This window comes from Centrocercus urophasianus, unplaced genomic scaffold, assembly GCF_019232065.1.
Source record: "Centrocercus urophasianus isolate 14NV4802_14NV808 unplaced genomic scaffold, USGS_Curo_1.0 seq_5, whole genome shotgun sequence".
In the NCBI taxonomy this organism is placed as follows: domain Eukaryota; kingdom Metazoa; phylum Chordata; class Aves; order Galliformes; family Phasianidae; genus Centrocercus; species Centrocercus urophasianus.
Window position 1 is genome coordinate 540,246 of NW_024885088.1, and position 66,400 is coordinate 606,645.

General features: G+C 39.7%; 3 protein-coding genes across 9 annotated transcripts in view; 2 read left to right on the top strand and 1 right to left on the bottom strand.

The window, feature by feature from the left end:
- The window catches only part of LOC122169109 (solute carrier organic anion transporter family member 1C1-like), a 21,555-nt gene extending 19,135 nt beyond the window's left edge, over positions 1–2,420 (top strand). For both annotated transcript variants that reach the window (XM_042834938.1, XM_042834939.1), the window contains 2 exons: positions 918–1,035; positions 2,059–2,420. In XM_042834938.1, the coding sequence (XP_042690872.1) occupies positions 918–1,035; positions 2,059–2,281 (341 nt within the window). In that variant the 3' untranslated portion in view covers positions 2,282–2,420. The remainder of the gene's footprint in view (positions 1–917; positions 1,036–2,058) is intronic.
- A 7,870-nt stretch (positions 2,421–10,290) lies between these two features.
- On the top strand, positions 10,291–30,319 carry LOC122169108 (solute carrier organic anion transporter family member 1C1-like). Of its 2 annotated transcripts, XM_042834936.1 has the most exons (15): positions 10,291–10,437; positions 13,773–13,927; positions 16,178–16,319; positions 16,406–16,538; positions 19,310–19,425; positions 20,142–20,288; positions 20,405–20,503; positions 21,066–21,311; positions 22,162–22,326; positions 22,880–23,075; positions 24,013–24,175; positions 25,124–25,308; positions 26,459–26,523; positions 28,405–28,522; positions 29,079–30,319. In XM_042834936.1, the coding sequence occupies exons 2-15, from the start codon at positions 13,796–13,798 to the stop codon at positions 29,293–29,295; spliced, it is 2,124 nt and encodes a 707-aa protein (XP_042690870.1). In that variant the 5' UTR covers positions 10,291–10,437; positions 13,773–13,795; the 3' UTR covers positions 29,296–30,319. The 2 variants fall into 2 exon arrangements, with proteins under 2 accessions (XP_042690870.1, XP_042690871.1); XM_042834937.1 differs by lacking the exons at positions 10,291–10,437; positions 13,773–13,927 and adding an exon at positions 17,423–17,515 and having other exon boundaries at positions 16,228–16,538.
- A 7,263-nt stretch (positions 30,320–37,582) lies between these two features.
- On the bottom strand, positions 37,583–60,289 carry LOC122169110 (solute carrier organic anion transporter family member 1C1-like). Of its 5 annotated transcripts, XM_042834941.1 has the most exons (16): positions 60,114–60,287; positions 59,377–59,483; positions 56,742–56,887; positions 55,517–55,658; positions 55,270–55,402; positions 53,952–54,082; positions 53,530–53,676; positions 49,500–49,598; positions 48,465–48,704; positions 45,921–46,085; positions 45,318–45,513; positions 42,811–42,976; positions 41,719–41,900; positions 40,281–40,345; positions 39,228–39,345; positions 37,583–38,424 (listed from the first exon to the last, which is right to left on the bottom strand). In XM_042834941.1, exons 3-16 carry the CDS (start codon positions 56,850–56,852, stop codon positions 38,202–38,204), a joined length of 2,118 nt encoding a protein of 705 aa, XP_042690875.1. In that variant the 5' UTR covers positions 56,853–56,887; positions 59,377–59,483; positions 60,114–60,287; the 3' UTR covers positions 37,583–38,201. The 5 variants fall into 5 exon arrangements, with proteins under 5 accessions (XP_042690875.1, XP_042690874.1, XP_042690877.1 ...); XM_042834940.1 differs by lacking the exon at positions 59,377–59,483 and having other exon boundaries at positions 60,114–60,286; XM_042834943.1 differs by lacking the exons at positions 59,377–59,483; positions 60,114–60,287 and adding an exon at positions 58,152–58,250.
- Between the last annotated feature and the right edge of the window lie 6,111 nt (positions 60,290–66,400).

Sequence of the window (66,400 nt, forward strand, 5' to 3'; positions counted from 1 at the left end):
TAAAACTGGAGCACCTTTCCTATGAGGAGAGGCTGAGAGAGCTGAAACTGTTCCATACAGAGGTGTTCAGGAGAGATCTCACTAATGTGTATAAATACCTGAAGGGAGGTTGCAAAAAAGATGGAGCCAGACTCTTTTCAGTGGTGCCCATTGCGAAGACCAGGGCACTGGGCAGAAACTGGAGCACAGGAGGGTCCCTCAGAACATCACGGAGAACTTCTGTGCTGTATGGATGATAGAGCACTGGCACGGGTTGCCCAGAGAGGCTATGGAGTGTCTTTTTTGGAGATCTTCAAAAGCCACCAGGATGTGGTCTTGGGCACCATGCTCTGGGTGTCTCTGAATGAGCAGAAGTTGGAGCAGATGGACACTGAGGTCCCTACCAGCCTTAAAAATGTTGTGATTCTGTGACTTTGTAAACTCTATCACTGTGACATATAGTAAAAATGTACCCTGCTAACACATATAGAGGTTGCAAGTGATCCTTTGTACTACGAAGCCAACACAAAAACTACTTCCTGTATCTCTTTATTCAACATCAAGCATGACAGAACAGATAAGGCTGAGAATTCATAATAATTTTTCAGGTATATTTTTATGAGTCACATTTTTATGAGGGAATAAATCTAAGTAGAGGTGTACTGGAGGTCAGAGTTCACTATCTTTGGTAAAGATGCTTGCTGACTTCAGCAGGCTTTCTCATGACCAGCTTCATTTTCGACCCAATCCTGATTTTTCGTAAGGAAGAAAGTGCATTTGGGCAACACAAATCGTGACTTCTTAAATTAGCAAAAAGTGTGAAAGTGTCATTGCTATTTAAATGTATAACTTAATGTTCTATGTTAGTGCCTGTCTAGATCAGAACTGGTCACCCTGAAAAGTAATCTTGCCCCTGTTTTTTTGTTAAATACACCCAGCTGGGATTCCAGCCCCAGTATATTTTGGAGTGGCAATAGACACCACTTGCCTGAAATGGGGAAGCAAAAGATGTGGGGGAAGAGGAGCATGCAGACTCTACGACTCCAGTGCACTCAGGTAACAGCTCTTCTCCATTCATTCTTTAATTTGCTTTCTTTAAGTACATGTACAGCCAGCACTGATAGAATTTCTATCTGAAAATTTTGGTTAAAAAAAAAATTATCTTGAATGAAAGAATTTGGCCAGCAGAAATAGCAAGAATGCTTAGTTTTTAACATTTTTTTTTTCTGGTTTAGGCTTTTTTTAATCCATGCTATCTCAATACTAGTGGAAGTCACGAAATATTCAGAAAAAAAATTCAGTTAAAATCTCAGTTTTCTACTGAGCCTTCCCCAGATTTTCTTAGCAAGTCTTCTGTGTGTATATGTGCAAGGGCTACTAAACCTCATCACTGCTCCATTCTGGAGATGGACCACAAAAAGTAAGAGAAGGATGCCTCACATCATGCCTAGATTATCAAAAGTCCTAAAATGCACTGCTAACTGTTGATTTATTGCTAGAGAAAAGCAATTGTCTCAACTGTTTCTGAAAGACATTAGCAGAAATTGAAAATGGAATAATGATAAAAGGGAAAAGAGAGAATAAGTCAGCTGCTGAGGTTCCAATGCCAGGAAAACAAACAAATAAAAAAAATAATAAAAAAAAAAATTGAGGGGCACATCATGTTTTGGAAATTTGAAGAAAAGAACAAAAGCTCATTTAGGACTCATTCCTAACACAGAATAACGATACTCTTATTGCTGTTGATATTGCAACTGTCATTACGTTTGTAAAGCAAAACAGCACCGAATGCTTTTGGTGTAACTGGTACTGTTTATGAGACAAGTGAAAAATGAATTGCCCTGGAAACGTTAGCTTTCTTCTCGCTGATGTACATTGAAAAGGAAGAAGTCAGACAATGCCTGAGACCCTTTTTGGCCACAGCCTATGCAGTGAGCTGGGTGAGCTCCAACATCATCTCTTTGCCACTTTTCTAGAACACATTCCTAACTTATCATGTGGAAATATAAATGTATCCTTACTGCCTTTTAGTTGTGCCTTGCTTTTGAGATAGGCTCTGACAGATTGTTTTTCTCTCAGATACACGTACCTGGGGCTGACACTGGTGTTGGGCACTGTGTCCATTTTCTTCAGTATTGCTGTCCTGTGGGTTCTCCGAAAGAGGTCTGCTCCGCCAGATGAAACCCTCTCAGCCAATGGGGAAAGAGACACCTGTGTGACAAAGAGCAGGAAAGATAATTTTGTCAATAGTGATCATTTAATTCAAACAACTTACTGGCCAGAAAAGGAGACTAGGCTTTAGGAAGGCAGATCTTCACTGTGATGTTATCCAGTGAGTGGTGTTTCAGGCAAAAACTTGTCATCAGTGAAGCAGAATTTTAGTATTCACACTGAATAATGTTGACCTTCCTGTAATTTTCACCATAAATATGAAAAGCAAAGAATACAGGTATTTTAGCACATATCCAACTCTGAAAATGCCACTCACCATTTGTCCTGCTGAGTCAACAGCGCTCAAGTGAGGGGACTTGTTATGGCTGGGGAGATGCAGATTTCTACAAGCAAGTTTCGTGGCTGCTGAGAGTTCCATCCCTCCTTGCCAAGCTGCAGAAGCTGCTGCTGCCCCTTTTCTAGCTTCTGTGTACAAGGGGTGGCTGAAATGTAGCTTTCAGCCATACTAATAGCCTGACCTGGCAGCCTGCAAAATACAGGGCTATTCTGCATTGGTTCTTCATCACATAGCTTGCCCTTGCAGGTTCTCCAGTGTGGAGCAGGAGGACAGGGGTTTGCTGGAAGGACAAATCAGCTACAGACTCTGGGCATCACCTGCATTCAATCCACAGCATTTAGGCCATCAAATGTTGTGGTTAGGAATTTCTTTTCAGGTATAATCTGCTATAGCACAGCAATAACAGCAAGAAACATTGTCATTTCAGTTGATAGTTCCGCAGGAGTATTATCCGAAGGAAATTGCAAAATCAAGCTTCTTTAGTCTCCAGCAGTTTCTTGTTTCTAGCTAGTACTCAGTGGACTGAATAATTCCATGCATTCTGTGCAATGTAATAACACCCTGATATGAGACACAAATGATTAATTTTTTAAAAAGCTATGACCAGACAGCTTCAGAAGAATAAAATGAATTTAAAGACAAAGTGATCTGGGACTTTCCTTTCTAATTTATTGCTATCTGAATTTTCTGAATTTGCTAGCTGAAGCTAAGATGTGTCATACTACTCTTTTGTACATACATTTTGCAGTTTGATAACGTTTGGTATTAAATGAATTTAAGGTGGGGAGTACAATGAAGGGTTCCTTAGTATGGAACAAAACCTCAAGAATGGTTGCACTGAACAAGACGATGACAGCACCACTGCAGATTACATCTGTTAAAGCAATTAATACTTTAGTGCGTGTGATGAAAGAGAGGTTTTACCCTTCATCATAATATTGGCAAAACAATCTTGCAGTGCATTACTTGCATCTCAGCAGTGACTGCAAGTACCACGCTGCCTTGCTGAATTTGCAGACCAGAGGTAAATGCTGAGTGTCTTCTGTGTGACACATGAGAGCGGGCAGAGGCAGAAGAATAGGACTTACTGAGCTTTATTAATGATACAGGTTTACAGTGTGCCATTAGGGAACTATCTGATCTTTTCACAGATAGGCATACTTAAAAGAGGAGTGTTGCTTAAGCACCTGTCTCAGCAGCTGGTAAGGATTTAAACCCATCACTTCATACGATGCGGTTGATAGAGGAAGGACTGATGCAGCCTGCTGTTTGCCATGTGAGTGAGTCTTTCAGGCAGTGAGTCTGAATACTGAAGAGTTGAGACAGGAACTCTCAGGTGTCCAGCCAGATGAGCATCAGTGGCTGCAGGCAACGAGGCACTGGAGGACCGTGTCTGGTCACTTAGACTTGCATAGCTGGGTACTGAACCAAATAAACAAAATAATGAGAAAGCTTTTAGAGTTTGGGGCTATCTGAAGCATTCTGGCTAAGGTGAATCACTACGATTGGCATCCTACTCTCAGATCTTATTCATAACATACTTTTATAAAAACAACAAAAATACCCAGCTGCATCAGTATCCAGGATTAAAAGAGATACTTCATACCATCAGGCCTCAAGGTAACTAAAACTTAATCTTGGTTTATTCCCAGTCTCAGACAATGCAAACTTCAGCAGATGTCCAAGACTTACGAAACCTAGTGCCAAACAGAAATCAGTACATTTCCAGAAATTTAAAGAAAATCGAGGGAAAGGGGAGACACCATACTATTATATGAGCAGAGAAAGAAAAGAAACTAAGGGAAATTAAGAAAGAAATGGGGAAAAAAACCAAAACATTTTGACTTATGATTATGTATGTGAGTATATGATTATGTATGTATTGAGTTAAGTTTATGTATGTAACCCTGTATTTGGTGGATGATGATTCTGAAGGATGGGTTTTACTTGTGTGAGTCACTTTCTTTACACATAAAAGGAAGAAGAGTATTATAAAGTAATTTACTTCAGCAACTCTTATTTTTTTTTATGGTTTAAAAATGAGCACTCTTTTTCTCTCACTCTTCAGTAACAATCATACTGTAAGTTACCAAGCAGATATACTCCATTTTCACTTTGAAATATTTCCAAGTCTGCTACATTGCTTCAGTATTTCAGGTATTTAAGTGAAAACACGGATGGATGTCTGATCAGAGATTCGGGTTCTGGATTGTTTATCATTGATGAACAAATAGTTTCATTACTAATTTCAGCCTGACAGATTCTTCCTACCTAATTCCTTGCCTTAAACTAAATCTACGACTGATAATGTATCACAAATGTCAACAAATTTAGGGATTTTGCTATTATTACTTTTTACAATTAGCACTATTAAACATGCTTGAAAGACTGCAAGAAAGCAAATACCTTTCATTTCCAAGGGTGAGACTGTTAAAATAATTTCCTTAGATTTCCTAACCACCGCTGTCAATCTCCAAGGACAGAGTGCAACTCATTGCCTTGTTAAGAAGCACTTATGGGCTATACGTCATGTAAAAACATTATTAATACATCTTCCTCTCATAAGAAGCACTGGTCCTGAGCCATTTCAGATGTGTGCCTGTATTCTGCCCTCCTATTTGCTCTTCCTGAGTTATTGTCTGGTTTCCCAGGAATTTCCTAGGGCTGACTTCTCACCTTGCCTTGAGTTGATTGTCACTGAACTGAGGCTGTGACCAGTGACTTGCAGCTCACCCTAATCAGGTGCTGAGAGTACAGCTGATGAGGGGCTTACCCTCAGCTCCCAGCTCTTGCCCTCTCATGGAGCAGCCCCAGTAAGCATGAGCCTTTAGGCTAGAGGAGTTAGGCCTGACTCAGGTTGATCCCTTCTTCTGGTAACATAGAGTCATTTCTAACCAAGCGTTGCAGAAGAAATTCTTCCTCATTAGTGCTAATAAATCTCTGGAACAAATAAAATCCACAGTTGCCATTAAAAAGAAAATGATGAAAGTAGTTCAGTGGTGGGGTCTTTCAACGGTGATTAAGACTGCTCATTAAACAGCTTGTGGTTAATATACCAGGAGGTGTGTTAACCTATGGCACATCACAGATTAAGACACTTCACTGAATTTTGAAGAGTGAAGAGGATTTAGAGTAAACGGAGCACATCAGCACAGCGTGATGGTAACCAGGTCAGTAAACTTCTTCTCATGGCTGTTGAGCAAGGTGAATTTGAATGAAATGATATCATATACAGGTGGTAAAAAGACCCCTCTTCTTGATCCTATGAATTTGAAACTTGTGAAAGGAGCAGCTGAGAAATAGGGACTGGTATAGAAAAAAGCTGCGAAGGTGCTGTGCGGTCAGGAAGAATCTGACATAGAAGAGATTAATAGGCTGTTGAGAAAATGCATTTTGTGTCCAAATTATCTTTACATATGTGAATATTTCTAATAAGAAGAGTTATTTAATTTAGCAGATAATGGTAGACTATGTTCCAGTGTCTGAAAATTAAATAGTAGAGAACTAGATTAGAAATTAGATACTTTTTCTTTTTTTTTTTTCACTAGAACAACTGTCTTCAGGATTTTCTGTTATCTGCAGTTGTTAGATCAATAACTGACTATTCTGAAACAACTGCTCTAGAGTAGCAAGCCAGATGAACAGCTTAGTGAAGAGATTTTATATATTATGCCAGATTTTAAATTTCTTGAGCCATAAAATCTTTCTAATGCTTGTATCACAGATAATATGCTAGACTATATGAAAGTTATGGGGTTCTTACCTCACCTACAAATTCATGTTTCCATTGCTGCCATGCTGTAGTGCAACATGTACATGAACTAGCTCCCAAAAAAGCCTAGGTTCTCTCACTTGCCAATGACTTGTACACTTTCAATTCTGTGTTTATGATAACAACTCCCAAACAAGATACTGGTGAAGACTGACTGCAAAGAGAAGATATACAATCAACATGACTGACTATTCTATTTCTTTCAAGTGGAAAAACTATCAATACTGTTAAAATAGATCTACAAGTTCTACTTTTCACCAGAAAGGTATATGATATGCATCAATGACAAAATTATCTGTGAGTCCTTATGAAAGCAAAAGCTCCACAGAATAGCAGAAGGAACAAGTTCCAGACAACAGCTGAAATGGAGATGGATTTTGATAACACCAAATCAGTTTGATAGTATGTTTTTATTTTTTGGTAGCTTTACAACAACGAGCTGCAACTAGATGCAGTGGAACAGGAACTCCAGAAACTCTTTTTGCTATTATAAAGGTTTTCACATTCTCAGGAATTCTGTAGCAGCTTAGTATTTGCTGAGCTACACTCTCTCCTAGTTGGTTAAGTAAGAGTTAAAGTTTAAAATCCAGTGATTTTCTTTATTAAGTGATTAGTGCCCCAAGATTAAAAAGCCCTCTAGTAGAGTTACCTGCTGCAGTTGGCCCCTGCTTGGCTGACTGCTCCCAGTTACTCTCAGCTCACGCCTTTGCAAATGGGTGGCTTAGCAGCTACTTCTGCTGAGAGTCTGCTGCCATCCTCTGCCTGGAGGAGACTGCAACCAGCTCCTGCTGTAAAGGTGACGTTTAGCATGGCTTCTGTATGGATTGCTTCTATTCTGGAGAGTAATCAGTGATTACTGATATCTTGGTGTGTTCTTATTAAGGGTTTTTCGCTGTCACAATCCAATTATTACACGTGAGCATAAGTTATAGTTGTATGGGAGGGCTTGGACGAAAAAAAAAAGAAAGAGGATGAGATGCTTTTTTCAGGTGTGAGGCCATAGTCTTGGATCCAAATTCAATACTTTACCATTTCCGATTCTGGTATTTTAATCAACAATGCATTTAACTCAGTGTTTTCTTTTTAATATTTTTAGGATGAAAAGGAAAACAAACAAACAAAAACAAAAAAAAACAAACAAAAAAAAAAAAAACAAAAAAAACACTTGAGTGGATCTGTTAATACATTTGAAGGCAGTCTTAAAATAAAACCATGGGAACAGAAGACTCCATTGAAAAATACCATGAAACAAGAGCGAGTAGTTGTCTTGACATGGTCAGAGCATAACAACAGAGCTTGTGACACAGTATCAAGGAAAGATGAGGAAACAGCTGTTTGTTTTTATGTGCCATACAGCAGTTGCCATAGGTCTTTTAATGAAAATCAATAGACCAGGGCCAAGATGCCTGCATTGTGAATAGAAAAAGTCAATCCTGCTATACATAAATGGAGTTAAATATGATTAGTGGCTGGTCAAAAGTGGTGTTCTCCATGCTGATTGGTGGATCAAGTGCACTTTCAGTAAGTTTGCAGATGACACCAAGTCAGGCGAGAATGCTGATCTGCTTGAAGGTTGGAAGACTGGATCAAAGGGCTGGGTTCAATCACACGGCATTCAATGAGGCTAAATGTTGGGTGCTGCACTCTGGTCATAACAACTCCATGCAGCAGTGTAGAGTTGGACAAGAGAGGCTAGAAAGTTGCCTGTCAGACAAGGATCTGGGAATGCTGGATGACAGCACAGAGCATGATCCAGCAGCATAACCAAGAAGACCAAAGGCTTCCTTGACTGCATCAGAAATGGTGTGGCCAGCAGGACAATGGCAGTATGTGTACTGGGCAGTGGTGAGACTACACCTCAAGTACTGGCCTCCATTTTGTGTCACTTACTAATAGAAAGATTCTGAGTCAAGGAAACTGACAGAAGGACTGGGAAAAGACGTGATGAGTGACTGAGGGAACTGGAGTTGTTCAATCTGGAGAATAGTAGCTGAGGGAAGACCTCATCTCTCTATACAACTACTTGAAAGGAGGCTGCAGTGTGGAGGGTGTCAGTCTTTTCACTTAGGTGAGAAGTGGTAGGACATAGGAAATGGCCTCAGGTTGTGCCAGGGAAAGTTTAGACTGGATATCAGGAAGAATTTCTTCATGGAGAAGATGGAGGCATTACATCAGGTTGCACAAGGGAAGTGGTGGAGTCGCCATCCCTAGTGGTATTTAAGAGATATATGGATGTGGCATTTGACTACAATTAAAAGAAATCCATAAAATACCAAGGGAGATTTATGGAAGATTATGGACCAAGTTATCCTTGAAGCCACTGATAGGCAAACAGTGGAGTGGCAACAGAACAGCGATTGGATAGGAAAAAGATACACAAGGGAGTATGCTGGGAATATACAAGTCAACTAGACAAAAAGAAGCTTTGCAGAAAAGAACCTTTGTGTCCTAGTGGATAGTGAGTTAAAAATGAGACAGCAGTGCACCTTTGAGCCTACAGGACTAACTGTGTATTAGGTTGTGGCTACAAAAGATACAAAATACTGAAAAAGTGATTATTTCTGCCTGTTCATCATTTGTTGAACTGCATTTGGAATATTGTATTTTATTTGAGTCTATCCAAAACAAGAAAGACATTGGCAAACTGAGCCAAGGGTTTGGATGATGCATTTGATTACTTTCTTTAGCTACCCAATAGGAGCTCATGCAGAAAACAATTCCAAGGTCTCTCTTGCACAATAAGGTGAGAGGCAATAGACACAAGTTGCAACAAAGGAGATTTTGATTATGTATACATATACATACATATATACAGATGAGAGAGGTCAAACATTGAACCAGGTGCCAAGGCATGCTATGGAACATCCATCCAAATCTTGACTTGACAAGACCTGACCAATCTTACAAAGCTTTGAAGTTATTCCTACTTTTAGCCCAGAGAATTGAAGCAGGTGAGCTCCAGAGATTTGTTCCAATCTAAATCGTACTTTAAGACATTTTTCTAAGATGAAATTTTTTTTTGAAAGCATCCCAAACTTTGATAAAGACGACAATTAAGGCTCATTAATTTTAGTGTTCTTAGTTAAGTGTAAGTCTGCCTTTTGAGTTTTCTAAATATATAATGTATGACATTCCAGCTTAGACTACCATTTCCTTAATATTGTTGTCTCTTATTCTAGAAATGGAAAGGAAACTGTAACCAAGTGTCAGAAATAAAAGCAAAGGGCAGTGCAGTATAACTCTGATAACAGTACTGAAGGCTATCCAAAGGTCAGCATTATTAAGTAGTCTACAGTTGTCCGTGGCGAGTAAAAGAACGGGCGAGATTATTGTCATGGCAGTGCAGAGTACAAAAGCTGCAAGGAATGGCATGTTTTGGTGTAACGTCTAGGCAGATAGTAGTCATTGTTCACATGCTGTGAAGTGGACTTCTCTTTTAACTATAATTACTCTTAGGGATAAATTGCAATCCACAAATAACAGCATGATCAAATAAAATACTTTCAGGAACCCGGTACGGGATTCCTTGAACTAGAGCTGTAAGCAGGCAAAGGGCTGATCCAAAGTACACATAGCTCCAGTACACTTTCAGGTTGGCTTTGCCTGTGTTGTCAGTAGCACTGAAGATGTAAATCTGAACATTCTTCAAAGCACTACTGTTTCTTGAACACCCAGTTTGTTCAATACACCTAATTCATGATATTTTCTCCTTCTGTACATCCTTGGCCAGCTCTATCAGTCTTAAATGAATGGACATCAGCCACAGACTAGGGAAATAAAACATCTTATTCAAATACATTTTAGCTATTAGTAATCAGGAACACCTCTGAAGTCAGGATGCCCCATTTTTAAACATCAGTGAGGCATGAATGACTTGAATTTATGAACTGAATAAGCTTGGGAAACCAGGTATTTCACAAAAGGGTGCACAAATAGAACACACTTGCACATTTTCTTCCCAATTAATTTTTGACCACTGTAGATAAACATGTATTTTGGGACCTTTAGCAGAGGGCAGAACTGGGAGGAGACAAGATATGCTTAGACCATAGTTTGTGTTAGAAGTTAATGATTCCTCTACCAAGTACCAACACAGCCCTGCTTAAGGAGAGAATATTCTTGCTTTTGAGCATTTGTGTGGTAATATAACTTCTCTTTTTGTGGATACAGCACCTAGGTAGGAACCGCTTTAATATTCTTTTTGTTTGTTTTAACCTCAAAATGTCCTTTAGTGTTTGTAGCTAATGAACATTACCTGTGTGGTTCTGTCTGTTTCCTTTGAACAGCTACACTGCTAACATTCATGTTGTAAATATTAACATTTTTAGTGATGATGTTAGAGTTTCTATGTGTCTTTCTGAAAAATAAACCTCATATATCATGAACAATGCAAGCAGCTTTAGGTCTGCATGCCACTATGATGTTCATTTGTCGTACTACCTTGACTTGGAAGGTATTATTATGAAACCGTAATGTTTTATGAATCATCAAGGTGATTGGATTAGCACTGCAGCTAGTGTAAATCAATACACTTCCATAAGCTATTTGATGAAATCTTGATTGTATTATTTTTAATATTGTTTGACTGATCTTTCCCTTCTGCAAATGCAAAGTCTCAAGCTAGTACTACAGCAGAATGGCTTGTGCAAGTGAAGTTTAATAGTTTTAGAGAAGTCGTATAACTGAATGAATATATTTGATGCTGAAGGCTTCATACTTATCCTCTGCTTGTAACCAGCTCCTTTATTAATTAAAGATGGGGGGGAAAAAAAAGCACTAGGTAAATCAAGAACACGAACTTCATCAATACTTGAAACTGTTAGGCTCAACAGCTAATTTATGTTGATATCAATAACAAATTAATCTTTTACGTATGTTTTTTTTCTTATCTTCTTGTGGCATGGCATTTTCCCAGCCCTACTCTTTCCATGTAGGTCAAGGTCAACTGAGGACAGCAGGAGATGTTGCCAGCATCTCCAACTGCTGATTTTTGCACACAGCTCACTCTGACATTTCTCCAGCACAAACTGTGCCATCTTTTTACTTCCTTCCCATGCTCCCGCTCTTCTCCAGCAAAAGCAGCACCTTTTCCAGCACTATCTTTGCAAAGTAGTGATGAGCCATTCTCCACTGATGGGAGCTGGTCATCCTTGTTCTTGCCTGAGAGACCTTCCCTAGATCTCTAGAGGAACTAGCAACCATCACCGAGCTGTCTTTGTACTTTTCTGTGTGCATCAGGCAGCTTTTGCAACCAGAAGCTGAATTTTACTTTATTTTTCTTTTCTTTATCATACTTGATATTGCCTAATACTCTAACATTTACATGTGGTTGCCTTTTTTTAAACTATTTACCTCTACATTTTTAACCCTCCCTTTGAGATTTACTGCTTTTACTTCAGTCTGTCCTCCATTCCCATTCCTTCATAACCTCTCACTGAAACATGTACCAGAATGGGCTGATAATGTCTGGATATACTCAGTTATATTTCTAGATATCTAGTTGCCTTTGTCTTTTCTCTATTTTATCTCATATTTCTACCCTCATGTTTCTCCATCTTCAGTCCTTCTCTCTTCATATACAGATTCTAAATTCTGTTGAACCTTCAATCTCTCTAAAAAATCCTACTTCCATAGCCTGTTACCATCAATGATTTTTTCCAGCATCTTACTGTAGTCCTTTGCCTGCCTTTATGAGAGAGAGAAGCTAATATCTTCACATTACACAGAAACAGCTGCATTTCAGAGGACAAGGTGCTCATAAGTATTTGCCTACACCTCAAGCTCTAAGAATTTTATTTCACAGTCATTTCTGCTGGTAGCTGTGCAGGCATGAGGAGACCCTTTCCTCTGCTTCTTGGTCCTGTCTTTCTGAGGAGCCAAGGAGCAGGGTAAGTTTTGAGGTTTATTAGTGGACCTGTGTTCTGACCCAGACTTACAGCACAGCCACAGAAGCAGAGGTATTTGCACGAGTCAAGAGTGTGGGATGCAGTGGGAAAGGAAAGGTGTTGTTTATGTCAGCGTTAGTACCTAAGGATATGCTCATAAACTTAAGCGAAGAAAACTCTTTGTGTGTACTTGTTTTAAATTTCCTTACATCTTAACCCTGCTCCATTTAAATGGAAGGAAATATTCTTCATCATCAAACATTAGAAAAACACTTACCCTTTAAATGCTCTGGAAAGTTTTGCTCTGCTGTGCAGACTGTAGCAGAGCAATTTGCAAATGCAGATGGACATTTTCCAGCACCGAAAAAGTTCATCCAACTCTTTTTCAGCTCCATTCAACCATAGAAAACCTCTCTTTGTATGAGTTTCCTTCCCTCTCTATCATTCTCACTCTTTTCTGAAATGAGGAGAGTACTGTGAAAGGTGAAATAAACCAGATCCAGTTAGCTATGATTTGGGGTCATTATTGCCAATACTCTTATCTCCTCTGAGTGTCAAAATCTGCAGATCTGAAGAAGGCTCTCTTTCAAGCATTTCCTTTTTTTCCCACGAGGCTCTTCAGTGTCATCTGGATCTTTCTTCAGAAATCTTTTCTGTTTGTGGTTGGAGATGCACAAACGGGCAAGTGCTTTCCTTCTTTAAATAATTTTGCAAATAGATATGTAGAGCTCCCTTATAGCATTTCACTGAAGCATTCTCTATTTGCTTACATCTCTCAAATATTAAAAAAAAATAAAATAAAATAAAATAAAAAAGAGGAGAGAGAATGGTGAAGTATGTAGTATTCATTGCAATAAAACAAAATTCAACTTAATTGTGCAACAGATCTTTCAACATTAAACAAAACATAATAATTCACAGGAGAAAATAATTTGTCCTCTTTGAGTATAAGGTGTGCTCTTCCCAGTGGAACTGGTGCAGTTCTCCTGAATTCCTGATTTGCAAAGGATTTGAAGCATCAGTGAATATAGCTAGAACCCTGCAGAAAGAAGGGGACTAAGGACACCCTGTATAATGTTGCAAGAAGTAAAAACATACAAACTCCCTAAACGAGGTCAGATGGATAAAGTAACCAATTCTTTGTTGCCAGAAATTGTTGCCAGCAAATTGGTGCAAAGGGGCTGGTTGAATGTCAGAGTGTTATTACACAAGACTTCCCAAAATACTGATTAAGTCTTAAGCAACGTGGCCCACAGTGCAGAGCTTCCCTGGTACTCCCTGTGTTTTGGTACTGATGTCATACTGACCCCTCTAGTTTACTTCTTCTCTTACTCCTTCGCAGAAATAGTCATTTTAGTGTTAAAAGTCACTTTAGACATAGAAAACCCCCATGTTGGTGAGGGCTGTGTGAAGAAATATTTCATCTAAAAAAAAAATATAAGATATCCAAACAAAATAATTCAGAATTCAAATACCTAAGCCATTAAACCAAAATATTTCCAATGGAAAATTCAGTTTCATCATCTCAGTGCTTTCCCATGACTACTGTTTCATTGGAGATATTCTCAGACAACTCTATTTTGGCATGTGTATTTTTATATCTGTTATCATTTTCTCTTGGGTTCAGATCACTCAGCAGAGAAGTCAACCATGACAGCAGAAACTGAATCCAGCAATGTCACTGACTCAAGCCAGGAAGCAGAACCTTCCCAGCTTTTGGACAATGAAACAAGTGAAAATCTAGCAGTCAAAAAGAAGGCCTCCTGTTGCACAGGCTTGAAGGTTTGGTGCTTACTAATATCACTACGAATTACCACTGTTGTATGTTAAGGAATGCTGTTCAAGGTCTGACATTATGGAGTACCTCCTTTTTCCCAGTATCACTTCTGGATCTGAATACACACCAGGAGCACAGGGGAGGGCTGGTTCTTATCTCTATCCTAACAAAAATAAGTGCAGACCTAACATATTTACTCTCAAGTTATTCACAGTTAGGTCCTCATTTTTGTTACTGAACAGAGGTAGCAGTCTCAAATGGAGGACATGAGGCATCCTAAAATTGGTGGTTATTATACACTGATGTCTGGAGCTTGCTGTCAACACTCATTTTTAGGGCCGAAATGGAGTGCACAGGAAGAATAGATTGAACAGAGCTAGTGAACCAAAGAGAATTTTGCTTTCATGTTAAAGCCTTTAGTATTTATTGCTTCTGGCTGAGGTGTGAATATTACCTGGGCAAGTTTTCTTGTGATACCAATGTGTTTAGATTTATACTTTGACTAGTTCTTCAGCCAGCTTTATCTCAGATTAAATTCTGCAGACTCTGTGGAGCTATAACACATTCATCTCTATAAAAAGTTCTGTAAAATGAAAGATTAATGAAAGAAAATAGGCAGTTGCAAGCTTTTTATACATCTGGAGTGATTTGGATGGATTATCAGGTGAAGTTTCTTATATTTTTTATTTTATCTGACTCAGAGATACCACTCATATACACCACAGATATAGAATCTGAGCTCTCTGGAAGACTCACAGGACAGACTTCACTATTATATGCACAGGCAATGCTGCAAGCCTGTGGATCTACGTCTGTATGTTCCTGTGAATGACTTTATGGCAATTAGCCTTCAGTGAACACAATCTTTTGGTGGTACAAGACAAACTGTTCTTCAACCTCTTCTTCTTGTCAAATATTTTATGCTTACATGGGGACTGCACTTTCAAACTTTTAATATCTAGGTCATTGTTTGTGTGTTCATGCTAATCAGCAGTTCGTGATTTTAGCCAAAACATCCAGGAGAGCACTGCTTTCAGTGCAAGGCAAAAAAGGTGATTCTTGCAGACCTTTTTCTTTTGCCAGTTGAGCTCAGGAGATCTAAAATACCAGGACAAAGTCTGTGCTTGTGAGATTTTATCTTCATTCCTAGACCAAAAGACAATAAATACACCTATTTTCAAACATGCCATTGACTGCATTTCTTACATTGGATAGAACTGCAAAGTCTAAGCCTATATTTACTTTTGTTTACTTTACTTGTGTTGTATTGGAACTTTTACCCACTGAGCAGTAAGTCTATTTGTTTTTAGATTATGTTGAAATAGTTGGACAATCTTTAAACAAACTTAGTTTAACTTCTTATCAAATACATTTTAATTTGCAAAAGTCAAATTGTGTGTTAGTGGAAGCAACTATAAAAATTAAAAAGAATGTCAAGCTTTTTGTTGTCAGACATTTGATTACAAGTGACACAGACAAAATGCACACATCTCAATTCATTTTAGACAGTGATGAACAAATCAGCCTGTGCTATTTCCAGAGACGTCACAGAATCTTGTGCAAAGACTTTATTTTGGTTTCATGGCTACCTATATGTTTGAGTTAGAAACAGTTATGAACTGGCATAAACTAAGTGTCATGAGACCCAAACAGAAAACAATTGGAGCTGAGATTAATTATGATAAATATGATAATTATGAAAAAAAAAATAGTAGGTGAGACTAGTTTCATTAAATCAGTCTTGATGATGTGCATATGCGACAAAATCTACATTTCCGCAGCATCCAGAAATCTCACTATTTTTACTGTCCAACATGGGCCTCAGCTGTAACCACAGGATGTCAGCAAGGCAAGCAGTCCCCAGTTTTTTGACTGCCAAATTTAAACTCTACAGCCCTCAGGATTTCTGCTTTGGGCCATCTCTGGCTTACAACACAGGTCAGATCAGGCTTTCTGGTCACTAAGATGGCTGTTGCAATCCTGAATTTACATTCAGTGTAAAGCAAGTGGGAGCTTTCAGTGCAACACCTAGCATCAGCCCTTTCCAGCAGGGAAAAGCTGAGTGGTGAGTAAACATCAGTGGCACCACTCTCATAACCAGAGTACAGAAAATTCAAACGCAGTGTTGTCAGTGTAATTTGAGTAACAAGCATACACCATGATGATTGCTCCACATAGTTTCAAAAATATTTTGATTTCTATGTGACATCTTCCCTTGCCTCTACCTCCAATTTTCTATCTCAATCTTCCCTCAGGTGTTTCTTGCTGCTTTATCATTCAGCTACTTCAGTAAAGCTTTGTCTGGTACAATTATGAAAAGTTCCATCACACAAATTGAACGAAGATTTGACCTTCCATCCTCTACTGTTGGTTTCATCGACGGAAGCTTCGAGATGGGTAATATTACTCCATAATATGCAGAAAACTGTTCAGAGAAATATGAGACAAGGCATCTAGTATTAATTTTGTTCATTATTTTCCAGGTAATTTGCTGGTGATTGCATTTGTAAGCTACTTTGGAGCTAAACTTCATAGGCCCAAAGTAATTGCTGCTGGATGCTTTATTATGGCTTTGGGAAGTGTTTTAACAGCAATGCCTCATTTCTTCATGGGATAGTAAGTACAGATCAAGACTGATTAGAGTAACATAGCATTGGACTTGAGGGAACTAGAGACTTGTGTAAGATGGTGTATTTGTGAAACAGATTGCGCTCTACAGAAGCAGCTTTCAGCTTCAGAGCCAGCAGATGTCCTGGTGCTCATAGAAATGGTCCTGGCTCATTTTCTGTCCCAAATCACAGAATCACAGAGTCATAGGTCTTGCAAGGGACCTCTTGCAAGGGAGATCATTTAGTCCAATCTCCTGCTGAAGCAGATCCTTTTGAGTAGGTTGCACAGGAAGGTGTCTGGGCTGGTTCTGAATATCTCCAGAGAAAGAGACTCCACAGCCTCTCTGGACAGCCTGTTTCAGTGCTCTGTCTCCTTAAAGTTAAGAAGTTTTTCCTCTTGTTCAGATTGAACCTTCTGTCTTCTGGCTTGTGCCTTGTTCTGCCAGTCAGCACCAACAAAAAGAGCGTGGTCCCATCCTCTTCACACTCATCATTCAGTGTTGACAAGATCCCCCCTTAGTCTTCTCCAGTCTGAACAGTCTCAGGTTTCTCAGCCTTTCCTCAAAAGGAAGAAGCTCCAGGCCCCTCATCATTTTTGTAGCCCTCCACTGGACTCTCTCTAAAGATTCCCTATCTTTTTTGAAATGAGTTTCCCAGAACTGGACACAGTTCTCCTCACCTGGCCTCACCAAGGCAGAGTATAGGTGGAAAATTACCTGCCTTGACACTCTTTTTAATGCATCCCAGGATACCACTGGTCTTCTTGACCACAAAGGTGCAGTGCTGGCTCATGATTAACCTATTGTCGTGCAGGACACACTTTCTTTTCAGAACTCTTCTCCAGCAGGTCAGCCCCTAACCTGTACTGATGCATATGTTATTCCTTCCAAGGTGTAGGACCCTCCACTTGTCCTCGTTGAACCTAACCAGGTTCCTCTTCACTCAGCTCTCCAGCCTGTCCAGATCTTCCTGAATGGCCTTCAGGTGTGTCAGCCATTTTTCCCCACTCCATATCATCAGCAAACGGTGGGCTCTGTATCTTCATCTAGGTCACTGATGAAGATAATGAACAGGGCCACACCCAGTACCAACTCCTATGTAACATCACTAATTACAGGCCTCCAACTAGATGCTGCACCACTGATCACAACTCTCTGAGCCCTGACTGTTGGCCAGTCCTCAGGCTACCTCACTGTCTACTCTTCTTAAGCTTCATTACTAGGAAGCTGAGGGTGACAAAAGCTTTTCTGAAGTCATTGTAGACAACATATACTGCCCAACCACTCATGGCTATCTGATCAATCATGCATGCTGTCTCCTTTTGATAATTTCCTTTTCTTCCATGTGCTCAAAGATGAATTTCAGAATAAGCTTTTATGTCACTTCCTCAGGGACAGAGATTGACTGGCCAGTGGTTTCCTTGCTCCTCCTTCTTGACCTTTCTAAAGACTGGAGTGACACTAGATTTCCTCCAGTGCTCAAGCACCTCTCCCATTCTCCATGACATTTCATAGATGATAGAGAGCAGTTTGGCAGTCACATCTGTCAGCTCCCTCAGTACTCATAGGTACACCATTGGGTCCCATGGATTTGTGTGCATTAAGTTTACTAGAGGATCTCTGACCAGATCCTCCTTGAGCAAGGGGACGTCTTCCTTTCACCAGACTCTCCTAATTCCAAAGTCTGGGATTTCTGAGGGGCAGCCTTACCAGTAAAGACTGATGCCAAAAAGGCAAGGCATTCAGTAACTCCATCTTCTCAGTGTCTCCCATTATCAGTGCACCCATCTCATTTAGCAGTGGGCCCACATTTTCCCTAGTCTTCCTTTTGCTTGTGATACAATTAAAGAAGTCCTTCCTGTATTCCTTGACCTCCCTCACCAGATTTAATTTCTAGTGGGCCTTTCTTGTTGCATCCTTGCATGTCCATGTTCATGTCTGCTAAAAATAATGTCTCTTCATCTTCTCTAGGTTCAGAGGAACTTAAATAATATATATTTTTATGATGGTAGATCTTGCACTAGCATCAGATTTGTATTTTCCACTGCTTAAGTGAAGCTGAGCAATTAGCTTATCTGCACTGGGAAACTCATAAATTGTCTCATGGATCACAGCCTGAACTTTTGTGAGGAAACTATTCTGCACTTTTTCCTATGATGAATACTCTTTGTTTCAACATGAAAAATAAGCCTTCCTAATCAAATAGAGCCAGCCTAGTTCCTAGAAGCAGACTATGTGCTTTACTATGTTGTTCTGCAGAAGCTCATTGTACATGCTCCTCAGCAAGGCTGATATCTGCCTTCCTTGCTTCTTCCCTATCCTCACAGAAATTTTTATCCAAGATAGAAAGGGAGATTTGGACTCCAGAGATTGTTCTTTTTCTCCCTGATAATATGGTCAGCATAGGGATCTAACTTGGACCAGACCCTAAATGTTGACAGCACATATTCAGTCCTGCCTGAATTACTTTCAGAAGTAATTTCCAGCTTAAAATGTTAAATCTTCCAGATGAGTATTTCTAACTTTTATTTGCTGTTCCCTTCTGATATTACATATTTTTATTACAACAATTTATTACAAAAATATAATGTAATTGTATTTATTACATATTTTTAAAATATACTTAAGTAAACTTTCTTCTTACTCCTTCAGTAGCATTTTGGATTGATACATAAACAAAAATACCTTTAAGGAAATAGCATTCAAGCGATTCCTTGCCTACTATACTAGCATTTCTATACTGAGCCTTGCTTCTAAAGCTACTGTTAAATGTTTTCAGTTATAAGTATGAAACAGCATCAGACACAAGATCTTCAGCCAACTCAACCTCAAGCATAAACCCCTGCTCTCCACATCAAGATTTCAATAAAACCTTTTTGGACACATCCCAGTCTGGTAAGGAACTGTACGTGTAAATATAAATATAGGAGTTAGTTTTTGCTTTGGTTAAATGTGGAGTAAATAATTGTCCAGTGCAAGATGCGCAGTTAGGTTTCTAACTTCAATCTCTACCTTCCTGAGAACATTACAAATACTTCAGTGCATTTTGTGCATTTTGTCTGGAGAAGAAACATCCAGAAAATACTAGGACCCAGATCAGAGTTTTCCTATGTTCACATTCCAATTTTCTATAAAATGACCCTAACTCTGAAAGAGATGCTGAGTCTGTTTGCAAAGAGATTTCTGAAGGGTTTCAGTTACTGAGGTTTGGAGGAAGAGATGGCAAGAGAGAAAGAGAAGTTGTACAGTCAACTGGAAGTAAGTTGAGATTTCTCTGATCTTACTTACAACATGGAATACAGATGTTATATGAGTTGCTTTGCATGGGAAATGGGTAAAGAGAGAGTTAAACTGTACATACCAACCATCTCAAACTTTTTTATTTTATCTTCCAGATAACATACTAATGATAATATCAGTCTGCCTTTTTTTTTTTTTTTTTTTTTCCACATGGACTTTTTTTTCTGATGGGTGATACTTACCTGTACCTTTAGGAATCAAATACTGTTCAAACCTTAAATACTAACCATGTGCTGAACTTCCTGTGATTTGTCACTATATTTCCCCTTAAACTATTCTATAATGAAAATCTAACATCTCATTATCTACAGCCTGTGAGAAAGAACCATCATCATATATGTGGATATATATCTTACTGGGAAACATGTTACGTGGAATTGGTGAGACTCCAATAACACCACTGGGCATCTCTTATCTTGACGATTTTGCTAAAGAAGAGAATGTTCCTGTATATGTAGGTAACGTCAACATAAAATAAACAGGGAGATTCTTGATATAAGAGGTTGATTATCCTCTGCAGGAGAAAACATTCACCCATTAAAATGTACTATCATCTGCTTCATTATATTTTCAGCATGTTTGCACACAATAGGCATGTTTGGCCCAATGTTTGGTTTCCTGCTGGGCTCCTTATGTGCCAGACTCTACGTGGATGTTGGATTTGTGGATTTAGGTAAGCAAAATAGGCAAAGTGAAAGTTAAATACTAATTGTATAAACTTAATTCAATTTAATTTACCTTAATTATATCATTTTTATTAATTGTATTTTGTACTTTGTTATAATTTTATTAAATTATTGGAAGCTTTTGGGGGTGAAGGCTGAATTAGACAAGGAACATTTTAGAACCTTCTAGGTTTCAAGGATTAAAATACATTGTTAATCTTAGAATTTAGTAACAAGAATGCTGAGAGACTAAAGAATTTTTTCTAAGTTAAGTTGCAATCTTAATGAGAAGATTCTGCTAGCACGTTAATTTTACAGTTTTTGTTGATCATAAAATCATAGACTGACTTGGATTGGAAGGGACCTTAAAATCACGTATTTCCAACCAGATGATCCCTCCCACAGCAGAGGATATGAGTTTTGATGCCTTCATTGCATAAAAGTTCTCTTATTTGGTGTTCATCGTTACTGCTGAAATTCAACCACTGTACAAATATAGGTATTTTAGCAAATTAAGTGTGGTAAGTTTCATCTTCTCAATTAACTCGGTTCTGTTTCATTTGATTATAGGAAAAATTGCTATCACTCCACAAGACTCTCGCTGGGTGGGTGCATGGTGGCTTGGTTTTTTAATAGGTGGAGTGATCAGTTTCCTAGCCGCTATTCCATTTTGCTTCCTGCCAAAGAGTCTGGAAAAGCCTGTGAAAGCCAATAAGGATAAAATTTCACCTGGTCTCCTGGAAAATATGGAAGCCACGAGGAAGACAATTCCTCCTGCAAAATCTAAGCCAATGAAGTGGTCAACAATGCTGAAAGGCAAGTGTTTTGTGTGTCAGGTAATTATGGAAAGCAAATTACAGTAAAAATGTGATACTTCTGCAGAATATTTTACCTCCCCTACACTTACATGAGTAAACGTACACTTACGTACAATTAAATGAGTAAATGAGTTAGCTATCCCCAGGAAAGGAGTTATCCAATAAGTATTATGAGAAGTCAAAGAGCTTCTTCAAGACTGTGGGGCATTTATGATTACCTGTATGGCACCTACTTCAGAAATTCTGCAATAGGAATTGTAGTACAGGAAACATCATTTCTGAATCAAGACCTAAAGAAAATATTAGAAGTTTCCTTTTACATTCTGGAAAACCAAATCATTTTTCTGGTCATCACAGAGCTTGTGAAGATTCTGAAGATCATTGCTGCCTGAGGAAAACACAGCAGGCTTGAATTCTGATTGTGCAGACCTTATATTAGGAAAGGGGAGGAAAGGTGAAGGGATGAGATGCTTTCTATCATCAAAAATTCCTCCTAAGTTCAGATCCCAATGGAAGATGTGCTTCCCTACAAAAGCACCAGTCACTTAGCCTTGCAACTTGTAAGCTGAAAGTAGCCTTTGCTGCATGGAGCCCTTTCGTCTTCACATGCACAGAACTCAGGCCTTAACCTGCAATTCACTCTTCTGTTAAAGTTCTCTCCTCCTACCTTAACATCTAGAGTTTTCCAATAGCCTGGTTTTGCTTTCAGGTACTCACTAGCAAATGAAGATCAGTATAATTTGCCCTTGGACAGTTAAAAGAAGGATTTTGCCCTAAATTTCATGGATTACTCATCTGTAATAATTTTACATAGCTTTAAAGCCAACTCATTTATCTCTTTCTTTCAGATTTCTATACCTCTCTGAAAAACTTATTGACTAATCGAATGTACGTTACATTTTTGTGTTGCTCACTGTTACAATTCACTAGCTTTATCGGCTTCTTGACTTACAAGCCAAAGTACATGGAACAGCAGTATGGACAGTCTGCATCTAAATCTAACTTTCTAATAGGTGAGTTATGCTGCAATGACAGTTTATTTTATAATGGTTGAACTGGGAGAAGTTCTGGCATCTTTTTCTGGGACTGATCTTTCCTGAACTTAATTATATGAAAGCAGCATATAAGCTAGTTTTAGAGTCTATGGGGACAGAATAAATAATTATATTCTATTATGTATGTTTAATTATGATTACAATACTACATTATGATATTTATATCATATAGTATTAATAGCATTATATTCTAGCAAGGGTACTCAAAATATGCAATTAATGGGGTCAGGGGAGTTTTAAATTCTCTAACATCTGATAGAGGGATACCTTGCTTGAAGAGAGGACAAATCACTGTCAGCTTGCTAGCCAGACATACAGTCTGTTTTGAGAACAGACTTCAAAATAGTATATGCAACCCAAAAATTAGGTTGGGTGGAAAGCCATCTGCAGTCATACAACATACCACTGCCAGGGACATCAACTAAAGAATGGAGTTTGACTCTTAAACCCAGTGTGACTAACTTATTTTAACCTCTTTTTTATTTTATTCCTCTTCAATAATCTCTTTCAGGATTGACAACTTTACCACCTGTTGGAATTGGAATTTTCCTGGGAGGATTAATAATGAAAAAGTATAAAATGAGCATCATTGGAGCAACCAAGTTTGCATTTATCGTGTCTTTTATTGCCTATTCCTTCACTCTCTTGCACTTTTTTGTTGGCTGTGAGAACCAGGTGGTAGCAGGAATTACAGCATCATATGATGGGTGAGTATAAAATGAAGAGAAGGTTTTTCTTTACGGCAGCAACAGTTCAAATACTGTACAAGAACATGAGATCTAAAAGACAAGCATGCTTTTGCAATGCTTAGAGGGAGCAAAAAATACCAAGCGTCATTGTCATAGTTCTGCTGATCACCAGCAGCACTGATAAAAGTTCAATCAGAATCACATTATCAAAATCACATCATTACTAATGCAGGAATTTTGGCTGCTGTGGGAGTGATACTTGTGTTTCACGCTGTGCCATCTCTACATCAGAAATAATTTTCTTGCAAAGTTTATTCAGACCCAGTAAAAAGATGAAGAATGTGTACATTGTACGTTGGTAGCACATCCTGCATGGATTTAGAAAGGCTGCAGCACATCAGACTCTCAGCCTGCTCTTAAACAAAATGAAGCTTCAGTCCCTATCGGAGACGTTCTCTCCTGTCAAGACAGAACAAATATTCAAAAGTTAAAAGCTATTGTTAGTTCCCTGAGCAAACAAAGATACCAGAACAGGAGCTGTGCATTAGGAGGTGGCTTTCCAAGGCACCCAGAAAAACACTTGCATTTGGATTGGCATATGCTCCCAGAAGTCTAGTTTCTATGGGTGCATTTTTGCCAACAGCTGAAGAAGTACCTGATAAGTCTCTAGGTACAGCCGACCTCTCAAACAGTTTCAGTTTTTTCTTTTCTTTATATGCCTGGGAGTTAAAATCAGTAGTAGCAAATTTTGTCCTAGCATTATTAATAATCTAGTGATCATTTTAATATCAGCATGAGTGAAATGAAATGTGAAGCAGAAAGATCAATATTTTAGATGTTCAAATATTGAAATGTAAGCCCTGGTCTTACGAGAACAAAGACACTGTCACACAGAAGGGACCACACTGATCTCAGTGCTGAATTAAAAGTTCTTACTCTTGTCTCAACTCCTAAGCAAACCCATTCCATATCATGAAAATGCCATATTTTCTGACTGCAATTCTGGCTGCAAATGTGCCACCAATGTGTGGGATCCTGTGTGTGGAAGCAATGGGCTGACATATGTTTCAGCATGTACAGCTGGATGCACGATTTCAGAGGGACATGGGAAGAACATGGTAAGAGCATGCTCAAGTTTCTGTAGCTTTTTAATAGCTTGCTTTCCATTTGCATCGGGGGGTTCAGTAATATAATGTGTTTAATGGAAAACAAAGTTACTGGGGAACTGCCACTAAGGTATTTATGCCATCTTGCTACAGAATTTTGTGGATTGAATGTAAGAGGGGGAAAATAACAGTTCAAAATGTTTACCTGCTTTCTGAAGTTTATTTGTGGTCTGCCTTTTATAAACCACGATTTGGTTGCTCTGAAGTTTTTAGTCAATAGTTGAAGGGTGCTAACATATCATAGCATCCTCCATGATGCACATCCTTAAAGTGATAGCAGTTTAGTAGGCATGTCTGAGGGTCTATGAGACTGAGACTGTGGTCCAGCATAAAAGTCTTTCTCTGTAGAGGTTGAGGTTCATGGCCTGCAGTTCCCCTTATATTAGTAGATCCTCTTGTCTTCAAGTCCTATAAAAGATATTGCTTTTATGCTATCTGTACACCTTCTGCTGCTCTAAGGCAGTCTGCATAAGCTGCATCTTGACAAGCTGCTGCTTTTAGGTAACTCTGGTGGATCAGCTTGTGGATCAGCTTTAGAAGAGGGGGACCTGGGATCCAGGTGCCTTCCACAGAAAAAGCCATTAACAGGCGAAGACAACTAGCAACAAAAGGCACACCCCCTGAACCTTGCTTTTCCCCTCTAGCAGCCCTCCAGAGACATAACGACAGGTTCAGAAGCTCTGCAGATATTCCATACATCTTCCAAAACTTGATGTTGTGTGCAGTGCTGGGAGCATACTAGAATATCCCTTCCTAATCTGAGTGCAGTTTGTAGTAAAGAAGCTGCTGCCCACTGCCTCAAGGAGAGGCAAACAAGAAAATAGGCTTCAGACTCTGTCTGAAGGCAGGATTCTTCAATGCCTGAAAAATGTCCTACCTAATCTGTTCTGTGTCTTCCAGGTCTTCCATAACTGCAGCTGTCTTGAAACCAGCAGTTCATGGTCAGGAAATAGCTCTGTCACCTTGGGGCAATGTCCAAAAAGTGATAGTTGTTCAAAGATGTTTATTTATTATACAGTAATACAAGTCATAAGTGGCTTTTGCTATGCACTGGGAGGCACTCCAGCATATTTGATTATGTACAGGTAAGTTAAACTGTGTAATGGTGGCTCAGGCTTTACAGTGAGGTGATCAAAGTCATATCTATTTTTTTTTCTCTTTTCTTTGAGAGAAGGCAACTCTCTTGCAGTATAACATGATTTATCTAATGTGTTTTGTCATTCTGCTTATATCTGCAGCTGTTAATATCAAACCTTGCTTGGCCACTGCCAATAAGTTGGTTCTAGTGTGTTGCTTCCAAATACTACATAATGTTTTTTCTCATTACTAGCTTTCCAGAGCACATCCTATTTCCCTGCTTGGATATTTTGTCCATGTGGATTTAAAATAGCATGCATTTGTCAAGATTTCTGGATGTGGAGTCATATGACATACTGGGCTCTTCAGATGTTAGGGTATTCAGAACCTCTGATGGTTCAGTTTGAGGCTCAGGTGCTCATGTCTGTTGAAGTATACCAGGTGCAGGCACACCAGGGTGTGCTTCAGAACAAAGTGTACAAATTAGAATATACTTTTCAGTAACCTAAAAAGAATTTTCAATCAGTGGCAAATATAGTGGAAGTCCTAAGGCCATTATGTCATCCTTAATGAACATGGAAAACAGAAAGTGAATTCACCTCTGTGAAACATTTTTCTGAGGGCTGACCATATTAATATTTGTAAGAAGATACTAGAGACTGGATATATAATAAGATCAGTGAACAGTCTGGATGTTTGAAATGTGGTTCTCCATGAGACAGATGGGCATTGCGTCGTTCAGGATGTGCTGTCATTTGTGTATAAAAAGGTGCTGCCTTAATGCTGCTGCTTGCAAAATTTTTGTCCTAGGACAATATGATATCTCCCATCAGGTAAAGAACATGTATGCCAGGGAACCAAGGCAGTTTAGAAATCTATTTCATTAACACTTGTTTAGACCATGACTATTCCTTTAAAAATTCTTACTTAACTATACTTAGTGAATGGACTTTCCAGGAGATATGTGATAGAAAACAATAGATTAATTCCCCATTTTCATGCCACTTTGTACCTTTTCAGCAGACATAGGAAGCACTCTCCTTCCAAAGCTTAGTTTTATGTCATTTTCTGAGTGTTTAGTTGGGTGAAATTAACAGCAATAGATATGTCTAAACGCTCGATAGGCAAATCCTTCTTACTCATTCATCTCTCTTTCAGATGCGTTCAGCCGGAGTTGAAATCTCTTGCAGTTGGTCTGCACACTCTTGTAATGAGAATGCTAGGTAAGAGACATGCTTCTGACTAACAAAGGTACCTGCTTGCTTGGCTTTAAATGACAAGAATGTAACAACCATCCGTAAAACAGACGTATACTTGAAATACCTGAAAATCCTGGGTTGTTTCTGGAGGCCCAAAATACAGTGTAGAGTTCACAGAGAAGTCAGCTAATGCAATTTTGAAAAGCTCTGACTTGTTGATTAAATGATGTTGCACTTTGGGAGCCTGGCATTTCAAAACAGGCAGAGTTACTGAGCAAAATTAAAATACTGTCTTGGATTTCTAAATAATTCTGTAAAGTCTCGAACTTATCGTTTGCCCGATGGCTGAGACACAGTGATGCAAGATCAAAAAGAAATGCTCTTCATTCAACACTAATACAACTCTGCTCATAGCAGATTGTTTTCTCCACATTGAAACTTTGCTTTCCTGAGATGATTAAATTTCATTTCCCTATAAGCACAAGGCAACGCTCTTCTCTTTTTCCTTTTTTACTTGAGGTTGTTAATGAGACTGTTGATTAAGGCGCCTAGATGTGCAAGAAAGCATCTCTGTGTTTTCTTTTGTTCTCTTTATCGACACAATAGGAAGAGTTTTTCATAAGTATAGAAAAATGTGTTGTGAAGAATCGAACTACATGGATTTGCTTTGATGCCTAAAAAATTGACAGCAACGTACAAATTTGGGCTGTAGTCTCTAGTCCTGATTGTGATGAGATCTTGGAGACAGCAAGGTCTACATACACTTTGTCCTTTTTTATTTTCCTTGTCAAACACTGTTTGGGAAGAATTTCTCCATTACTCAGGACTAGCAAAGCCAATGGGATTCTGGAAGCTTTTCTGGCCATGAGGAAAGAAAAACATCACAAGAAAAGAACCTCCCCCTTTCTATAAAGCTTTTTTTTTTTTTTCACCCGTTTGAGAGAGTGTGCTCCTTCTACTGTATGAAGGTGAAGAGCTGTAGTCACTGATTCATGAAAGCCAACATTTCTCTTCAGTGACTTGGAGATCAAATCTGGCATACTCCCCTCTTCATTCTCTAAGGAACATCCCCCAAACAGCATTTCTTCCATCATATCTTGGCCAGAGCTTAATGATCATAATTTACAGGCCTTTATAGGCAACTTACTGAGTTCACACTGTCACAAGAAACCTAGGGTACAACAGGCTGAGAACATACCTGTTCCTACAAAATAATTTCCTATGTAAGAATGCAAGAAACCCACGTAGAAGCAAAAGTAATGTGAAACATGGTACTATCTACACTGAAACCTGCATTCATCTGAACACCCACCTTTGATTCAGAAAGGGTAAGATTCTGTCTTGTGTCTACCATCTTTTCCAATAAAGCATAAGCTCTTATCTGTCCAAGTCATGCCAGGATTTTGGTTGTTCTACACTCATAAACATTTTTGAAAAGCATATTCAGTACCTCTAGTCATGTATACCTGGTGCTGCCCCTTCAGATGGAAGGCACTATCAGCTGCTATCTGACAGAGATGAAAAGCCAGCACAGTTAATTTAAGCTGTATGTGGAAATGTGACCTCTGCATCTGTTCAGTGCTGCAGTCCAGCTCTCTTCTGCATCATCTTAGTATGCAGTGGATGCCATGCTCAAGAAACCATTATGATGGAAGAAGCAGCATGCATGCTAGAAGCCCAGCCAAATCTCCACCATCAGACCACATTCCCTAGGCTGACAAACCCTATGGCACAAAGAGGGTGTCCCAGCTTACAGTTATTCTGATATAGGGAAGGTCCTCAAAGTCCAACTCACATACTGCTGCTATTGCAGCAAATGATTTGCTTCTAAGAAAATATAATGCTAACTTTAAAAAATGTCTTTTCCTGTGGTATCTTGAGACATTTTTGCTTATTCCCTTGCAGCTGGGATCCCTGCACCAGTTTATTTTGGGGCACTGATTGACAAAACATGCTTGAAATGGGCAAGCACGAGATGTGGGCAGCGAGGGGCTTGCAGGCTATATGACTCCAATGCATTCAGGTAAGGCAAAGTATAGCACCAGAAGTCCCAAGCATTTTGTCTATACAGACCCTCCTTGATTTGTCATATTGTAATATGTGAGGCCACTGATCAAACATAATGGTCTCAACTCAGATTTTGGTCATCCCAGAATTCCTGAAATTGAGAAATTTTAAGATAAAAAATCAAATTCTTGGCTCTTCACTCAGTTTTTACATTGTGCAAAAACCCTTCAATGTAAATGACAGGAACTTTTTAGAATGGAATATCTGTTCTAATATCCTTTGAGTCAAATTAAAAAAACCAAGGGTTGCATGATTTACCAGTGAAAGGGAAGGTAAACAAATTACCTCTGTAACAATGTTCATAAGCAAATAAAAATCTTTAAATTCTTTCACAGACGATTATAGTTGTCAAAATATCTACCCTGTGATACCATTCACAAAGAGTGAGTTTTAGAATTGCCTTCTCCTGAGCTTCTATCTGATTTTTATACCTCTGTGAGCCTTGAAAGTCTTTAAAAGTGATTTTCTTTGACTTGAAGAAAAGACACTGACTTTTATTCTCTATCTGACAGATATTTGTACCTTGGTTTGTCAGCGGTGTTGAGAGCTTCTTCCTACTTGTTTGCGATCCTTTTCTTTATATTGATAAAGAGAAACTTTCAAAATAAGAATGCCAAGCTTGCAGAAAATGGAGGAAGAGAAGATGTTCCTATGAATAAAGAAGATAACTGCAAAAACAGTGAACATTTGGCAAGTTCTTCTGAGGCAGAAAAGGAATCGCATACTTAGAATGCCATCTGGAACAGCGTAACATAAATCAGGACAGCTTCTTTTAAAAACAACTTTAATTATGTCGTGAATAACTAACTAATACCTTAGAAAGTTCAGAAAGGCAAAGGAATAGTAAACCTACGGTCAACAAAAAGGAAATCTTACAGTGAGGTATGACCTCACGTGTACTTGGCTACAAGTAACAGACCAAATAAATTACTTGAACCAAACCAAGTTCTCAAAAGGTAATGAAAAGTCTCCTGTGGTGTTCTCAGCAGAGTTAGTCAACAGTTTTTGAATGGGGTCAAAGATGAGTGCTGACAGAACAGCACTAGAGTCCCACCAAACGTGGGATTGATTCCACGTACAGATGCGCGGAGTGGTGCTGGAATGGCAAGCAGCAGTCTACAACAGCATTCTGATTTCATCAAGTTCAATTGGAATTCAAAAGAAAAACAAGACCCTTGAGCAAAATTCTTCCTTATCTGAGTCATTGCAACCCTTTGCCACTGCAAAACTGACAACAGCAGTATTTTTCCATTAAGCATTTTTCTCTTAGTTCAGCAGAAAAAAAATTATGCCATAGAGTAAATAATTATTTTTTTAAATCTCAGAAGTTGTGGCATTTTATTAAGAGCTTTTCTTTTTTGTTTTGTTTTTTAGTTGAGTATGAAACATAGGAACTATTTTGAATTTTTGTAGTTCTGTTGTTTTCTAAGCAAAACTCAACACGTGTTCGTGGCTTTATTGCTATGCAGCAATATGTCCAGCAGAGGACACTCAAACAATAACAGAACACCTCTGACTACTGCACAGGGTGTATCTGCCATGTTCAGGCTTTATCGTTTTGGGAGACGTTCATCAACAGGTAGGCAAAACATTCAGCTGTATTCTCATGCACCTTAAAACTTTTTTCAGACCAAGACTTTAGCTCCTCTTTTCAAAATCACTTTTGTATGTCTCTTGGTTTGAGTTCATTATATTTGCATCCCTCAGAGCTCGGCAATTGTTACTACTTCAAATAAAAAGATGCATGCTTGTGTACCGTGTCACAGCAGTAATTCAGTTCTCTGGATGATACTTTAAAACAGACTCTTAATGTTCAGTGGGTGATGGTTAATATACATGTTAGCTAAAAAAGGCATATTGAGTGAAATGCTGAGCTGTTCTATGTTGTCTGTCATGTAGCAGCTAAAGGGAAAAGAAAGGGACTTTTGTTTATAAATTTCAGTGATACTTCATGGAGGCGATGATTCGCTGTCTAGCAGAACTGATGTAACTCTTCATTTGGTCAAATTGCATTTGCAGATGTTTAATGCATCCAGGTCACAAGAATGACTCACACCAAGTCACAAGAATGACTTGTGGGACCCAGATGAGCAAACCACCTTATCCAGCTGTTGAAATTGGAAGTGAGTTTTGGCAAGGTAAATTAATGCAACTGCTTAGTTTTGCGTTTCTTTCAGGTGCTTTGTCCGGATAATATTTTATTCACGTGTCTTGGTGCATACATATTTTCCTATGGCGACTATGGCCAAAGTTTTGGGTGAGACACTTTTAACCCCAAATCTGAAACCTTTGAAAACATATTATATGTGAAAATTCATACAGAATAAATGGGGAACAAGAGCTAATTTCAGATGGCAGATTATGAGAATTATGAATGAGTAATCAACAATGCCAGAATAAAGGGTTAGGACCTGTAGGGATTTAGAAAGCTGTTACTGCAGGCTGGTAGAGTGAAGAGGGTGTCAATTGACTCACTTCTTTGGATGCATAAATAAAGGCTTGCACAAGATGATAACGACCTGTTTATTGTAGGGGTTTTCTTTCCCTTTCCAGGGGAAAAAATAGTTCCAGCAAGAGATAAATTGCTATTCCCCTCTGCCTTTAGGTGTTACATCGGCTTAGCACCTGCAAGTGAATGAGAGCCAGGGACAGTAACACTGTTTTAGTGCTAGCCTTGGTGTTCTTTCCTCCATCACCAGAAAAAAAATAAAATAAAATAAAAAGCAGAAGTAGGTCCTGGACCGAATCAAAGCAAATCAGACACTTCATTTCTCCTTATGATAAAACTCTGTACTTTCTGTGCTCTATATATTTTGTGTTCTGAGAGCCCTTGTTGCTTGAGAAGCATTTAATGTATCAGTGTAAATATCCTTGAGTACTGTGAAAACACAAAGGATGCTATACAGGACAATGCATGCATGCAGTGAGTGACCAGTTGGATTGGGGTCACAAGCAGTGGACAACTGATGTGTTCTACTCACTCGAAGGACAAATGTCTCATACGCAGTTGGATCTCTCAAGACATTCAAAAAGTGAAAGTCAAATTCTTTATTACATTTGTCTGATATCTTACCTTTTTTCAAATGTACATGCCAGTGGTCAGTAACAGCACTAACTGATTTTCTTAGTGCACTCTCTCTTTTACACTTTCTGGAATTCCTTACTTCCACTCACTAAATAGCTCCAAGAATTTACTTGCAAAATCTCCTTAATTTCCAATTATTCATACTATTTTTTTCTTATTGAAAACAGGTTTTGAATGAGTGTTCAATAGCTGATTCATTTGTGAGTCACCATTAATTTCAGCCCACTAGTCTTTTTTTAATCCTCATTTGAATACAGGGGATTTAAATTGTTGTTTTCATTGACTTTAGGAATGCACTGAAATGGTTAAGAAGAAGCATTATGGAGAGTAAGAAATGCTTTTGCCCTCCAGGTCTCATAACTGCCTTTATGCCAACTTTTGACTCCTCTTTAAATTCCACTTCTGGTCTAGAATGGATGCTACAACGATGGCATTAATCACTTTTCAGCAAGTTTTTTGTGCGGTCCAAATATTAGCAGGGCAGGAGAGCTGCCATTGGGTGAGCTGCCAACTAGTAGGATCTCTCAGGTATTTCAGGTAACTTCACCACTATTAAAATAATAACCTATTAGTAGCACTAGAGTAATATTTCAGGTTTCCTTGGTCTAGCCGTGTGAGGTCTGGACTCAAGCACAAACTGTATGACAATACATCATTAATATGCAATGCCCTTATTCTAGTCTGAGAGATCACAACATCCTACCTCTTCTGGGAAGGGCATTCCAGCAGTGGTGGAGCTGGCTCATCGTGAGGCCCTGCTCTGAAAAGCCATACAGATACAATCAGCTCAAGCCATGGCTCACAGCAATGGCAGGGAGTCCATAGGATGTGGGAAAGAGGAGCAACCACCTCAGCAGAAGGGCAAGCAGAGCCACATTTCTTGGTGCGAGTCAGCAGACAACATAGTGGTTGGTGAGCATTCTAGTAGTTGGTGACCTTGCCCATTGCATGGGGGTTGAAACTAGATAGTCTTTGAAGTCTTTTTCAACCCAGGCCATTCTACGATTCTATGATTCTATGATAGGGTCACCTCACACTGTAATACCAGAGAGCAGTGACCCCGTGTAAGCAAGTTAAAGCAACAACCCAATTCTTCTATCAGGGGCACTTACTGTGGGTCTCAGCCAATTGGGCCACAAGGAAAAAGCTCCGTCCCAAAGAGCTACATATGATCCCTCCATAGGGTAGCTCAATAACCATGCCAGAGGATCTGCTGAGGCACCTGGAAGGGTACCCCTGGAGCATGCCTTCTGGCCTTGTCTGAGGCTGCATTGATCTCTCCCCTCTGGAAATACATTCTGAACTATGGGAGTGGCAGAATTTGCTAATGTGAAATGCAAGCATGAGACAAAGTGTAATGCAAATTTAGTAGATACAAACATACAACATCAGCATCCCCTCGATGATAACATAATAAATACACATTCAAATGAGACAAACTTGTTTACTGTTTTTGCACATAAGAAAGAGCACTTATTCATTTCAGCAACAATGTCCAACTGAGAAACAGTTTCACTCTTTTGATGATTCCTTGTTGATTTTAGAGAAGAAAATGTTCCATTTTTATTTAAATGCCCTTATAGTGCAATGCAGCTGAAGAGATAAATTATTTAGATACATGACATTATTTAGACAATGACTCAGAATGTCTCTGGTTTAAGATGCATATCTGTTACAGTAGTTCTAGAAATGCTTCTCAGATTGCACTATGTAAGTTTTTTTTTTTTCTGACAAATTTCTGGATTTCCTCTTCAATACATTTTGTCCATCTGTATTTTTTCGTAACCATTTCTATAAGGGCTCACAACTTTATTTCACTGATCTTCTGAAATCTGTTGAATCCTGGTAATCTTTATCACTCGAGACCTATCACCTCATTTTTCACTATATGTGATAATCACATTATGGCATGTTTAGAAGACCTAGGTTAAAAAAAATGTACTTCAATCCCATCGGGCTATGTGATAGGGACACTCATAAAGCATGTCTGGCCTAAGCTTAAGCCAGGGCTTTGCTTGGACCAGCGTTCTGGTGTCCAGCTGCTTCCCATGGATGACTGCAGGCCTGTGCAGGCGTCCCAGCTGAGAGGCCTCAGCTGATGACTGGGATAGGCTGCCTGAGTTCCATGAAATGACTGGGTCAGGGCAAGTGCTTGTTTTCCCTCTAGTCTGTGATGACTGAAGCTGCTGTGTACAACAGGTCGGTTGGGCAGGAACACTCCCAGCACCAAGCATGGGTGGGTGGCTGTGTAGGAAGCTCTTAACCATCAACTTCAACCTCATGGGCTTTCCAGTATTACCCATCTTTCTTTGTTCCACCTGTGATAGTAGAAATCCCCACAAGCAAGCAGCTTCTCCCAAGAAGGAGGAACAAGTCCCAGGAATTGACGCAGGAACGTAAGTGCAATGACATCACGGTGGTCTCAGAGGAGATCAAATCCACTGCAAATGAATTTGAACCCACACAACAACACCATTGTGCTGCTCCTGGTCATGTCATGGATGCAAAGCCTGGATTTTGCTTGTTCCTTAAAAGAGTTCTGCACACACAAGAGAGAAACGATGCTCTTATTTTCTAAACCAGACAAACTGACACAGGGATTTTAGACCTAAGATGAGGATCACAGCCTCCTGTGGGGCTCTGCCAATGCATTAGACAAGACCCAGTCTCAAAGATCCAGCCAGACCACAATCTGGTCAAAGAGATGTACAAACACCTTAGATTATACACAGCTTACCTGTATATTTTCACTGTCTTTCATTTCTCCTGTATCCACCCACTCCCCACCTCATCCATGGCTATAAATAAAATAATCAATATTTTCTTCAAAAAACAACCTCTCTGGCCTTACAGACCAATCTCATACAGGGGCAGAGGGGTCTCCTGGAGGAGCCTGATCAGCCTCAAAATTCAGGTGTATCTGTAGCAAGAAGTTTTTTGGGTTTTTTTGGCTGACTTGAACTGTGAATCGTACTTTAGTAGCATGGAATAAAGCTATGAATTAATTAAAGAGTAAGATATATATGCATCACTGGAGAAAATAATGTGTGATTCAGACCTGTATTAACAGTTTCAGCTAGAAATAATTTTGACCATATTGCAAGCAAGAAGTTGGCAAAATGACAGTATATTCCACAGTGAAAAACTTATAGACTAAATCTAACATCACTGCTGTTTTTTTGTTAAAACATTTGAAATGCTTTAAATTTATTTTGACAGTTTGAAGTATTTTCTGTTTGCTTTGTGACAACTAGTACTCTAGTCCCAATTTATTTTTTGCCATGGTAGACGAGCCTTCTTGAAAATGAGGACACAAAAGCTATAGGAGGGTTTGCTCTTTGTAGAGTACGTGATCCTAATGCATACAGAAAAGTGTGAGTTTAGGGCTGCTGGTTTGTTGTGGCTCTGGTGTTTTAGTTTTTTTGATGAACAACTTAAAAATATCATTACAAAAGGAGCCATAGGTCATTATGTCTGCTTGATTATGTACCTAAAAGTAAGGAAATGCCAAATAGCAAATGCATTGGCTTCTTGGATAAGGCTCTATCTTCTGTAACTGTTCTGACAGAAGGACTTTGATAATGCCAGTAAAGGGCTTCATGATAAACAAGAGTTGAGTAAACTCCAGGCTCATGCCCTTAAACCTTCCACATTCTGATAAAAATCCACCTGTTCAGTCACCTCCTCATTGATTTCAGTAGAACTACTGTAATTGGCAGCCCACCTAGCCGCCTGTGATGGTCTCTGATCTACCTGATTTGTACTCAAAACCATGCCTGTAGCTGCAAATTAAAATGCCTCTAGCACAGTTTTCCTGTTAAATACTTTATCTTACCACATATAGTGTTTTCTGTTTCTCTTTGGAGAACACTAGGGATATTTTGTCAGCAAGGAAGCTAACTTGTTCTGTCATCAATTAGTCTTTGACAAAGCGATTTTCTGAGAAGAGGCATACATGGCATGAAAGCATATCTGATCCCACCTGAGAGCACTCAGCCACGAGAGGTGAGTGTACAAGGCCATGGACAGAGCTGCCAACCACAGACAGGCTGCCCAGGATCCAGCTTGGCCTTGAATGCCTCCACAGATGGAGGTGCCTCACTTTTGGGCCAGCTTGGTATTACCTTTTTGAAGGGGCCATTTGAGGATAAGGTCAATGACATGAAACCCTGAGACCCAGGGCTCAGCAGTTTTGCTGCAGCATGGCTGTGTGACATCGTGAAGAAAAAAAGAAAAAAAAAAACACAAAACAACAATAACAAAAAAGCCACCTTTGTCAAGCTTTGAGATTAACCTGTCTAGAAAACAAATGGGAAAACACGATGAGCACTGTAACTGCTGACCCACCTGTAACTAGAAGATCAAGAGTTTAAGAAATGAGAAACAGTGATATGAATAGGAATAAAAACCTAAGAACAATGGTGAAAATCAAAAGGTGGCAATTTACAAAAATGAAGGACCGGTCCATTCCTTAGCATCACTACGTGATGGACAACCAACAGCAATTTGGCAGGGAGACTCTAGCATCAGTAACAGAGCTTTTCACTCAAGTTTCTCAATAGAGTCCCAAGGACTTCTTCAGTTCTCCGTTCAATGCATTCTTCACAGTGCTCTATTCCTTGCCTTTGGAGCAGAGAGACTTAAAATGGAGATTGTCCATATTTTTCCCCAAATGTGAGAAGCAAGTGGAAGAAATGCTCGTAGAAAATGCCACACTGTTGAGCTCCTACATAATTTTTACATGTTCTATGCTAGTTGCATACTGAAGAACAAATTCTGTCTTTGAAGAAACTTCTGCCTGCTCTTCACAGTAGAGTGCTTAGAGTAGCACTTAAAAATCAGTGCATATCAGAAAGTAGGCAAGTGATACAGCCTTGGAGTTGGGAGCATACTAAGCCAGAAATTCATTTAATACTACCAGTAGTAGTATTTATGCCATTATTGATGGTAGAGATTGTTATGAAGAATGATGTTAAGTCTCATTTATCTAAAAAAGTCACAGCATCAGGTTGTAGCTGGGGTAAATATCTGTATATGAATCATTGAATCTGACAAGAATCTCATTTCTAGTCTGACATCGATTGTCAATGCGTGCTTTCCAAGACATTTCTTCCTGGCAAAATCAAACAATAGGTGCAAAAAAGCTTTCATATTTTTTTTTCTTTTTTTTAAAAGGCTGTATATGTATAAAAAAAAACAAACAGTGTACAAAAATAAATATCCAAACAACAAAAGTACAAAGAAGATGATGTTAGTATGAGTCACCTGACTGAGTCTATTTGCCTAGTGCAGATCAGGAGTATTTCTGGAACTGCCAATATGTTTGTTCAGTGTTAAAACATTGTTTGCAGAAAGAGAGAGGCACACAGTTATTTTCTGTCTGAAAAATTCCTGAGGTTCCGGGAACTTAGATTTTTCTTTAATTATTTCCAAACCTAGACAGAGTGTCTGTATCATCTATACTAGAGAAGTTTTCATTCCCCTTTTCTTAAAATGCACAGTACTTCTCCATTTGTGTCGGCAGTTTGCAATCAGAGTTCTGATTACAAAAGACACAAGATCTAAATGTGCTGGTCATTGCCTTTTAGCAAAAAAATGCGTGCAACTTCATCTCCAGGGACAAGATATGAAGAACCTGCTTTCAGCAAGTACTAAATCAGGCCTTCCCCAATTTCTGTGCTTGCACTTACACAGGGCTGATGGTTCATGAAAGATGAAATAGCCATGTCATGTGAAGAATCCCTGAAGTAATCTACCTATTGAATTCTGTGAAACTGCAAGCTTTCAGCACTACATTTCAAGGCTTGCTGGTAGTTCTTTAAACAAGGAAGGAAATCTACATACCTGTGGTATAAATGCAGTGGCTATTGGGATAAAAATGCCCTTAGAAACACACGTGAAAACAAACAAACAAAAAACAATAAAGCAATGTAATTTTAATACCTATCAATTTATTGCATCAGTTCACAGTAAGTTTACTCAAACTTAGGACTGAGATGTGCTGCAAAATTAATACACTACTTTCTTCTGTTTGCAATCCATTTTGATTGTAAACGTGTTCAAGCCAAACCCTAGAGTCTCTGTGCAGTTCTTGTTCATATGACCACTGGCAGCCATAGGGTTCTCACCTGAGCAAGGACTGTAGGACCGAGTCTGTAACAAGGAACCACACTATAGAAGCCACCAGAGACTTTGGACTAGGAACAGAGATGGTAAAAATGGAAATAAGCTTATTGTAGATTTCATCTTTTTAATTTTTCAATTATAATCAAAATGACGACATTGAAAAAACCTGATCAGTCCTACAGGCAAACTAGAAAAGGACTGGGAATACAAGCATGGAAGAGTCTCCCTAAATTTTGAAAACCTTTTCCCTCTATTTTTTTCAGATAAGGAGAAGAAGAGAATAGGGTGAAACAACTTAAAAGTCAACATTTCAAAGGTATTTTTTGAACCTCCAAATGTAGCCCAGCTGTTGAAGTCAGGTAGACCCCTGTTGTGCTTAGAAAAACTGAAAACTAGGCAGTTAAGAAAAAGCCTTGTTTCCTTTTCACATACAAGTTTCTTCACTTTCTTCTGAGGTTTTTGCACCTGGAAGAGCTTCTTTTTTGTTCACTGCAACTGGTTCTTTGTTGATTGTTTCTTCTGCATTTTTAGTATCTGTCATCTCTTTGTCATCTGTTTTGAAGCGTCTCATGATTAAAACACAGAGCACCATGTATAGGACACAGCACCCTGCCCGCAGTCCTGCAATGAGGCCAAGATAGACATTTCTAGAAAAAAAAAAGTTGACAAAATACATTTATATTAATATTTGCCACTTCTGAGTGAGGAAAAAAAACAAAACAAAACAAAAAGAAACAGGATACCCAAACCATTTATTCCCAGCCAGGTATCTTTCCATTTTTTTGGGAAGTGACAAGCACAAAGCAAACAATCCCATAATTTTCAGTCTCAGACAGGCCCTAATCTGGTCCTACACTCCTCAAGGAAATATCTCCTCTCTGAAGAGTTCAGCAGATGATGAGTTTTGCCTGCTCGCCCAACCTTTCCCCATCCCCAGGTAAATTTGGTGAAGTGTCTTACACGTTAGGAATCAGAGAAATGACTGTTGAGGAAAAGTAGGAAAGTGTCCTTGGTGCTGTAACTACTGTACTGTTCCTTAGTCTCTCACAAACTCAAAGCACTGCAGAATTACTCAGTGCACTAGGTCTCCATTGAAGGAACTTCTGGTGATGTGAGTTCACAGCAATGTCATATATTAGACTTGCAAGGCTGGATACAGATCTGGGCAGCCTGGTCTAGTGGTTGGCGATTCTGCACATGGGAGGGGAGTTGAAACTAGATGATTGTTATGGTCTTTTTCAACCCAGGCTGAAATACGATTCTATTGGTTTTTAAATGTATATGGCTTATTTGATCTATTAGTGATTATTTAAAACACATGATTTTGGTGCTTCGGTATCCTAATCTGCTTATTAAAAAATTATTGTGTGCAGAATGTATTTCAGTTCTTACTGGTCAGAGTTGCCTCAGAAGCCAATTTCCTAATCACTCACTGAAGACTTTAGCTTACCTGAATGCTTTTGTGTCATATATTCGGCAAGACCCAGATCCACCACAGCTTTTTGTCCCCCATTTCAAGCAGGTCTCATCTATCAAGGCACCAAAATAAATAGGGGCTGGGAGTCCACCTACAAAGAAAATTTTTATGACATGATCTCAGATTTTCAGCTCTCATTAACATTACCGTAGAGAAAGGAAAAAATTAATCGCAGAGTTTCTGAATTATAGCTACCTAGAATGGGATAAAAAATCCTGCCCTGGCTTTGGGAGAAGACTTCTGAAAACTTCTAAACAAGTATCTAAAGAAGATTATATACAGCAGTGAGGGGGAGAGAGGGAGAATGTTGCTAATCCCACTTCAATGGTATTTTATTAGAATTATGTAAATAAATAATATAAATAAATTTTCAGTCCCTGGTATGGAAATTACATGTCATCATACATTAATATCTGTGTACACTCATGTATCTATTCAGTCAGTTTGCAAATGAAAAAATGGCTGGCACAGTGTCAAGAGCTCCATTCATACTCTCGATCAAAACCAATCATGCAGTGTGTGTTACTTATGCAGCACTGAAAGATTCTCTATTAGATAGCTATGATGCTTAAATACAATCAGTAAGATTCTAGATATAATGTGATTTTGTTATGAAAACTTTTTTATGAAAGCACAAAATTGATTCCCTGCAGCATTCAGCTGAAAGACCCAAATGACTACTTGGGTGTTTCTTCACTGGGAAGATTTCAAAATTCAGAACATCCAGACTAATCATGCTTAGATAGATGCGTCCAAAAAAACAAATAAATAAGAGTTCAATACACTTTCTTTTCTTTGACTAATTCCTTCACTGCACAGAAAAAGATCTGGTGAGATAATCGTAATACATAATTGCATACCAGGAAACATATAGCTAGCTCTTCCAAACACTCTGAAATGTATTTTCTGCTTACGATTAAAGTTCTTCAAAATTCGCTCTCTTTCAGAGCAAGGAGTTTGCACTGCCTAGTTTTGATCTATCTCTTCGATTGCCTACTTGAATGACACAAAGAAATGAAGTTTTACCTAGTATTCTACCACCTAAAGTTTCGATCCCGACAGCAAAGGATTTCAGGTCTGGTGAAACAGATCTACAAAGGAAACAAAAATAACACACTGTTTTCACATTTTGAGGAGCAACAGAGTAATACAGCTAAACTGATGGCTATGCTGTGATCACCTGCATGTGCACCACTGCAGGAGTAATGTGGCTAACTTTGCAGAGCTCACTCATCACCAATTGAAAATATTCACCAAAGTTATAAATCAGATGTTAAGCCTCCTTCTGTTGATTTCAGTGGATAAACTCCCATCAAAATAGTTGGGAATATTTACAGCAACTACTCTTAAGCCAAAGGAGAGAAAATTACAATGATCTTTGGGAGAGGATGCACAGGAAAACTGAAGAGAAACAACTAGAAGTAGTCAGTTTGTTCCATAAGTTCAGCTGCAAGAAGCTGCCTTTTCTTTTGAAGGGGTTGTACCAAGTAGTGGCAAACAGACAGCAATAATGAAGTTGTGCAATCCCTCCTAGTTATCTGCTTTTGTAAGTGGAAGTGAGTTACCTGGCTACAAAAGCATGTCATTGCTACCAGTGGAGATACAGACTGTGTCCATCAGAGGAATTAAAAGAATTCACAAAAAGCAGCAGAGAGTACTGATCTGGCACAGGAGCAGGCAGGGGGCTTGCCACAGCCAGGCTGAACAGGAATTTAAACTACACCAGTTCATCATCTTTTCATCAGTAACATTAATTGCTTCTCATTATGCACATTAGTATTCTGGAAACTTTGCCCAGCCTTGTCCATAAACCAGGCAAGCAGCAAGAACGTCTGCACCCAGAAGTACTGCAAAAGAATCAGCAGCTTAGGAAAGACGGTTAACTAGCCATGTGCACAGACTGCTGATGATTGCAATTCACCCATAAGCATAACTGAAAGAAATTATCATGCAATAGGTACAGAACATTGTCTTTTCTTCTGAGAATAAAAGAGCAGTGCTGTGTTACAACTGAAGAAATAAAAATAAAAAATTATTGCTGCTGACATTGTTCTGTTTGTAATCTGTTCATGTCTGTCTTGATATAAGAGGGAGTACTGGGTTTCTCACAACACATAAAACATTCTGAGCAAATAAGGCTTTACAAAGGTGAATGCCTTTATCTGGGGTAATGTGAACACCATAGTCACCTTGGACATGACTTAACACCATACTCATTTTGGGTTCATTGCTCTGTTAAACACATCTCTGTCATCAGAAGTGAAATGTCAGCATGAGGCTTGCCCACTCCATTACCAAAGTATCAACTCAGCCTTAAACTGGAATTAGGGAAAGATACAAAGCCCCAGTGTGGTCAACATGACAGTCCTCACAATAGGAAACAAATGGTATTTTCCTTATCAAATGGTATATTCCTTTTCTCTTTCCCCAAGCTTTATGGTCAAGGTAAGGTAAAGTATTTCACCTAAACATAATCATGTATGTAGGAGTGCCTCCTAAGGCTAAAATAAATGCACATGCAGTCTGTAATGCTAAAAAATAGGGAAATGCTTTGGTACAGCTCTCTCTTTGGCACTGTCCCAAAACTGCAGATGCATTGCCATGTCCATCCTCTTGTCCTTCCACACAGCTGCAATTGTGAAACACCTGAAAGGAGAAGATGAGAAGTCATTTAATCAGAATTCAGTGACTCAAGATGATTTTAGTAGCTAGATTTTTCACTCTCCGTAACAGGCAGTCTGTTGTTTATAGTGAGAGGACCTTCCTAGTAATCTCTGCAGACCGATGTCCAAGTTCATTAGTATGCTCAAGTCACTTTGCACTGCTCCAGAGACACAAAGCAACTGTGATTCTAGTTTCAGCCATTCCATTGCTAGGAATGAAAGCACTCTGTAAAGTGAAGATGAGTAAAAGCTGTGAAATCCAGATGTGAACTGTTATCCATCCATTCTGCTCGGGGATCCTATGAAGTACATAAGTAAGAATAAAAAATGTCGATATGAACACAATGATGAACACTAAAAATCAGGGTATCTATGTATCCAAAAGAGCATTTGATGCTGAATTGAGTGTGAGCTGTTTCATAGCTTCTGAAGTTAGCAAGAGACATGAGTTTGAAAGTCAAGTCCCCTGAAGTGAATGAAGCAAGAGAATACGGCTATAAATGCAACAGTATGTTGTTTGAAAATACTGCCTGCCTTTTCAGTGTTGTTATATGAAGACAATTCTGCTTCTGCCAGAAGACATGGACATAGTAAAAGATCTAGTGAGAAACGTAAAGCCAAATTCACAGTTTTATTGCTGAGAAGAAAATTAGTTTTTAAAAAGATCAAGAAATGTAAGGCAAAAGCCTCATGTTTCATGTCTTGCCTGAGTAGCTCACTTATCTCACCAAAAGTCTTTTAAAAACTTTCAACAATTCAATCATTCAATTTCTACTACAAAACTAAACAGTAAAACATGGACATGTGTCTACAGGATTTCTTAATCACAAGGCCAAAAAAACAATGTATTGAGAAATTCAATTGCCTGTACAATCATTTATCTTTACATTTACCATATTCTTTCCCATCCCAGTTGACGATTTACACCCCGCAAAGCAGGCTGTCATGTAAGTGATGCCATTGTCCCCACATACAGGATCCCACTGATCCACCTTGCAGCTGCAGTCAGCATTGCAACTGGCCGTGAAACTGTTTTTAGGGGAGGAAAGTTGTTTAAACCTGGAGAAAAAGAGCAAGAAATAAAATAATTAAATATTAAAATTAAATATTTAAACTAAATACAAGAGAGTAGGCAGGGGAAATGATGGGAATGTTAAACAATCAGTATGGACAGGTATCTGCTATCATCTAGAAGAGTGAATTTACTGTATGGAGACACAGCTAATTTTGACTAAACCAAACTGCTCTTGATATTTTTCATCATCTGTTAATATTTTCACAGATTGTTGCTGAAAAGGTATGGAATTTATACACCAGGTATTTTTGGCTAGAAGAAATTACTAGATGTTATTTTTTCATTTGAAACCTCATCTGAAATTTTACAATTACAATGATTTCAGACAAAATCATTGTACTTAAAATCTCTTATCACATGTAGACTATGCTTGCCCCTAGCAATAGGGAAGATCATACTGTATCCAAGTACTGGAAATGGTAATAAAAATCTACATAAAAATACAGCAGCAAGATACTCTTGATAGTCATTCACTGAATCAGAGATGGCTAGTGGCAATGAAAGTTACACTAGTCTGAAAGGGAATAGCTGCCTCCATCTCAGCTCTGACTTTGTTTAGCAGCTGGAACAACCCAAACTAACTGGAAGACTAGAATCAAGAATATATAAAGTGAAATACTGAGAACATGGTGGAAGAGATCAATTTTCAGAAAGCATTGGGAGCTTGCTACCAAAAAAATCACCTCTGCTTTTGCATTTATCCTACATATTTTGGAAAGTAAAATAGGAGTATTGGATTATATGTTCAACCATAGGTATCTTTGCTGGACAAACATCTGATATCTTTTATGTAACTAGCCTCAGAGCTGAACTGGGTTTTAGGTTTTGCAAAACACCTAGATATTCTTCTGAACATAGACTCCATTTCAAAAAACAAAACAAAACACAGGCCTGAGTTTCTGTCTGAACTGAAAAACTAGCAAGCTCTGCTGGATTCAGTTTAATCCTTTAAAATCCCTTGAAATTTGTTGGACCTGACTGAAATAACTTTAAACAGTAGGCAATTGTGGTAGGCTGCTAGAATCAGAAAAATGCAGGATGCACAGCCATGGTCCTGGTAAGGGAGGGGAAATATTTGTGTGCTCACCATATCATCCTGGCAGAGTCACTTTCCACCTCCCAGCTGAAAAGATGAACTCAGGCAGGTCAGTAGCTCCAAGTACCAAGAAAAGCTGGCAACTAATTACCCATGCAGGTTAGCAACTGCTTATCTAGGGGATGGTGCATTCTAGAGGCAAAGCTACTAGAGGGGCCACTTTCCACAATCTTTTTATCTCCTTTTCCCTATGTGGAAGCAAGGACAAGCTTTAAATTAAAGCTTTTAAATAGAGTAAATAGAGTAAAAAATTTCAACTGTCTATGATGAATTTAATTAGTCATCTGTTAGCATACAAGAGTATACTGAGTCTAAGACACTCCAGCAGAGGGCCACAAAGACAATAAAGGGAGATACCTAGAGTATCTCCCCTATGAAGAAAGGCTAGGTGACCTGGGTCTGTTCAGCCTTAAGAAGACTGAGAGGTGATCTTATTAATGTTTACAAATATCTTAAGTGTGGGAGTCAAAGGGACATGGCCAACCTCTTTTCAGTGGTTCATGGGGAAACAGCCATAAACTGGAGCACAGGAAGTTCTGCTCCAATATGTGAAGGAACTTCTTCACAGTAAGGGTGACAGAGCACTGGAACAGACTGCCTAGGGAGGTTGTGGATTCTCCTTCTCTGGAAATATTCAAGACCTGCCTGGACGCCTATTTGTGCAACCTGCTGTAGGGAGCCTGCTTTGCAGGGAGGTTGAACCTGACGATCTCTACAGGTCCCTTCCAACTCCAACAATTCTGTGTCTCTGTGTCTATGTCTTCTATATTGCCAACATCTGGCAATAACCAATTTTGAAAAGGAACTGTCCAACTCAAATTAAATTTGAAAAACAAAATCAGAGCATTCTGCACAGCCCTAGGTACTAGGTACTAGGTATCCTTCCACCTTGACAAGTCTATTTCACTATCTAGGATTTTCTCATATCACCTGCAAAGGAACAAGACTGGTATAATCACAGTAGCTCCACTGTAGCGGAAAACACAATGATTGACACAAGTGGAAGACCTTCAGTTAGAATGAAAATTCATTCTCTTAAACAGACATATACATACACAGGTAATATTTTCGAACTCATCCAAATTCAAATTTTCCCTAGATTAGAAGGTTTATAGTCCAGATGAGACTACAAACTCAGATTAATTTATGAGAGTAGAGGAAGACAAGTACATGCCCCATGCTCTGCATGACACAGGGAGCAACAAACAGAAATCCAGGGGAATACAAACCCAGAGTAAGGCACTGTGAGACCAGCCAGCTGAAGCACCTCACAATTGCACATAAAGTACAAGAGGTTTAACAGATATGCTACTATAAAGGAGATGCATGCAAACTTTGCCATTCCAGTTACATGAAGTTTGAATTTCTTGATCAGATAGCCTCCCAGAAACATCCCCAGGATTGTAATGGGCAAAAGTATCACACCTGCAAATAAAAGGTAACAGAAAGATATTAACTGCTGCTGCTTGAACAGACCATTCTTTTTAGAAGAAATATCTTTCCGTTCGTATGTTGTCGTAGTTTGTGTGGGATTTTTTGTTCACAGAAACAGACATAATCCCAATCTAAGTCTTTTTAAAAAGCATCAGCCAAAAAGATCCATCCAGTGCTAATAATCCTCTAGTTGTCTAAATTAGGTAGACCAGGAAAATGAGCAATATGATGGTAATGATGGCAATTTCATCAGTTTCAAAAAATAGTGGAAAAATAATACATCTCTACATACTTTTTTTTACCAAAAACTTCACAGAAGATCATCATAGAAACCTATACAAAACACAAAGAAAACTTCCTTTCCAAAATTAGAATTTAAAATAAGGCCATGTACCTACCAACTAGAAAGATGGCTTTTGCCACTGATACATTAAATTGCTGCTCCATAAACTTTGTCTCATATGTTATCAATCCAACAAGAGAATTATACTGCAGAATGGTGAGGAACACATACACCAGGAAAATTGGATTTCCAAACAATTTCTTCAAAGTTGGTAGGAAATCTGCAATGGAGAGGTACATGCTGTACACCCTGCTAAACACAGAGAAGAGTTGTTTTGGCATCCTTTGGACTATAAAACTAAGCTTGATTTAATTAATGTCTGTACTGTAAACTGTAATTCTTTGGCAATCAAAACCTGTTCAAGTGAGAGTTTCCCCTTGCCAGCATTTGATCTATAATGCTATTATTGCATGACACATCAAGACTGAATGGTATGGTGGAGGCTGGATTGGGCAAGAGAAATCCTATATTATAGAATCATAGAATCCTTAGACTTGGAAGGGACCTTTAAAGGTCATCAGTCCAACTTCCTGCAAGCAGTTGATACTCAGAAAAAGGGAGTCGCCCAAGCAAAGGCTAGAACATTTCCTGAGATCCTTGATTGGAGCATTAACATCAATAAAATTAAGACAGTGAAGACAAAAACCTGCGCTGAGTTTATAGTCTATCATCTATAAATCACACTTGAAGGCACTTTACCAGAAAATGTCCTGACCCTCCCTTACACATGCATGCATCCAATTAAAGCAATAGGGGACCGAGTACAGCCATGAGCAGTTGCACCTGATCTGGCATGTACTAAATTAGCTCCGCATCACTGAGGTCATACACAGAAACCACGAATTCAGTGAAATTCCTCCAACTGTAGTACTTACACCCTTAGAATCACAGAATACTTAAGGATTATCTCTAAGATTATCTATTCTAACCACCCACTTACCATCAATATTGTCTGCTAAACCATGTCTCTAAGTACTGTATCTACCCTTTCCTCAAACACCTACAGAGATGGTGGCTCCACCATTTCCCTGGACACTCTGTTTTGAATGCCTAACCACTCTTTTTTTGAAGATTTTTTTCCTAATATATAATCTTGAACTTCCCCTGGCACAACTCAAGACTACGACCTCCCATTTTATCACTGACACCTGGGTGAGGAGACCAACCACTACCTCACCATAAAATCATTTAGAGGAGTTGTAGAGAGCAATAAGGCCACCCTTGAGCCTCTTCTTCCCTAGACTGGACAATCCCAGTTTCTTCAAGCACTCCCTGTAAGACTTGCATTCCAGACCCTTCATCAACTTTGTTGCCTTTCTCTGAGGCCCTTCTCAGGGCCTCAGCACCTTTCTTGTAGTGAGGGGCCCAAAACTGAGCACAGTACTCAAGGTATGGCTGCACCAGGGCTGGCTGAGTGCAGGCGGATGAGCTCCTCCCTGGTCCTGCTGGCTACACTATTTCTGATTCAAGCCAGGATGGTGTTGGCCTTCTTCTCACCTCCACCAAACCACTGGCTCACATTCAGCAGAGTCAACCAACACTCCTCAATCTTCTTCCTCCATGCAACTTTCCAGCCACTCTGCCCCGGGTTTGCAGTGTTGCATGGGGTTGTTGTGACCAATTGCAGGGCCCAACACTTGGTCTTGTTGAAGCTCATCCCACTGGCCTCCATTCATTGATCCAACCTGTCCAAGTCCCTCTATAGGGCCCTCCATACTAAGGCAGATCAACATCTTCTCCCAGCTTGTTATAGTCTGCAAACTTACTGAGGGTGCGCTCAAATCCCCTCATCTAAATCACCAATAAAGATACCAAACTGGGACAGTTCCAATACTGACCCCTGGGGAACACCACATATGACCAGTTGCCAGTTGGATTTAACTCCATTCACCACCACTTGCTGGGGCTGGCCCTCCAGCCAGTTCTTTACCCAGCGAAGTGTGTAAAGTTGCAAGTTGTCCAAGCATCCAGCTTGGACAGCAAAAGTTGCCCAAGCATCAAGCTGCCAGCTTCCCCAGGAGAATACTATGGGAGAGTACTGTCAAAGTATGGAGAGGCAATGTCAAAGGCTTTGCTAAAATCTCACAGACTATGTCAAAAGCCTTCCCTTTGTCCACTAGTTGGGTCACCTGGTCATAGAAGGAGATGTTGTTGATCAGGCAGCACCTGCCTTTCATGAACCCATGCTGGCTGGGCCTGACCACCCAGTTATCCGCCTTTGTTTCCCTCCCATATGCTGGCCACAGGTAAACAATATCCTGTCAGCTCATAAATGACAGGATGTTTTTCACTTTGTCATGATTATAGCTGAATGATAGCCATTGGATTGAACTGAGAATATGCCTAAAGCAACAGTATGAGCTTTTTCTCGTTGTCTGACATAAGAGCCGATTTCATCTGTGACTGAAACACATCCTTAGTAATTAATAATACTAATAATTAATAGTGCAATAACATAACAATTGAGAGAAGTCATTTCTGTTCACCATTTGCATTACAAAAATTTGCATTTTGCTGAAGTTTTACAAACTTATGCTTAGTCCAAAATGAACCCCTGAGAGAGTATTCACATGTAGACTTTTGGGCAATAATCTTTCACCTTTTACTGCCTCAGAGAACTTTAACTCTGGCTGAGCTGGGGGGTCTGTTTTACAGTGATCTCCTTGAACAGGCAGATGACTGATCTTCTTTGGATTCTCATCCTCTCCTTCTTTTGTTAAGGAGTAAGGCAGAAAAAAAAAAGGTAAGGAAGCAATGAAGTTCACTGCTCCACAGATGAGCAATCCAAGCCACCAGGCACCAACCCATCGAGTATCCTTGGGATTTATGTTAATAGCATCTGTAAAGTGTGGGAAGACAGTAAAAAGAGATTGAATATCATGCAGAATAATTAAACTGTTTATACACATCCTTTTATACGCTATTTAGAAATAAAGGCATTTGCATTTCACATGAAGAACATGAGGAACTGAAATACAGCTTGTATCAAATCTATTCCAGACAGTCATAAGACAAGCCAATATCTTAATCTATACACATGATGGCATTTCTTTGCTCCACTCAATGCACTTGTGCAAGTACAGATGTTTTGAGCACTTTCTGTGGGACAAGTGACAGCAACAGAGCCCTTCACAACCAAAAGAAAACCTCCCTTTCTCAATCTCCTTCTGTTCCCTCCTTCTTCCATCCCCAAGCTTAAGAGCTTTCCTTGAAGTTCCTCAAATTTTCACTAGGATTAGGGATCATGAAAGTGATTTAGACAAAGAAATGAGGTTTCTTACCCATTTTTACTGTGTGTTTTTTAGAAGATACTTTTTTGCCATCAAAAATGTAAGCACAGAGAAAATTTGCCCATTTGTTCTCGGTTGTGCAGCAAGGGTGCTGCAAGGGCTTTTACAAGAGTATGAAGAGGCTCATAATGTTACTACAGTGGGGGCAAGGGGCTTAAAGTAAGGGCTATTCCAGTCACACTGCAGTGCTGTACATATTAAAATGGAAATAACATGCGTTTTTTAGTAGAAAAACTCTCCCTTTATGAGAGAGAGCTCCCCTTTATGGAGCAGTAAACTGGGAACATGCTTCCTAGCAAGCAGGTTCCTGCATACATCTAATGCACCACCTCACCATTTCTTACCGATATCCACAACACCAATATCTACCCAGAGGCTGGCACAGAAAGATCCAAGCAGGAAACCCAAAGTCGGTCCAAACATTCCTGAGGCCCTCACCAGACCTGCAACAGAAGGGAGCAGTGCAGGAGAGTGAGGAGAATGCGTGGTGGGTACACACACTTGAAGAGAGGAGAAGAGAGGCAAAAGAGGTAGGTATAGGTTGTGAGGGGACAACTCACCATAAAATGCTAAGTGGCAGGTAGGAAAATGAACCATAAGTGGCCAAACTCATAAGCTGCAGTGAAGAAGAAGGCAAGACAAGGATTGTAGAAGAAACAGGAAGAAAGAGAACACCGCTCTTATCCCTATTCCTCTCTAATTTCAGATTTTCACTGTGGCATCGTTCAGTGTATGACCATTAATTAATGAACATGCAACTCCAGGCCTGCTGGAGGTATCATAAGCATATTTGCAACTATATTTGCAACCTGCATGATGCTATTTCATTGTAGAATTCAAGGCTTTTTCCTGTTCTCTTTGTTCTGTCCTTGGTTTAATTTTAAATAACAGTTTTTGCCCTGATTATGTGCGTATAAGGCACATATTTTTACAGCTGGGAGTCACATTCACATGGGAGGAACACTAAGAGTGCGTGAGCATGAGATTAGACACAAGATTCTGAGAAAATTTTCATCAGGCAACACAACAAGGAAATATCAGTAGACTTGTGTTTCAACAAAGTCCATTAGGCAGCATCTTTGTTGATTCATGAAGCACCAGAATGAACAAATCAGGTAACAGTTGTGCTAAAAGGTGCTTAGACAGCTCTAAAAATATCAATAAATCTAGTGATCAGGTCATGACCTCTTTAAAATCAGCTTTCAGCGTCGCTGCTGGCCTCACTGGGACTCATGTTTCCCTTTCGGCTTCTGCTTAGAGAGGGGATATTACAGGGTCAGGAGAAAAAGATAGTTGCACCTGGAAGCAATTGAATTAGCTGAAAGGTTAGTACACACCTATAAAGCTAGGGTTGCATTTTGAAGATAGGGTATGCAAATACCCTGGCACATGGCCACCAAGGCAATCAGGAGAAAACAAAAACATCCTCAAAATAATTTAAGCACAGGTCTCCTCACTGCTTATGTTGATCAGTTGAAGATTGGCTATGAGGTGGCAATGCTTTCAAAAAACACTCAGTTATTCAGATTTTTGAATTCTAGAGTAGCATTGCCACTTGGGAGATATCAGAAGTTTCAGAAGGCTTGATTTTATTCTGAAAAAAAAGGAACTCTTGATCTGCTTGTTAGCTCTTGCCATGGTTGGCAACATGCCTTGTAAATCCTACTGTGTTTTCTACTGCAGAGATTTTTCTCCTGTTTTGCAAACTTTCTTCTGAATGCAGTGATTGCTCAGCTTGCGATGAAGGATTTGGATAATAAATTTTTAGTATATAATTTAACTGTACAATATTTCCTCTTTGCTTCGTTGCTCCAATTGCAAATTGATTTCATTTACATCTCTCATTTAACTTCATTGGAAGATCTGGCCTTTTAGATTAAATTCTGGTACAACCAAAGTTACTGACCTCAGTAGAAAAAGGAGTATGACACCAGAAGCCTGGAGTTAGCTCTTTATGTTTATCTTTTAGTCTAAGGAAGATCTTACTATTCAGAAGTATTTAAGCTATCTCCAAAATTCAAATACTCAGTGACAAATTACTAAAATAAACAGATTAAAAAAAGGCACATCCATACCAATGGCCTGGCCAAATGTTGTGCAGTGTTTTTCTTTAAGATACTGTAAGATAACAGATAAACTAAGAGGTGTATATGCAATAACTTTGCGTATGTCTGAAGCTTTTAGATTAATTACACTCACGTAATCTTTAAATTCAAGAATAACTTCACGAAGTTAATATGCTTGTACTATGATAACACAAAGCCAGATTAGTTCACTGAGATATTTTCTTATCACATTTTTGTGTTTACCCTTTGTAATTAATAAACAGACTAAACAAACAGTAAATCACTCACACATATCGGTTAGTCATTCACCGTATATTTACATAGCTTAGTCAATTCCTTTTATTGATGAATAATATAATCAGTTTTAAAATTTGTAGCATATGTTTGGCCTCATATATATTTTTACTGAAATAATAGGCTCAACAGGTGCAGGTTTATCTGCTAGTTCTCAAGTCACTGATGAAATTCCCTTCATTCAAACCTTCTTTGTCAGTGGGAAATCAATGAAGGTGAATTAAATAACTTGACTATATTTTCATCTTGAACTCTGCTACTGCCCTTAATTAATCATATTGAGTTTCAAATAAACTCAAAAATTCATTTATAAAAATGGCTAATGAAACGTTATTGGTATAGGCCAGATCTTCATACATATATATTGGCAATTCTCTAGGTACCTAAACAGAAGTGAAATATTCAAAAATCTTAAAATACTTGAATAAGTTAAGTGCTTAGTGTGTGGGAGTATTTATGAAGCAACCACTCCATCAGAGCAGTCAGCTTAAAAGATCACTCCACCAAAAGTGACACTCTGAACAAAGTAATCTAATATTACTGCCTCCTGTTGAAAGCCAGTAGCACATAGGCAAGGATATTGTACCTCATAGTATACTGAGCAGTGACCCTGTGCAAAATAGCTTTTCAGGACTCTATGAGATACGGAATATATTGTACCACCGCAGGACTATGTTGGCAACCTGGTAGAACTACATACATTCAAAGAGCTCAGTAAAATTCAATCTAAAAATCATAGGATTTCCTGGGTGTTGCTCAGCCTCAAACTCTGCCTTGCTGGTCTGTTCAACTTCCGCAACACTGGGGAAAAAAAAAAATCGATTTCCTGTCTCAGAGACTTCTACACCCAAGCTATAATCTCTGCTAAATTCTGTAAGATAACTTTTAACAAGTCTGGTTATATTACTGTCAATTGTCAATTTCAGCTGAAGTTTTAAAAATACATTTAATCAGAAGCACAGAGGCAATTAGAAGTATTTTTGATAACTATTGAGTGGAACTTCTGGTTTGTCAATTTCCTTTACAGTGTTTCCATTTTCATAGAATCACAGAATCATAGAATGGCCTGGGTTGAAAAGGACCTCAGAGATCATCTAGTTTCAACCCCCTACCCGCCATGGGCAGGGTCACCAACCACTAGAACAGACTGCCCAGAGCCATACCCAGTCTGGACTTGATTGCATCCAGGGACGGGGCATCCACAACCTCCTTGGGCAACCTCTATATCCTCTCCCCCTAAAAACATCTGCAGTGACCTAACCCAGTAGTACTTCTCACTGAGCTCTTCCTGAAACTGTCTCTTTATCTCTATGACTGGTCCAGCTTCACCAAGCTTATTTCAGGCAGCAGTTTTGTGCTCTCTCAGTCACATGCAAATACCAAGAAATCAATTTGGCAATAAATAAATTAGCTTGGGTGTAAGTATTTCTGTCTTGAGCAATAAATTATCTTTCATCAAAACAACAACAAAATGTTCATTAGAAGGAATTTGTTACAACACCCTCTCTAAGGTTTTATTTTTTTCCTCAGGTAACCAGTGACTATAAAAGGCTTTCATTAGGAAATTTATTCCTTGTAAATTTCAAAAAGTCAGATCAAAACTTCTGAAACACATGCTTTCATTACTGAGATGAAAGATAATTCTCTCACCACTAGGAAGAATTTATTCTCTGAAGCTGTGGTACTGAAAATGAGGTGCCAGCTAAGGAAGGTAAGATTTCGCTTCGGAGAACTTAGTATTTGACTATGTTTCTTTCCATCACAGATAAAATTAGCACATTTAGCAGCAGTCACTCAAGGAAAGCAAAAGGAGAATTTGATAAACATTCTTCAAGACAAAGATGAGATCTGTTTTTTATTGCTTTTTTTGTCCCTATTCAACACAAATTATCTAGGACACATCAGAGAGAGAGGTTTTTTTACGAGCATGAGCAAATGGATTTTTCTTTTTTTTTGGCTAAAAAATGTTAGATAGAAGAATGCTGAACATAAAAATCATTCATACACATATTACCTATGTAAAATGCTGAGTTTTCTTCTTTAGAAAAATCATCAATGTATGAAACCCCCAGTGGCATAACTGGTGCTTCCCCAATTCCACGTAAAAGGTTCCCCATCAACACAAAGAGCCAAAGATAGGAATTAGAGGTTTTTTCACATCCTGCAGGCCATAAATATTTACATTTCTGTGAGCATAATTCTGAAAGTACATTATTGCAACAGAAAAATAACATTAAAATGTTTTTCATATTCACATGCATTCATAATTGTGTGGGTTTGTATATGTCATGATCTCTAGCAAGGGCTTTGCTATTACATTTTTCAATTAAAAAAAAAAAAAAAAAGAATTGTATCGAGTGGGGACAAGTAGAGGAAGGGAATTCAAAAAAAGAGGGGGCATAAAATGAGGGATTCAACTTCAGAGCTTTAGCTTACCTGCATTTTTCATTGTGCTGGGTGTTTCTGTAGCATCTGAGACTGAATGGTCCACAGAGGATGCTGGGGAGCAAGCTGATACACTTGTAGATGAGTTGTCCACAGTAACTGCTATCCTTTCATAATTATAACTGGAAAACAACTGTGTAAAATACTACTGACATATCAAAGACTATGTTTTGCAGAAAGCATGTATAAGCCTTGCATTCATGGGTTTCCTGCCACACAGAGGCAGAGTGGAGACTGCTCACTTCTAGCACTTTCACTGAAAAAAAGGTATCTTCACAGCTTTTTGAAAAGTGACCAGTATTTTCTCAAGTTATTGAGAAACAGAGCTTATTCCTTGGCTTAAGAGATCATTCTTTATACTGAAGGACACATTCAGAGTCTGTCCACATCAGTCTACATACAATAGTGTTGATCTTTCCATACTAGCACCTGGGTTTCTTACCTATGTGACAGATGGGTAACATAGAGGTATCTGTTAGTTTAAAACTAGCAGGTTCAGAATGCAATACTAATCAGTCTTTGCCTATAAAGAGATTAATGCAGGCCACAAAACCTATGTGCTAGTTTGTATTTAAGTAGCCCCTACTGGAGGAAATTAAAATGAAACCAGCTCGAGTATATTCATTCTGCACTGGGATAAATGGGGAGTTGATATTCTATCTGGCTCTGTAATCGAATTCTAAGCTTTAATATTTTGATGGATGATAGCTAGCTGTCCATGACCACAGTGTTTTGCTCAGTGTTGTAGAGAGTGGGCAATCTTCAGAATTTGATTACAGGTTTGGGCTAAGTCAGAAATTTCCTTTGATCTGCTTCTGGTCTATGCTATCCCTTGCAGTACAGTTTTGCTGCTACTTCACAGAGTAGTGACCATGGCTGCTTTCTGAACAGTGCTCCAAAGATATAATTCTTTTCATGATCTCCTTATAACAGATACAGGTCTTGGAGCTAAAGAACAGATAAATTAAAAGCACAGGGAAATGATTTTATTTTTTGAGGGACAGAGGAGCTATATTTTCAACCACTATTCACAGAGGATGTTGAAGAATTAGAGGTATGAACTGATTTTGATAGCTATGTAAGTACAGCAGCTTAGATCTGAAAGGGTATTTAGATATTTAATCTTCCTGAATTCAGTGGAAAATAATAAGACACTGTGTGATGAAGAAACCTCTTCCACCAAGATCTCACCGCAATTCACTGACACATCCAGAAGAAACCATGATTCTCAACTCAGATGTGTGATTAAGCAAACCCTTTATATGATTGAGGTGAATTCATGGACAATATGAAAACTCTCCATATTTACCGTCCCATTAGGAACTGAGGCATCACTGACAAAAATGCTCCTAATGACATGATGAGACATCCAACAGCAATTACTTTCGGTCGATGAACTCTTGGACCAAGATAGCTCACCAGTACCATTACCATTAAGTTACCTGCATCATCAGGAGAGATCATCAGTAATATTATGAGGGAAAAAAAAAAAGATTTTAAGGAGTAAAATATGTTAAGAAGTATTCTTTTTACATTTTCAAAAACAGTACACATACCTAACTCAAAACTGCCATCAATAATGCCAAATATTGATGATGAGATTTCGAATCTCCTTTCAATTTGACTGGACATGCTCTTCATGTAGCTTCCAGAAAATCCTTTTGCAAAAAAGGAAAAAGCTAAAGCTCCAAGAAATATCTGAAGAGAGAAAATAACTGAGTTTAGAAAACAGTACATTTATCTTTACCACTAATTCCTCAGCAGCAGAAAAATGAAGTGCATTGTTTTTTAATTTTGTAATGAAAAAGTCCTTGCCATTTTTTAATTAAAACAGAAGATTTTACCTTCACTTTCAGGACTGCTTGCAAAGCCTCTTCAACTACAATGGAAATGAAAGTTGGCATGCACCTGCTATGTTTTTACCACATACTGTTTTACTGTTTTAGGTATTTCCTTCCTTAGGGAAAATTTGCAGCAAAAAGCTGTTTATTACTGGTATTATGATTGTGGAATGTTTTAATTAGTTCTACTTCTCCTATTCTGAAAAATACGTACAAAAAGATGCTTAAGCAGCTATTGTTTTGCTTATAGCACATATTTAATTAATTTGCTAGTAAAACATGACCTTATCTTTTAACTGTTGAAAACATTTATTGATTTCTGTGTGCCTGGAATCATAGAATTCTTAGGGTTGGAAGGGACCTTTAGAGGTCATCTAGTCCACCTTCCATGCCATAAAGAAGGACATGCACCATTGGATCAGGTTGCCCAGAGCTTTATCCAGCCTCGCCTTGAAAGTCTCCAGGGACAGGGCATCAACCACATCTCTAGGCAACATGTTCCAGTGTCTCGCCAGCCTCACTGTAAAAAACTTTTTTCTTATATGCAACCTAAATCTACCGTCTTTAAGGTTGAAGCCATTTCCCCTTGTTCAATCACCACAGACCCTGTTAAAGAGTCCGTCCCCTTCTTTCCTGTAGCTCTCCTTTAGATAATGAAAGGCTGCTATCAAGTCACCTCGCAGCCTTCTATTCTCTATCCTGAACAGCCCTAGTACTTTCAGCTTGTCCTCGTAGCAAAGGTGTTCTATTCCTGGGATAATTTTTGTGGCCCTCCTCTGGATGTGCCCTGACAGGTTTATGTCTCTCCTGTACTGAGGAAACATATCCTACAGCATTGTTTCCAAATCATGTAGTATAAAACATTACCATACTTAATTTACTGAACTTTGGCAATTTCAGTATTTTAAAGAAAATACATGGTGAGGGTTCCTTTGCATACCTTTAGCTTTGAACAGTTATGGCACATAACCTTGGCAGGAGCCACAGCGCTATTGCTGTCCCGGAAAGATGGCTTGTCCGTAAGTTTGCCAGTGGTGATTATCTTGTCCATGGTTTCCCTCCTGTAGATCTGATCTCTTGATCTTCCTGTTTGGAAGAATATCACTATGATATCTTGGACACTGACACCTTATATATTCCAATCTGTTTAATTCCTCTAGGAACTTATCAAAGGTCTCCTCGTGAAGGTCCTGGAGGACAGCTGAGCCCTGAATGGAAGCCGTTGGGTGCCCTGTCCTGAGGGCTTTTAGACTGTGTGGGCTGCGGGGCCATGGCCGTTTTCCTGGAGCTGACCTATAGAAATGTCTCAACTGGCCTGTGCAGTTTTCCCAGATGAGACATCCAGAGTAGTTTGGATTCCATGAGAAAGTCCACAGATGTGCAGAAAAGTAAAAATTCTCTTAGCCACCCAATGTCCCCCCCCAAAATTCTCCCACTGATAGCAAATAGGCACTATTGTGTAATACAGAGATATAAAGTGTCAGGAACATTCTCGTTCCAATTTTGTAGCTTTCAATTCTAAATCCTAATCCAGGAGGAACCACCAAAAATGACTGTAGAAATCAAACACATAAATTTCAGAATGATCCATGCTATATGAAAGGGATCATTTATATGAAAGTTGATCTTAGATCATCTTTACCAGCTTGCAAATCAAAAAGCATTGAAAAAGAAGTTTTAGATAATTTATGTGTGGTGAATACAGGCTTAATTCAGTTGTTAGAGGGCAGTAGCTGAAAGACAAGTTTCTCTATACCAAACATATTCTTTATTGACTTATATTTTGCTGATGATTAACTTTGCGAAAGACCTGTCTCCATTAAATAAACAATATTTAAATCAGTCACGTGGTTTTATTTTCACAATATTTAATGTTATACTTGCAGCTAATAATCTACTTTAAGCAAATCTTAAACTGCATAAACACATCTTCTCTTATGCCTAATGAAAAAACAGTTTCTATGCCCACTTGATAAAAATCTGAACTTTGACAAAAGAGTGAATCATTAACACTAGCATTGTTTAAAATTAAATGAGGCCAGAAAAATTATAGAAATGTGTGTTTAAAATAATAATTAATTGTAATTAAGAATTTTATTACAAAGAGATAAAGCAACACACAGTCCACCGTGCTTATCCTTTTAAAAACTCTAATTTGCAGAGTTCAGTTGTTGCACTTTATGTAATCTCTTTCAAGCCTAGTGACTCCAAGATGTACACAAATCCTAGTTTGTCTGCAGTGCAATGGTGCTTAGCAATTAAGCAAGCAAACAAACAGAAGAAGGAAATGAGAGAGAGGAGACACACAGCGAGAGAGACAGAGGGAGGGAGAGGCAGAGAGAGAACTTACTGTGTGTCACTTCTGCGTCAGGCTGTTTCTTTCCTGCGCCCTAGGGCTCTCAGGCTGGAAGCCAGTGCAACGTCACAGCAAAAGCACTGCCTACTCAGAGGAATGGAGCACTCCAAAACATTTTTTTAAACCTTGGATTTCCTTCTTAAGGTGATTGCAAAAGTTTCCCACAGCTTTGCAAAAGAAGGCGGGTTTCTTGTGCTATCATTCCTTTGGCAGCCTACCCGCCTGCATGCTGCTTGTGCCAGCCTCTACCAGGAGGAACAACTTGTTTCCTCCCTTTATTTTTTTTTTCTTTAAGAGCCTAAACACTAACGCTGCTTAAGCACTTCTCCAAAGGTGACTGTCTACCACCTAACCATGGAATGGCTCAGCTCATGTAGAAGAGCTCTGAGAGGGAGGCTGTATCTTGCAACCTCAGTGATGTGCAGCTACTGGTGATTTTGATGAGGGTCAGCAGAGATACTAAAAGATGAATTAGCTCTTCAAGAGGACATGAATTGCACATTTATATCAGACAGCTTTTGGTATGGGCCCCTGATTGTCATGACCCTGATGCAGAAGTGCAAGAGCGCTGCCCTCATAGTGTCCAAATGAGAGGTGAATTCCCTCAGGAAATCACAGCTTCCCATTGTAGACTGCCTGCCTACTAGAAATTAAGACTACCTGACGTAGCTATAGGCAGTTCCTGCAGGTGCCAACAAGAAATATAGGATGACAAACTGACTGCAGACTGACCACACAGAAAAAATGCGCTAGCCCAATTCTCACCTGTTAACCAAGCACACACACAAAATCCTTTCTCATGTCTAGTGGAGCTCAGAGCGCAAAACTGTCATGTGATTTTCTTCGTTAAAGCAGAACTGTACAGCACAAAGGAAAAAATCTGATCCAGGTAGTCTTTCCAGGCTTTAGCAACACATTCTCAAGAGCTCATAAATGCACAAGGTTTTGTTTTCCCTTGAAGCTTAGTAGTTAAATGCAATTATCTTAACTATATATTCACACTTGCTATTGAGTTAGTATCATTTTCTGGCATTTATGGTAATGATTATATATTTATTGATTTATCATGGGTCTTGGTTTTATTCTTTTGAAATTTTGACTTTCCCATTTTGTCAGTGGGACTCTACCCTTTAGCATGTCACAGATAATCAACAGATTAAAACTCAGCCCACTTCTACCTTTGAATTACAAGACACGCAACACCAAAAATGTTACTTACACTAGTTTCAATCGCAGTGTTTCCTCATTAGACTCTTAGCAATAAATTTCTGACTTAATAAACAGTTTTAACATGAGGAAAGAATGTATGAGTTGAAATTTCTTCTCCTAAAAGAGATTAGAATACAGGAAGTGCAATTAAACCTAGACTACAAATAAACATATCATACTTCTATTTAGATTAAGAGTTATCTTTTCCTTGTGCTTTGTTCTTTAACGTTATTGAAAAAATAATAATTTCTTAGAATCATTCATCAGAATAAATCAGAATTGGCTTCATCTGATAATTTGAAGCTGCACATATTGCAATCTACATTTAGACAGCTTTTAACTATCAGCACATTGCAAAGTTTGAGGAAAGCCATATATAAACATTAGCAGTGGTTCCCTATTTTCACTACCATCAGCTTGCAACCAGGTGGAAGAACAGAAGTCTGTTGGAAATATAATTGCAAGCCCTTTGTATATGTGGAGAGAAAGCAGAGCACATTTCTTAAAGTGAGACACTCCGAAATTTCCCATCACTGCTTCTGTAAGTGTATTTCAAAATTGAATATGAAGAGTTTTATCTATAAGGGTATGTCATTTCTTGTGACTGTCACACACAAATTATAGGATTCACAGGAGTGGCAGCACAGCATGAATTCAGTGCAGACCCCTTGGGATGAGCCAGTTAGTCACAGGAGGAAAAAGAAGTATTTCCAAAGTTGAATTCTTTGCTCTATTTTAGATACTTACTTCAGAGTGAGATGAAATGAACTCCAGATGTGGCTGTGAAGCAAGGCAGCAAGATCAGATTTTGACAGCAGAAAGTCAGGAGATGAATCCCACCATAGAAAATTTCAGCACTGCTCTGGAAATTATCTTCTGTGGCTTTTGCAAACTGAACTTTGGCACCTGAGCCAGCGTTTGCCATCATGCCTGCCAGCACAGCTCCATCCTGAGGTGGTGGCTGCAAAGGGACAGGGGAGGAAGTGGGCCCTTGTTACAGGCAGTTCAGTAAGGTGAGCCACAGCCACTGCAAGTGCTGGCAGAGCGCATCAGCAGTACACACCTGCCCTGATGTGGGCTGTTAAGCCAGACACCAGTATGACAGCTGGCTGCACCTCAGTCCAGCCCTGGGAACCTGTTTGTCAAGGCCCACAGGGACACAGGAACTCAACAACAGCTGCTGACTGCCTGACCAAGTAACAGCCAGCTGCAGTCATATGAGTGGTGGGCATCAGAGGGAGATGGAGGAGTCCCCAGCACCCAGTTCAAGGTGTGGCTTCAGCAGTGGGAGCTGCTCGCTTAGCCCCAGGGTGCTGCACTGCCTAAGGCCACCGGCCATAGTCCCAGAGTAGGACATGGTATTCCTGGCATGATGTGCCTGGCTGAATGTAGCTGCACATTGACACCCTTGGTGTGTTGTGAACTGTGACTATGGGAGCAAGATATTCTAGGGCTAAGCACAAGAAAGGACATTGAGATCGGGTGTTTGTACATTCCCAGGTTGAGCTGGCAGGTTTCCCTAGGAGGCTGGTTTGTGGGCAGTCATGCACAAACCTGCAGAAGTGTAGGGTTGGCCTCTTGCCATGCAGAGCTGAACTAGGTGGCAGCCCCACTCAGGAGGCTCTAAGTTCAAAGCTGTACCTTGCCCATCAGTAAGAAATAATTGTGTGAGCAGACGTTACTTGTCACCATGTTAAATGCACCCAGCAACACCAAATGAGATGGACTGCCACAACAGCTTTGGATTGAAGTGGCATGAGCCATGAGCCAGGCTAGCAGCTAAGAGATGGTATGGTGATGCCATCTCTGGGTTGACGTGGCTGCAAGGCCCAGGCTTAGAGAACTCATCCCACAAGCCAGATGGGATGAGGCCAGGTTCTTTTCAGTGGTACTTAGCAACAAGTCAATGGGCAGTCATAGTATCATAGATCACCTGAGTTGGAAGGGACCAATAAGGATCATCATCTCCAACTCCTGGCTCCATGCAGGACCACCTAAAAATCAGACCATAGTTCTGAGAGCATTGTCCAAATGCTGCTTGAACTCTGGCAGCCTGGGGCCATGATCACTGCCCTGGGCAGCCTATTCCATGCCCACCACACTCTGTTGAAGAACCTTTTCCTAACATCCACCTGACTCTCCTCTGACAGAGCTCCATCCTATTCCCAGTGTCAGTGCTGGGCCTGATGCACCCCTGGGTACAGTCAGACTTCCTAGCTATTATACAAGGTTGAAATGAAAAAAATTTATCCATTTCATGACCCTATGAAAAACACTTGGCATAAAAAAAAAAAAATAAAGAAGAAAAAAAGAAAAAGAAAAAAAAAGAAAGAAGAAAAAAAGGTCCTAAAAGCAGAATATCTAGACAGTTAAAATAAAGAACTAAAATGAAGTAATTCTGACTTTGCTTTTTAAAGCAGCATGATTCATTTTACAAACCCCAAGCCAATGAGATCTAAAATTATAACTTAGAAAACAGTTCATTTTAAAATATCAGTACTTTCAAGTCATCATCAAGATATTAAAAGACATGAGTGCAGCACATAGCATGGGGAAAAGAGCAGAACACAGTAATTAAGTATCCATCTAACGTAATAATTTACAGCAATGAATCTAGAGGGTCTGGTTTAAGCATTCACATAAAGGTTTAAAATGTACTTCATTCACAATCACCGAAGAACACGCCAAACATTCACATACCAGGGAGGATGTCTGCCAAAACTTTGCCCTTAAAAATGTCCAAATCTGCTCTAAAAGACCACACTGTACTGTCTTTGCTCTTCAGATTGTTCTCTTCAGGTCTCCATGTGCAGAACCAACTGCACTACGTGACACCTGCAGGACTTGATGAGACCAGTCAGGTGAGAAGAAAAAAAAAAAAAAGCTGGATGAAAAAGACAGAGATAAGTTTAGGTCCACACTGAAGCCCCTGCACAGGCACAAACTGCAATATAGGCAGTTCCATCCAAACATAAAGAACTTTACTGTGAAGGTGACAGAGCACTGGAACAGGCTGCCCAGAGAGGTCGTGGAGTCTCCTTCTTTGGAGATATTCCAAAGAATATACGACACACCCAAACACTTTCCTATGCAATCTACTGTAGGGAATCTGCTTGTACTAGATGGTCTCCGACCTCTACAGTTCTGTGATTTTGTGTACGATGTTCAGTCTTCCTGTTGATGCCAATTTTTAATCTCCAGAAATGAGTACAAAGTATTTGAGCTTGCTATGCTAAGCTACTGTGTGATATTATTTTAGTAATTCTAGCTCCTTCAGGTCTGGAGAGAATTAATAAAAGACAAAGATTCAAGCAGTAAAATCACTTCAGAGTGCTCTTCTATGAGAATATTCTCCTGTAAAACATTATTAGGTAACTGTTCTCAGGCCACCTGCAAAATTAGTGCAACCTAATAATTCAATCCAAGAATTTTCTCCCTAGCCTTCATATAAAACCTTGCTCTGATGTTGTGTGCCAGCATCATAATATGAGACACTATTTTCAGAGCAGTCCTCACAATAGCAGTGGAAGGGTAGTGTTACCAATTGCTTCAGATTATAAGATATTATGTCTGTGATCATGCTGGAAACAACAGTATTAATTTTGGAGGAACAGACACAAAAAAATCACATACAATTTGTAGTATTATGTGCTGTGTGTGCCTTTGAATTTAGATCTAACTTGTGCCATTAGCTGTGCTTGAATTATTTTGTCTTCTGAAAAATAAGAGGTTATCTCAAAAAAATCAGGTTTTTGACAGTGTTTTGTCAGACTAGGCAGTGTTAATGAGTGACTTCTAGCCCAAGTCTCTAGCAGCTACTGGATCAATGCTTTCATCTCAGTAATGGAATCGCTGATCAGCTGTATTCCACGCTTACCAAAAAACATCATGGCTTTTGGCCAATCCAAAAAAATGTACTGGGGATGTTTTCAAAATTTCTGAAGTAGAATACAACCACTGACAGCCTTCAAAAGGATGCACATCTTCATTGTATGCCACTGAAAATCATCTTTTACAAGTATTTTTTTATATTAAAAATAAGCCTAATAAACTAACCTCCCTTTTTGGTTGCAGTAAGAAGTCTGTATTATAAAGAAAGTAAAGTAACTCTATGGAAGATTATGACAGAATCCATCAGTAGCAATGGATGCGTCAAGCCAAGATCTCTATAAGCTTCGGAATAGAGTGGGATCTGCCCACATCATGCGCCCTTTAAGTGGGAAAACAAAATGTGCCTGAGCCAGAGAGTGAGGAGATGTGAGCCCTCTTTAAGAAGGGAGCAGGACTGCCAAGTGCTGTAGTGCCCTCATGAACAAAAGGCCAACAGTTCCAGAGAGCTCAAGAGATAAACTCTCCATCCAGCAAAAATAAATAAATAAAATACCTGAAACACATTTAAAAAATAAATAAATAAATAAAAATCAAACTATTATCAACTTGGATGAAAAAATCGGTATTAAGAGATAAAATGAACACAAAAAAAAGTGGCTGTGACATACTGGGGAAAGTTCCAAGATAACAAAATCAACAGACTACAAACAGATCTCTAGAGGAGTAATGGAAGTCATGCACAAACATTATTAAATTAGACTTGACAAACATTACTAAATATTTGCCAAGAAATATTATCTTGCTGTCGACCATTTGATTATACGTTCTCAATTTATAAAATCAGAAGAGTTACAACAATACAAGAGTGAAACAAGAAGTCCAGGCACTACGCTGCTCCCTTCACCACAGCCTGCCTTCTGCAGTGTGAGAACCTTATAAAAAGTCAGTAGTCTCTCTGACATTAGGCAGCTGGGAGGGTCTGTTGCTTGCAGTACAATTCTTAGATACAAGCTAGATGTACTGAGCATAAGGGAAGGAGGATCAAGCATCCTTGAAGCAAGAAGAAAAAAACTTATAAAACAGTGGATGCAGTTTCTGAAAAACATGTCAGAGAAAAATATACACACTGCTGATGCAGAAGATGAGGAAGCATTACCTCAACATCAATTTCACATAATTTAATCAGGGAAAAAAAAAGACATGTGAATGAATGTCAAATGAGTTGCCCCAGAAAATAATGGAAGGAAAAAAAGGAAAGGAAAAGTAAATTAAGGATTTACTTTACAGACAGTATCGGAATTACTACAAATATGAAAAAAAGGAATTGGCAACAATGTCTAAAATAAAAATTAAGAAAAAAATGGGGGGAGAAAATATCTACTGCTAACTGAAACAGTAAAAATACTTTTAGACTAGGTCAGATGAAAATTTAGACATCACAAAAAAAAGGACAAATGACAAACGAAAAGCCGCTAGGATGGTGCAGGTCAGTCATTAGAGTATCGCGGAAAAAGCTGTAACAAAAGGGGTATCAAAAAAAGAAAAGAAAGAAAAGAAAGGAAAAGACTAAAGGAGAACAGCTGACAGGGAGAGTGCTGTGATGGCACAAGGACGAGGCACTGACATCACTGAGCAACAGGCTGTGATGCCACCGAGCTTTGGGCGCTGGCAGGGCCTGGCCCAGTCACTCTCGTGCCTGGACTCCTGCCGAGCGAGTGTGTGCGGCTTGGAGGCGCAGCGAGGATTTGGTTTGTGTGTACGGCTGTGCTCTGGGGACTGCTGGCAGCTGCTCTCAGTGCCCATCCGTACAGCCTTCACCTGTAGTCCCCTGGCCTGCCTGGCTCAGGCAGCCGGGGCCCCACGGGGTGCACGTGCAGCAGCACAGGTGAGCTGCGTGGGGACACGTCCCCCAGGGTGGCCGTGGGCCGAGCTCTGGGATGGGGGAACTGCCAGGGCTGGGGCTGCAGTCTGACCCTGTGAGGGCGTGGGGCACAGGGCAGCACAGGCGAGGGGTCTGGAGGGTTTCCTGCTGAGGGAGCAGGACGTTTCTTCTGTCTGTCTCTGGGACAGGGAATGACTGTGGCTCTCTCCCTCTTGCAGTGCTCATCTTCCACTACTGAGGCGCTGGTGAGGGAGAGCGACTCATCTTCACTCCCCATCAGGCCACGGCGCAAAGACCATGGCAGCAGAGGAGGCGTGGACATGTCCCATCTGCCGTGACGTGCGAAAGGACATTGCCTACGCAGTACCGTGCCGTCACGAGTTCTGCCTCGGCTGCATCCTGCGATGGGCCAAGCAGAAAGAGACCTGCCCGCTCTGCAGGAGAGTCATGGCAGTCGTTAAGCTTGCTGAGCTGGACGACGACGACGACCTGGACTTTGTCATCTGTCCCCCAGCACCACCAGTTCCTGCCTGCTTCCAGGCAGGCGTCACCCACATCTACAGCCCCCAGCACGATGCGCCATCCCCTCCAGCCTTTCTGCTGCTGCCAGAGGAGCAGGAGGCTGTGGAGGCAGAGGAGAGGCCTATGGTGGGCGGTCTCCTGCTGGAGGTCTGGGCAGCCCTGTTCAGGCAGCACCGGGAGATGCTCGACCCTGTGCTGCCATGGCTGCGCCAGGAGCTGCGAGCCGTCTTTGGGGCACAGTGGTGGGAGGCAATGGCGGCGGAGAGCCTCATCCTGAACGCCCTGTGTCACATCGGGCTGGACAGCGAGGCCCTGATCCAGCTGCTGCGGCCTGCCCTGGGGGACCGAGCGCAGACGCTCATCCGGGGCCTTGTGGACGCCCTCGTGAGCCGGTGGGGCGAGGAGGCCCACAGGCAGAGGGGCCTCCAGGGCTTCCACGTCTCCGGAGGGCAGGAGGAGGGCCCTGCGGCCAGGGGGCAGGAGGACAGCGCCATGGCCGCCCCTGGCCCCGCAGCCTCCCCAGCAGGGACCGTTACATCAAGGCCTGCACCCAACGGACCCAACGGCAGCACCGAACGTCCCGACAGAGTGGAGCAGCCCAGCGCGCCACAGGCTGTCGTTCCTGGGGATCTCAGTCACACCCCAGCTGCGCGCATCCCCACGGAACTCGAGGAGCCCCACGAGGAGACGGCGCAGGCGGCAGCATCAGGCCCCTCTGCCCAGGGCAGCAGCCCCTCCGCTCCTGGCCACTCGCCTGCGAGGGCCCGGCGGCCCCGTAAGAGGAGGGCTGGCAGTGACC

Coding starts and splice junctions, on each gene's coding strand:
- LOC122169110 (XM_042834941.1), bottom strand. CDS start 56,852: ATGGACAAGATAATCACCACTGGCAAACTTACGGACAAGCCATCTTTC. Junction 49,599..53,529: donor AAACTCAGCATTTTACATAG/GTAATATGTGTA, acceptor CTTCTGTTGCAG/GTCTGGTGAGGGCCTCAGGA. Junction 41,901..42,810: donor CTGGGATGGGAAAGAATATG/GTAAATGTAAAG, acceptor TTCTCCTTTCAG/GTGTTTCACAATTGCAGCTG.
- LOC122169108 (XM_042834936.1), top strand. CDS start 13,796: ATGACAGCAGAAACTGAATCCAGCAATGTCACTGACTCAAGCCAGGAA. Junction 21,312..22,161: donor GTGGTCAACAATGCTGAAAG/GCAAGTGTTTTG, acceptor TCTTTCTTTCAG/ATTTCTATACCTCTCTGAAA. Junction 22,327..22,879: donor TAAATCTAACTTTCTAATAG/GTGAGTTATGCT, acceptor AATCTCTTTCAG/GATTGACAACTTTACCACCT.